This window comes from Hesperophylax consimilis, chromosome 19, assembly GCF_061612785.1.
Source record: "Hesperophylax consimilis isolate HC1 chromosome 19, BYU_Hcon_1.0, whole genome shotgun sequence".
In the NCBI taxonomy this organism is placed as follows: domain Eukaryota; kingdom Metazoa; phylum Arthropoda; class Insecta; order Trichoptera; family Limnephilidae; genus Hesperophylax; species Hesperophylax consimilis.
The window spans coordinates 13,348,252-13,420,340 of NC_142854.1; the positions used below are offsets into that span (position 1 = coordinate 13,348,252).

The window sequence follows — 72,089 nt, forward strand, 5'->3', positions numbered from 1 at the left end:
GGAAAGGGTGACCGGCATAGACATATGAATATTAGTAGACCTGCCCTAAGTGATTAAAAGCGTATTATCCCCACTCCCCATACCGGTTCCATTGGAGCCGGCTGGGCTCGCGTATGGCCTCAAGTGAAATTTGAAAACGTGACGTCATCATTCTTGTGCGAACTATGGTCGAGGCATCATCGGTTCATTTTACGAAATAACACGGCAAAATGTTGACTTGTATTATGAAAACTTGTAAAAATAGATGTGAAAAAGAGAATAAACCCAATTGTCGTATTACATTCCATATATAAGCATTATTTTACTTTATTTTAAGCATATTCACATCGTATAATATGAATCAGTTGTTACTATCACATCGAGAAACGTCTGGACGCGAAACACAAAGCTGGTTGGTTGCTGGGAAGTAAATTATGAACATTTATAAAAGTGTCTTAACTAAATACTTAAACGAAATATTGGACTCTGAAAATAAAACCGAATTTTTTTGCCGAATTTGGACTTCGCAAATTTGTTCATAACGTGGCGAGTAATTTGCGCTCCCATGTAAAAATGTCTATTCATTCAAAAGCAGATTTTACTTTTAAGAAGTAAATGGTGATATTATAATGCGAGATGCCTATTTACTGTCAGATTGATTTATTGACAAATCACAGTCAGCTTCACTCCCTTCGTTCTTCAACAGTTGATTTTACCCCTCGCCATTATCTTCTCGTCTATTAATTCCTATGTCTGTGGTGACCGGGTATTTCATCAAAATGACAATTCAACACACCTCCAAAGAGTGATATAAAGTCATGAAAAGTGATGAAACAAAAACTAGTTTAAATAGATTACACAGGTAATTATTAAACCTTGTTTTTGTTTCATTACTTTTAATGACTCTATATCACTTTTTAGGTGTGTTTAATTTTCCTTTTATGGTTTCGTTGCTTGTGTGGCACGTAGCGCCGTCTAGTTAAAAGTAAACGTTGTCCAGATCAATACCATCCAATTCCGGCCATAAAAAACCATTAATCATCTCTCGATAGCGCAATCCATTCACCGGAACTGTTGCTCCAGCCTCATTTTCGAAATCGTCGACTCCGCCGGACCATAAACCGCACCAAACAGTCACACGTTGAGAATAAAGAGGCTTTTCAACAATAACTCTTGGGTTTTCCGAGCCCCAGATGCGACAATTTTGCTTGTTGACGAAGCCACCGAGGTGGAAATGGGCCTCATCACTCAAGATGATTTGCATTTGATTCACTCAAGTGAATTTTAATAATTTCAATGCGTTGTTGAAGCGTGTATCGTTCCAGTTTTATTAATGGCGTAGTTTCTACTTGTCAAATGTCAAAAAATGAAAGCTTTTAAAGTAACATCTACCGAAATAGCGCGCTATTCAAAATAACACCTCTTATTGAAAATCTCTGTAGTTTTAATTATTATACATCAGTATTTTAAAGAAGATGCATACATTACATTCAACCGTAATTAAGCACCTACTAGATATCTGGCAGCAAAGCAGAAACGTTTTTTCACGTAAATTCAATAAATGAAACGCAGTTTTCCTCAGAAAGATTGACGCAGGTGTGATTTTTTATCATGATATTTTAGTACTTTTGATACCTGCTGAAGACAGGCGCAACAAAATCTCTCATTTGGATAATTTAGAAGACAGACAAAACAAAATTTGTAATTTGGACTCACGTAAAATCAACATGCGTCACGGACAGTCGACAGTCAGTATCATAGACTAGACGGTACCAGAGTCAGTCAAAGAGTCAGTCGGTACATTCTTTCTTTTCCTTAACATAAACATAAGAAATGCGTTCTGGCTTGCGGCAATTGGGGGGACTCGTGCAGAAACCGCGTTGGAATATTTTTAACACTTTTTAAGATAAGTTTTTCATGTAAATAGTTTGATTGCCTCCAGTCTAAGCCGCTACCAACTATATATTATGACATCCCCTATATTGTGGTTGGTTCCATGATATCTCATTAAAATGACATTACACCTTTAAAAAGATATATAGAGCCATTAAAAGTGATAAAACAAAAACTATGTTAAATAGTTGCTATGTAACCTAGTTTTTGTTTCGTCACATGTTTATCCGGTCACCATTGTGGTTTATTATAAGGTTGAGAGTAGGAGAGGGGAGGGAGATGCAGAAGATGAATGTGGGGAAGAACCCAAGTACCTGGCTATTAAATTTGATTGCAAGTAAAGAAATATTTCATGAAACTGACATTTTCAGATGCCAAACAGACAATACAAATAAAATTTTGTTGTAAAAGGAAATTAAATGTAAATAACCAGTAAAATGTGACGTGTCTCTGTCAAAAGTATGTGCCTTATTCCACGCAATTAAATACATAAAAAAATGTGAATATCGCACCAGAGTCCCAACTGCCCGGGGTATGTTATGAGGCTGAAGGGGTAGGAGATGTAGAAATCAATTTCAAGCAACGTTTCAATACTGAATGATAGTTTTTCACCAGGGCGATACTGAGAGTATCAACCACTCTAAATATAATACATGTATATGATTTAAAATTAATTTTATGGGAGTTACAGATTAATAAAAAAACACGTTTTTTACTGTCATATTTGTCATCTCATAAAAGGGTGGGTTTTCAAAGTGCGTCGCATTTGATGATTATCAAGCTGACAAAGAGTTTTTGACATTTGAACGGTCCCCATTAAATTTAGGGTGACCGGATAAATCATCAAAATGATAATTCATCACATTTTTTAAAAGTTATATAAAGTCATGGAAAGTGATGATACAAAAACTTTATTAACTGGGTTAAGTAGGTTAGGTTAGGTTTAAAATTTTTTTTCCATCGTTTCTAATGAGTTTATATCACTTTTTAAATGTGTGTTGAATTGTCACTGCGTTGAGTTATCATGGAACCCAAATTTAAATTATCGTTTGCCGTTATTCATTACATCACAATTTGATCAAACGCAAAAATAGGTCGATAATAGGCGTTTAAAGAGAACCGATCACGGTAAAAAATCATAATGGAGCTGATTGTCGATTTGATAAACACCAAAAAATTTGCTAGTATTTGAAATACCCAACTAGTGTGCAGTAAATAATACTGCAATGTTTAATTGAAGTCAGAGTGCTCCAAAAGGTTGGAAATCCTATGAACCAGGAATTCAAGTTCTTTCATTGAAGATATTATTATTTCTTTATTAGCCAGACGTTTCAGAAAACTAAAATAATAACAGAACATGAATAGAACCTTCGATTTATTGAAATTCTGTGAAACAAACCGTCCCAAGACTGCTTCAAATGTAAGATTTCTTCCATTTAATATTGCTCCAAATGTAAGATTTCTTCCATTTAATATTGCTCCAAATGTAAGATTTCTTCCATTTAATATTGCTCCAAATGTAAGATTTCTTCCATTTAATATTGCTCCAAATGTAAGATTTCTTCCATTTAATATTGCTCCAAATGTAAGATTTCTTCCATTTAATATTGCTCCAAATGTAAGATTTCTTCCATTTAATATTGCTCCAAATGTAAGATTTCTTCCATTTAATATTGCTCCAAATGTAAGATTTCTTCCATTTAATATTGCTCCAAATGTAAGATTTCTTCCATTTAAGATTGCTTAAAAATGTAAGATTTCTTTCATTTAAAATTGCTTCAGTTGACGGTTTTCGGAATTCTATTGACGGCTTTTATGGTCAAGGGGTACGGCTCTCAACAGTTGGGTTCAAATCCCAGCGTGCGCAAGTAAATTTAATTTGATTTATTTGTGTTTTTATTTATTATTTCACTAATTGCTCATTTAAAATAATATGCAGTATATTTGCGGCACGTTCCAGAGTGTAAGATACTATCGGTATCGCCCCGGTGTAAGATCACTATTCAGAATTGAAAAGTTGCTTGAAATGGCTTTGGCCGTGTTTGGTGACCAGATCTGAATAGTCACGTACTTCCCCACCTTCCTCTTCCCCGTCTCCTTCCCCTCCCAACCACATTCAGTCCCACAACATACCCCGATTGCGTTGCCATAGACTCACTGGCTCCACACGGTTGGGATCAGTTGGGACTCTTGTTTTACATTTGAAAATTTATTTTAATATTCTTCACATCAATATTTTACACGGGGGGGGTTTAGGTGGTTCGAACCCCCCCTCCATCTGCCACAGTATTTTGTGGGGGGGGGGAAAAGAATGGTACTCGTTGATTATATTCATGGAAAATACAACAATATTTCTATTCAACATTGATTCAGTTCAAGATTGCTTCAATTGAAGATTGATTCAGTTCAAGATTGCTTCAATTGAAGATTGAATCAGTTCAAGATTGCTTCAATTGAAGATTGAATCAGTTCAAGATTGCTTCAATTGAAGATTGAATCAGTTCAAGATTGCTTCAATTGAAGATTGAATAAGTTCAAGATTGCTTCAATTGAAGATTTATTCAGTTTAATATTGCTTCAATTCAGTTCAAGATTGCTTCAATTGAAGATTGATTCAGTTCAGGATTGGTTCAATTCAAGATTCTTCTTTTCATGATAATCCGATTTCATAATCTCCATTTTTTTAGGATACGCCTTCCTTAACCAGAACTTATTACGTAGGTAATGGTAGATACGTGTTTTTATATTCATTGCTTGATACAAAAAGCCTAAGGATTTTCTATGTTTTTTTTGCGTATGCTTGCCGTGTGTTTATGCTTTACGAACACCATTATTTCCGTTTTAAATATTAAAAACGTGGACTTCGGCCGTTCAGGCCTGCGACCCCTCATTACGCGATCTATTTGTGGAATTTGTTCCGAAGTAAGACGCAAATTTGCCACCTTGAGTCGCTGCCAAGTCTCGGCCGTGTTTCTGGGTTCCTGGTGCGTTGGGGGTTTCTGCTCTCAGAATAATGGACTGCACGCGCTATACACTACACCATCTCTAACAGGGTTGACCACGACAACCAAAACTGTTAATTGTCAACTGTTAATCTAGAGTTAATTCAATCGTTTCAACGGATTAATTGAGGAGTTAACACAGATTATACAGGCAGTCATAAACATATTTACGGAAAAATAGTACACGATCAACTCTATTCATCCTGTACAAAAATTAAGAAGAATTAAGATAATATTAATACCTCTCAAACGAAAAATATGACACAGAGAAACTACAGGGTTTTCCAATAAAAGGTGTTATTTTGAATAGCCCGCTATTTCGGTAGATGTTACTTTTGAAGCTGTCATTTTTTTACATTTGACAAGTAAAAACTACGTCATTAATAAAAATGGAACGATACACGCTTCAACAACGCATTGAAATGATTAAAATTCACTATTATTAATTATTAGAATTCCATCGAAAAATCATCTTGAGTGATGAGGCCTATTTCCACCTCGGTGGCTTCGTCAACAAGCAAAATTGTCGCATTTGGGGCTCGGAAAACCCAAGAGTTATTGTTGAAAAGCCTCTCTATCCTCAACGTGTGACTGTTTGGTGCGGTTTATGGTCCGGCGGAGTCATTGGACCTTACTTTTTCGAAAATGAGGCTGGAGCAACAGTTACGGCGAATGGATTGCGCTATCGAGAGATGATTAATGATTTTTTATGGCCGGAATTGGATGGTATTGATCTGGACAACGTTTACTTTCAACAATACGGCGCTACGTGCCACACAAGCAACGAAACCATTGGTATTTTACGATTGAATGTCAAAATAACAACTCTTTTTGGAAAACCCTGTATTAGAATATTATTTATATTAATAACAAGCTTAATATGGAATTTTTTGTATTATTGAAATTTACATAAGTTCATATTATATCAAAGAAGCCACTTATTAAATGATAAATAAGATTTTTTTAAAGCATGTGGAATACGAATATAAAATGAGTTAAGCCATTTTTCCTGTTCATTGTAATTGTAATTCTGTCACATTCGGAATTTAAAAGTAACCTCCCATTTGAATATGCTATAATTTGTTCTAACATAGATTTTACTCGGTGTTGCCATGATAATGAAAATGTTTACATCTGTTAATTCCATTTTATTAAATTTCTTGACATATTATTTCTCTCCGTCCCACCCCTGTTATAGTAAGTACTTGCTATAGATTTATACGACATGGAACTCAAAATTCTAAGTCGTTTCCGCGAATTCTTGATTTTCATAGGTTCGACCTCGTTTTGTACAGAGAGCTGATTTATTTTGGTATTTTCCAAACTTTAAGACTGCTTTCTGACGATAATGCTTTTCTACTTAAAATTGACACGTGTTTGTTTAATTCTTTGAATTTTTTCGTGTCTGTTTTCACTTTCTTGAAAAATCAAATAGAATTATATATATAAAGGATTTACTTGACTTATTTAACCGGTGATTCCTGAAACTATTTGGAGTAAAAATGTAAATTAATTTTTTGAATCCATTTTTAAAAAATACATTTTTTTAATTTATTTTTTAAATTTATGTGAAAATCAGACATACTTAGGAAAAGGTTTCTATTATTAAATATTGCAAATTTATTAAGAATCTCTTCAAATTAATTAGTAATCTGGTTAAACAGGGATAGCAGGACCTCAAATGATGAATTGATAGGTTTCCTAGTAAACATTAATTAATACGAATGTATTATATTATTGTCACGTGTTCATAAAAAATATAATATTTTCATCATTGCATGATCACGTGTTCCGATATGTTAAGAATTTACTAAAAGTTTATCAGGAATCGGCATGAAATTCCGTTTTTAACCGGATTACAAATAATTCGAAAAGGTTTTAATAAATTGGCAATATTAATTTTTCTCCGTGTGAATCGAATGCTAAAAGTTCTGCATTAATTATCTAAGTAGCTGTGTTTTTTTGTACATTTCATGCAAAGGGGCAAAATGCTACTAACAAAATAATACGCTCATTGGAACGAAGACCAAATAAAAGCCGCCTGAGAGGCCTAGCTGGTAGTAATACTAATTACACACTATAACCAAGCCACGAAAAATTTGACCACTCTTCTTTTAATAATTTCAATATCTGGTTGCAGACAGTTGAGTTTCTCGGAAAAACGATGAGATGGAGATGGGCATTGCTGTATTTGGCCCAAATCCAAAATGTCAGCACTAAAAATAGCTCCGTTTAGGTCCGAAAGCGGGCGCAATAAACCGCTTACCATCCGCTTACTAAATAATAACATTTTAACATCTTTGTTACCCTCTTAGTGCGTGTGGTACCTACCCACGGTCCTGCCACTGAGAGCTCCTTTGTAAGCCCATCTTCTGTTAACCCTAGAAAACTAAACTGTTTTCTTTGTTTCATTGTAACTACACTTTCGTCGAGTGGACAAAACACGAGAAATAAATCAAAAATATTTAATTAAGATAGGAACTTGTTACATGGCACAAAAGTAAGGTTTATAATGAACAAATTAGGTAAGTACCTACATATTAATACCAAAATATCAGTCTACATAGTGACCACACATGTCAACATTATGTGGACCACAAATAGCCTTTCTACATCTGGTGCAACGGTGTTTGGTCATCCTCCGGGCCTTGGATGGACACAGGTAGCAAATTTTAGGCACGTTTGACGCAGATGGAACTATTGTAGAAGATTCGCCAACATTAACAATAAATATAAGAATATATGAATGTACGTACCTTAAAAATAAAAATTGTTGTTATAACTAAACTTTCGTCCATCGGACGACGAGATGGTCATAGGACCCGTCCTAGTATGCGTGTGGCCGCAATCGCGTTTTACTCAAATTAGGAAGGTGATTTCAAATTTCGCGGAGTAGCGCGTCGTCGCCTCGACGAGCGATTAGTTATCTAGGGTTAAATGCATAGACAATACAATCATGGGTAACGCCTTTGTTTCTAGTATACACAAACGCATAACTTTCATTGCATAGCCGCTTTGATAGTTCTTGTACATGCCAGTTCTTGCAATGGTCGTAGTTTGGCGAAAGTCGGGATTTGACATTTACGCAAATAATAAGGTCATAAGTCAATTTGTATTAATTTTTTAAATTATAAATGCTCACCTTCGAACTAAAATGCCGGTATTTGCTTAACTAATGTCGATTCCATTGATTAATAATTATCATAAGTCAGCATTTTTCCAAGCCCGCCAAAACGATCGAAATCTGACGGGATACGCGTGACGTCATACTTACCTCGGTTTCATTCGGTTAATAGTTGGGTTAAAAAAACACAATTCAAATATTTAGTAAGATTTCGAAATAATTTATGAACCGTGTGCAACTTGGCACAAAATTGCCGCCCGGTAGCGGACAATATTTTGTGACAAGATTGACTTAGACTCCAGCAAAACCAATTATTACTGAGGTAGGTAACATCATTTACAGCAATTATTAATAGTTTCTTGCATATCACAACGGTGACAGCTGTGAGGAATTTCAAAAAATAAATTGACAATATTTTTAAACAATATAAAGAAAAAAGGAACACGTTTGACCAATAAAATTAAATAAAAAACGTGTACTATTGGTGATATATATGCTTACAACCTATCTTAAAAAAATTGATTAGTTTCTTTGATTGAGAGTCCCACTTTTACCGGTCATTCACTGGGTCGATTCCCCCAATATTGGTGAGTCATATCTTTTATGCTTATTTTCGCACTGTAACAATAATGAACTCCTGCACTAGCAATGAAAGGTTGAAACCCCCAGTGATGGCCACGGATTAGTGGAGCTCTCATTCAAGGGAATTAAACAATTCTTTTTTTTGTTTAGTATAAATTTTATAATGGCTATTAACTTTAATCGCATATATGCAGAACATGGTGATCAAATCAACCCTTTTACTACTTCAGATGCCAAAATTTGCAAATATCTTATAGCAGAGGTAAAAAACACTATAATTATGCACCAAAATATTAGGTTAATTAATAAAAACTTTAACGAACTCCAGATACAGCTTAACCACCTTAATATAGACTTTGATATAATTATTCTCACGGAATGTTGGTTGTCAAACATTTATACTCCAAAATTAATAAATCACTACTCTTCCTTCAATTCGACAAAACATGATAGCCAGAACGATGGAGTCGTGGTATACACAAAAAATGATCTTAACCCCATTGTAACGGAAATAGACATTATTGGCGCGAACTGTTTGCAAATAACATACAATAATGACACTTGCATTCTAGCAATATACCGCTCTCCTTCAAATCGCAATATTATACCATTTCTAAATAGTCTTAATAGCATATTATCCAATCTTTCCCATACTAAAAATTTGATAATTTTGGGAGATTTAAATATCAACATACTCCCAAACAATTCACATCACCAATGTCATGACTACCTGAACATGTTAGAATTCCATGGATTAATTAGTACCATCAATACACCAACAAGAATAGTCAATGAATCAACTTCATGTATTGATCACATAATGGTCAAAACTAATAAACAAAACAAAAGCATCATTTACAAATCAACAATTACAGATCACTACACAACAATCTTCACTTTGCAATCCGACACCACAAAAAATAGACGAGATCAGTCTCTTATATACAATAATATTAACTTTGAAAATTTAAAAGCCTCAATTAAAAATAAATCTTGGCAAGAGCTTTCCCAAATAAAAAACTCAGATGATGCATGGATATATTTTGTTGACTTTCTGAAAAATGAATTAAGTAATAATACCACAATTTTGTCAAAAAAAATTCCAAACAAAATTAAACCCCTGAAATCATGGATAAGTCATTCAATCATCAACTGCATTCGTAGAAGAAACGCACTACACAAAAAAGTGAAAGAAAATCCATATGACATAATAGCAATAAACATCTACAAAAGATACAGAAATACGTGCGGTGACGTCATCAGAAAGGCAAAAGAAATCTATTACGGAGTCAAAATCAAAGAAAGCAACAACGATCCCAAAAAAATATGCCAAATTTTAAGAGAAGCCACAAATACACAAAACACTAAGACAAACAAGACATAAGTAAACTCTGCATTGATGGAGAAATTATTGATACCTCAAAAAACCCAAAGCTAGTTGCGGATCACATCAATATTTTTTTTATTAATATTGGGTCACATCTCGCTTCTCGTCTACCAAATTGTGGGAATGCTCAAACTTCTGAAATAGGACTCCAATTTTCTCAAAGAAGATTTAACTTTCAAACAGTGTCTGGGGAAGAGATTCTAAAAATAATTAATTCCCTAAAAAACACGTCTAGTGCCGGAGTTGATGGGTTATCAACCAAGATTTTAAAAACGCTGTCTACGGAAATTGCATTGCCCCTAGAACACTTAATAAACTCTAGTATCACTCAGGGCCACTTCCCCTCAAACCTGAAACAAGGTATTGTTATTCCTATACATAAAACAGGTAACAAGACAGACATAAACAACTACAGACCAATAACTCTACTAACTAGTCTATCTAAAGTATTTGAAAAGGTTATCAATGCACAGTTGGTAAAATTTCTCGTGAGCCATAAACTGATTTCAGAAAATCAATACGGGTTTCAAGAAAACAAGAGTACCTCAGACGTTATTGCTGCTGTCACTGATTTCATTGTTAAAAACCTTGATAAAAGCAAAAAATGTATTTCAATCTTCTTAGACCTATCTAAAGCCTTTGATACCATATCGCACAGTAAATTAACAAATAAACTTGAAAAAATCGGTATTGCGGACAACGAACTTAAATTCTTTAAAAGCTACCTTAATGGGCGTAAGCAACAAGTTAAAATAAATAACATATTAAGCAACACCTGCTCAACAAATTATGGTATACCACAAGGAAGCATATTAGGACCGATTTTGTTCCTGGTGTATATTAACGACTTATGTAACATTAATATTCAGGGGAAAATAGTTAGTTTTGCCGATGACACTGTTCTTCTGTTTGAAGCTGACACTTGGCCAGGTCTACAAAAAAGCTGAAACGGACATAAGCATTGTAAAAAAAATGGCTGGATACAAATACGCTCACACTGAATGCCGAGAAAACCAAATACATCACATCAAGCATTAATATTACAGGTCAACCTCGTGACGATGCCTCTATTAGATTACACACATGTTTGAATTCTGAAGAATGTTGTCAGTGTCCCTACATTGAGCGCACTGCTCAGATAAAGTACCTCGGCCTCACCATTGATCCATACCTCAAATGGAATCTTCACACTCAAAGTATTGCAAACAAAATAAGAAAAACCATGCACTTCTTCAGAACGATACGAAACTTCCTAAACTTACAACACTTGAAAATGGTTTATTTTGCACTCTGTCAATCTATTATTGAGTATGGTATCATAGCGTGGGGAGGTGGAACTTCATCTGCACTAGACCCAATCATAAGGGCACAGAAAACTATTATAAAAATAATTCTTAGGCTTCCTCTAATTACTGACTCGAACTTGATCTTTAATATTATGAATGTGTTTGATGTTCGGCAGACATACGCAAAAACAATACTCACTCACCTATACACAAATATACATACCTACATACTACGAAAAAAGATCTAATACTCGCTGTACTCGAAGCAATAACAAAGACTTTCTTCAAATTCCTGTAACGCACACTACTTTTGGACAACGAAACTTTAGATATCTTGCGACAAGACTTTACAACATTCTTCCTGATAAAATAAAAGCATGCCATTCACAAAAAAATTTCAAAGATAGCGTAAAAATTTGGATCAAAAGTAATGATAAGGCCTTTACCGGTGCACTCATCCAAATTCGCAGTTATTGATGCAACCTAATTATTGTATGTATTTTCATATAATTGTAGGTATATTATTAGGACTATAAACGAACTTGGTAAATGATGTATTGATATTGATGCTACCTAACTATTGAGTGTTCGTATTGTTATATAAAAAATTGTAGGTACGTTAAAGTACTATAAATAAACTTGGTAGATAGCTGCCTCAACACAGGCTAAGCCTAGTGAGGCGGGCTATGATAAACCTTAACATATAACTACATTAACATTTCTATTATTTACATTTATTTTACCTACTGTTTATATATTAATTTCCATTGATAAAATTATATACTCTTCTAATTTATAAACCAATGTACACAAAACAGTCTTACATGTACTTCTATAGTTATAGTTTGAATATTTGTCACAGTAAAGATATTTATTATTATTATTATATACGAATTATGAGCAAGCTACGCTAAGCCCAACAAAACAACAAAGCAAGCAACTGAAATACCGGGCAAATATAATATTGAATTTCATTCAAGAATCCTTCCAGCGTTGATTCCAACATGATACAATACTAATCATGTTGGAATCAAATGATTGCAGTTGATGGTATAAATAACCTACTTCTATCTAATAATACTGATAATGACACGCGTCTACCGAGCAGTGTCCTGTAAACCTCTTTATAACGAATTGGTGTACATTTTGAATACCAAAAATATGCTTTAGATAAATTGAAGGTTTTCCTATCGCTTCGCTTGAGTAGAATACAAATAAAAAAATAAATTACCCAATAAAAAATATAAATGCAAGCTACTAAAAAAATATATTTTTTCAATAGAAATGTATGAACGCATAAAGAAAACAACTTTTAAAAAATACAGTATTATAGCTAAGATTATCTGTGACAGTTTCACTTGGTTAACTTTTTTGCTTTCTTATAAAATCATTTACAAAATAAATAAATGCAGTTTTTTGCTTGAAATGAAACGTTTCTAGACTCCGTTTGTCAAGCGATTTTAATGCCTATTACCTACGATATAAGGTAAACCAAGAATATACTCATTTTTGGCTTGTAGCTTCCTCTTAAGGTTAAACGCAACGCTCGTTGTATTCTACGTGTTCACAGATGGCGTTAATTAATTAATTTTGTTTAAATACGCTTTTGCAAGGTATTGCTTTACAATATTAAGACAAATCATTTGTTTGCGCCCGTATATACGCAATATGAATATGAATCAATAGTTTTGTTCGTTTAAAGACTTAATTCTTTCGAGAAAGGCACACAAATACAATATTTTACCGATGATTCAATCCAATATTGTATTTGTATGCCTTTCTCGATAGAATTGAGTTTTTATATGGACAAAACTATTTATTCATATTCATATTGCGTATATGAGGGCGCAAACAAATAATTTGTCTTAATACTGTAAAGCAATACCTTGCAAAAGCGTATTTAAACAAAATTAATTAATTAACGCCATCTGTGAACACGTAGAATACAACGAGCGTTGCGTTTAACCTTAATGCCAGCATATCTGTAAGGATACGTTTAAAAAATCATTTCTATATTTATAACCAACTGTACGGGACGGCACTGTAGTCGCCGGCCGCACAGACGATATAGCGGGAGTGGCCGGCTGGCCGCTTCGACGCCTTGGAAGGGAAGGTCGGGAAAAGGTAGGGAGAGTGTTGAAAAAATGGAAAAAATGGGGAAAAATATGGGGAAAATGCAAAAATGGGGAAAAATGTGGTAAAAAATGGGGAAAAATTACGAAAGGGAAAAATGGGGAAAATGTGGGGAAAATGGGGAAAAATATAGGGAAAAGGGAGAAATGGGGAAAATGTGGGAGAAAGGTATAAGGCAGGGGGGAGGAAGGTAGGGGGGAACCTGCGCCCTGACTAGGGACGCTTCGACTATTGTGAAAGTTTCTTCTTGATGAACACCAGGGAGCCGGAAGAAAGAAGAAGTCCAGGTTGAAGTGAAGGTCCAGGGCAGAAGAGGCTTGAAGGCAGTCAGGGCAGTCCAGGAGAGGTGTTGATGGTCCGATCGTTGCTGGCTCTCTGCCAAATTGCACAAGTTGTCCGCCTTTTAAAGGACCAACGGGCCTAGCTCTCCCTTTGTTAGCGACAAATTCCGAGAATTATTTTTGGGTTCCCGGAATTTGTCACAGGAGAGAGCGCCGTTGTTGCGTAACTTGGAAGGGGACGATTTTGACTAGGTCCTGACTGTTCTTCAAACCACTTTGCCCGTGTCATTTTTATTCAATTATATTTTGTGAGTTTGCACATATTACAGAGAGAAAATATTTTTTACAAGGCAGCTTTGCACAATATTTAATTTGTGCAAATTTACATATTAAAGAGAGAAAACATATATTTAAAAGGGGAAGATTTGCACAATATTCAATTTTGTGCAAACGGCAAGTTTTGTAAAGGAAACTGCGTTTGCACAATTTCAAATTTTTCATGCAAATTTAATTAAAGGGAGTTGGTATTTAAAAGGGGAAGATTTGCACAATATTCAATTTTGTGCAAACGGCAAGTTTTGTAAAGGAAACTGCGTTTGCACAATTTCAAAATTTCATGCAAATCTTCCATGTTTTGTACAGATGATAGGTATTTAATTTATAAGAGGGTGTTGGGGGGTCAAGCCTTTGTTTTTTTGTCTATAATGATGACTGCTTGACCCCGTGGTTTTATTTATTAATCAGCAGATAAGATTTATAGTTTTACACAAGTGCAGATAAGATTACAGATTTTTATAGAGAGAATTTTGTTGCCTAAATTCGAATATGCGCAGAGGTGAGTTTGTAAAGGAACTGCCTCTGCGTAAATTCAGATTTATTAAAATTAATTTAAGTCGGTGGAGGTACGTCCGGTACACCAACTATTGCGAGGAAACTACATTTATGAGAGCGTATTTACTATTTTTATAAAAACTTATATTCACATTACCTGGTAAGACAGTGTCATTTAAAAAAATACAATATTGCAAAAAAACAATTATGCTATTACGGAAATAGAATCAGATGGCGCACGGCGAAAATTTTGCGTCGACGCAACAAGAGATAATTCAGTGTGGAAAATACTATTTGTATAAGACTTTAATCCACCATTTAGTTAGCCACCGTAACGTTGCATGAAATGGCTTTGGTCTTGTTTCGTGACCAGATCTGAATAGCCAGATACTTCTTCATCTCCTTCCTCTCCCTTCTACACCTTCAACTTCACAACATAACCCAATTATTGGGAATGCCATAATCCCACTGGTCTTCCACTAGAGCGATACTGAGAGTACCTACCAGTCCTACTACTCTGGAACAAATGCTGCAAGTTTTCTCTACAGGATGTATCAGGACAGAGATTCTTGGGCTTATTTGAAGTAAAATTGTAGATGTCATTTTACTGTCCCGTGATATTTTCTTCAATTAAAAACCATATACAACCTAGTGCATCGCGTGATACGCGCTCCGTCTCATCTGTACTGTGCTGCTAGGACGAATTGGAATGCGTATGTGGAGAAACACGGGTCTTAATATCATATTAAATATCAGTATTTAATAGAACATGTTTGTAAAACAAAAATCATGTTCAGATGATTCAAATTTTCCCGTTGCGATATTACTGATAGAAAATGCACGTACATAATATTTCGTTGGGATAATAAAAAGGGTTTTCCAATAAGAGGTGTTATTTTGAATAGCCCGCTATTTCGGTAGATGTTACTTTTGAAGCTGTCATTTTTTGACATTTGACAAGTAGAAACTACGCCGTTGATAAAAATGGAACGATACACGCTTTAACGACGCATTGAAATTATTAAAATTCACTGAGTGAATCAAATGCAAATCATCTTGAGTGATGAGGCCCATTTCCACCTCCGTGGCTTCGTCAACAAGCAAAATTGTCGCATCTGGGGCTCGGAAAACACAAGAGTTATTGTTGAAAAGCCTCTCTATCCTCAACGTGTGACTGTTTGGTACGGTTTATGGTCCGGCGGAGTCATTGAACCTTACTTTTTCGAAAATGAGGCTGGAGCAACAGTTACGGTGAATGGATTGCGCTATCGAGAGATGATTAATGATTTTTTATGGCCGGAATTGGATGGTATTGATCTGGACAACGTTTACTTTCAACAAGACGGGCTACGTGCCACACAAGCAACGAAACCATTGATCTTTTAGAATTGAATATCAAAATAACACCTCTTATTGGAAAACCCTGTACATAGCTTACCATTAGCGCCATCTCATGAAATATTTCGGTAATTTGTAATAATATATAACTTGTTTCAGCCGCTACTGTATAGATGGCAGTAGTAATTGTTTTTATATTTTCACAACATGCAATACAACTTTCCTAGAAAAATTAATTCTCGTGTCGCATATGCCAAATCCTAAACAAATTTAATATAAGATGACAACGGATAATAATCCGATTACGAATTTGATAAGGTTGCTATCAATATTATTATTATTCTTTGTCACTTTGGAGGTTATTATGGTATCGAGAAACTTTTTTGTTCATAGATATATAATAATATTGGGTATGGTTCCAGTTTACTGTGGTTTCACTAATAGTTACTCTATTATAAACTGGTTTAAAAATCGCAATCGATTTTCTATATTCTGTAAGCTCTACTTTAACCCCTCTAGCATTTGAAGGTTATATATGACCGGGCGTCAATATTTAAAAATACGTCAGTTTTTGACGTTAGACAGAGAAATAATAATTCTTTCCAGTTTGCCTCTAATGAAAAAATAAGAAAATATACAGATTTAGGAAATGAGATAAAAAGAATTTGGCATTCTCAGACTATAAAAATATTACCATTCGTTATTTCGGCTACTGATATTATACCTAGCTCTCTCATTAAAAATTTAGGCGTATTAGATCTATCAAAAAATTTATATATAAAGATGCAAAAGTCGGTCACTTTGAATACATGTAGGATAACTAGAGATTTTTTAAATATTTATGTTGAGGGATCAGTAGGATTTATAGGCCCAGTTAGGAGTTCTACCGAGCCGAACCCTCTGATATAAAAATATCTGGAGTCGGTGAATTATTTTCCCGTTTGATCTCTGGTGAGTTGACGTGTTGTTCTTGTATTGTTTTGTATTTATTTTGCTTATATAATGCACTTGCATAATGTTGATTGAATAGACGATCATTTGTGGAAAAGTGTGTGGAAGGGTTTAGTTTTTCCTATGGGGAAGATTTAACCCGGACATAAAATTGGAAAAGATAATATTGGATGCCATTAATAAAATCCTTAAATTAGCTTAATCAATAATTCATATTTTGCAATTCTATCGTAACAATCAGTTTAACTTCAAAAATATTTTCTTATTTATTATATGAGAAAAAAGTGAAGTTACAGTTTTCTTACAAATTCTCCAAACAAAACGAATGTGTTTTCGAAATATCGAGTTCTCTCAATTTTTCTATGATTGGAATTTTTTTAAATTAAGTAAAAATGTGGTTAGCGTTTTTGACAACATTTTTCAAGTTTGATGTTAAAATTTTATTATTTAGAAATAGTAATGTTTATTTTAAATGCATTCACCGGAAAGATAATTTTACCTAGTTTCTAAAACAGTGTTTGTTTCTACGGAAAAGTAAAGAATAAGATGTATTTAGGTCATTTGAAATATTGCAAACTGAACAAATGTGTTGATTCTGTACTGAAGGGTACGTATTGAAAGGGTATGTGTTGAAAGTACATCAAATGTATATTCTCATAGCGCCGATAGTCTGAATTCTTGACAAATCAGTTCCAATTTTGAAAATGACACTTAAATTCAAAGCAGATCTGACTTCATTTCACCAGATTTCACACAGGACTAACGTTGAACGATAGCGACCCAAATTTAGGGAACGTAATTTTTATGAAATAAAATTTATTAATTATTTTTTTATAAAACCTAAAAATCAGGACATATGAGGTTGTTGGGAAGTAAGAGCTTCATAGATGCACGCACAGATGGCAGTGCATAGAGCTTGCGTGGAAGTCCGCAAGATGGAGCCAGTGGCCAGTAGTCACCAGGGCCAGTGGGTAGGCTCTCAGAGAAACAGAAACTCACTGTTTCAGATTCGAATTAGCCAGTTACTAGTTAGGTCGACTATCGAGTCACCAATATAATACGAGGAGTATTAATAAATCCCTGATTAATCTAAAAGAACCAATTATTTATAAAACTACTTCCACGACGAGTTGTAGATCTGTTTGTACGAACACAACAGAGGTGAATTCAATTAATATTCAGAGGTACAATGAGCACGGCCGAATATATAAAAGAAAATCTTTATGGCTCAAAGCGTTACTTTTTAATTACGCTGTCGCTCAAGTAGTTATGATCCTGATTCACTCCTTCCTACCTCAAAAGGTAACACGGGGGGAATGATTTCCATCAAGGACTCCTGTGTCAAGTTAATACATACCTCTTCTTTCCTTCCGACCATTCCCATCGCAGCCCAGTCTCTCTTCACGCAAGCATCTGGCATTGTTCCTCCTAACTGTATTTGGCCGGCCAACTAGACGTCTTCCCTCCATTCCTCATTCTAAATAAACGACCAAGCCACGGTAACAACGACTTTTCTATGAAGAACATCAGGGGTTAATATGTTATAACATTGTATAAGGGGATTAAGGATAGAACAAATGAATAATAAAATCTTTTATTAACTCCATTAAGTTGCATAAGATTCTAGGCCCAAAGATATAAACATAATCTAGAGGAAGAACTTCCTTCGACTGGTCTCCATTAGATGTCTCCGACCCTGAATGAGCCACTCATAGTCTCCGTGCTTGGAGTCGAAGGTGCCTTGCTGCACGGAGATCAGTTTCAGGGTGAAGCGGGGACCGAGCTCACGCAGCTTGGCACGCTTCCCGTCCTTGGTGAACTCGTATCTAACAGGAATTGATATGTGGGTTAAATTATTGAACTGGTATCTAACAGGAATTGACATTGGTTAAATTATTGAACTCGTATCTAACAGGAATTGACATGTGAGTTAAGTTATTGGAATAATATATAACAGGACAATTCCCGTGGACGTCGATGTCAATACATGTGGGCCAAATTATTGAACTCGTATCTAACAGGAAATGACATTTGAGTTAAATTATTGGACTAATATTCAACAGGACAATTCCTGTGGACGTCCATGTCAATACATGTGGGTTAAATTATTGAACGCGTATCTAAAAGGAATTGATATGTGGGTTAAATTGTTCAAAAGTAAACAAGATGCCGTGCTTAGTATTTAGCTGTAGATAATGTCTTTATCAGAAGGAATTAGTTTGGATATTCATAATAATCAGTAGTTAAGTATATCACAAACAGTCATAATACAGTTGTTTAGGTATTCAAAACTTGTTTGATATAATCACTAATATTAGCCACATATAGTCATGCCATATAAACTATTTTATTATAATCAGTACATTAGTCACTTCTGGTCATACCTGTGGTGCCTGAAGAAGATGTAATCTCTCTGGTTGTGGAAGGTGACAGCTCTCCGGCCCTTGAATTCGGGTTCGTAGTGAAACAGCGCCCCCAGCATGCGCCCCACCGTGTGCCCCAGTCGTGTTGTGAAGTTGTTCAAGATTACCTGTGAAGAAACAGGCAAATTATAATAAATACCTAAATTGTAAAATGATGAAACCCTTGCTAACAGTCTCACTAGAAACTGGATCTTGCTGGATAACGATGAATCATTAACTTGAATACCTTATAGATCATACAAAAATATTTGTGTCAATGGAAACAGTGTAGAATTTATAGATAAATCATTCGTAGTATTTGTTGCGTTAGCAGACATCAAACTGTGTACTTTTGAGTGCTGACCGTAAAGATATAATTATCAACTCATTCCACCAACATCTCAGAACTAACATTCATTAGCTACATCCCTGTCATTCACTGATATTTATATTTACAAAAACAGTGAACTAAACCAACAAGTTACATTAAAATTTTTCAGGGAATTGGTAGTTAAACTTAAAGGTTATGTGGAAATTATTCAGATTTCCTCCGAGGCAGTTAACTAACCTAAAGTCATCCCAGGTACATCAACATTAGTATTTGATTCTACGTCTAGGAATCAAAAGCATGTATTGCGAAATTATCCAACACATAGAATGCAATGTCAGCCAAGATATAAAGTTTGGATAAGACACCATTCGGAAGGTTTGAGTTGCAAAGCATAAATGGCTTTGATAGTACGTAGTTTTAATAGTTTTCGATAGATGTCACACTTCTTAACACATTGTCGTCGGGACACGGCATTTGACTGTCCCTGTCGACTGTCGGTCAACTGCGGGACACGGCAAATGACGTTTTTGTCGACTGTCGGTCTTTGGCGGGAAACGGCATTATACGGGTTTGTTATCAGCGTGAAATAAAACGCCTTAAAGGGTAATTTGCTACCTGGGTGCTAGGCGACAGTCTGTCGACATTATTTGAGATGCCTTGTCCGGATTGTCTAGTGTTCCGCTTTTAAAGGCGTCGCCACAAATCTAGAGCTTTTATGCGATCTCAATCTCCAGTTTAGTTTGAGTCATTTCACGTATTGGACTATTTTTCATACCGCTTGCACTGTTTGGTATTTTATTATTTGAATATATTAGCATCGTATAGGACTTTATCCCTACAAAAATTAATTTTATTTTTTGTTTACTCAATTGTCATTGTTGTTATATACAAGCATATACTTGGAGGAATTTATGTGATACATGCACTTATAGTGTGTAATGGAATATCAACATATGAAGTGTACTGATTCCTTGAAAGAATAAATACTATGATTCATAAGTGGAATGGGCTCTTCAATTAGGCGAGGCAACCGCAAAAGACTCTTTTTTGACAAGAAGCAATTAAACTTATGAGTTATTGAGTGTTCGCACTTCGGCCTTAGGCGACACTGTGCAATATTTACGCGATCAGATTTCACACAACCAGCGATTGTAAAATTGCGGGCATGGAAAATATATATTATTATTTATTATATAAATATATGATATGAATAAACATGTTATCTTTTACATGGAATTCTCAAATATTGAATGCTATTTACTAAATTAATATCAGTTTTTTATATTCAGCTTTGAAATGTGGTGAAATTATGATATAATCAAAGCAATTATAATTTATTTTTGATGATCAAATGTCATATCTGATTTCTTTGAAAATTTCAATCGAAAATATTATTTTGTTTAGAAATTGTGTCAATTTTAAGAAAGCGATATATTTTTGCGCTAATCGCGAAAAACACCCGCTATAGGCTAGAGTCTATTGTTTGAAGCGCCCGACTACAATGTGTTAAGATAAAAACAGGGTCTACCGACATTACAGGCCAACAGATTATAATAACACTACTTGAGCATAATGACTTCCTTGCTGTCCTCTTCTCTCTACAGGTTATGATAATACAATTCATTTAGACACGTTATTGTCTCACAAAATTAACACAAAACGTGGCAAATAATGAGCATTTACGTTTCCAGTAAATTCTTAATTCAAACATTGTTCATGTATGACAAAGAGAGACACAAGTGTGTGTATGAACCAAATAGATATAGGACGGGGCTGCATTTTCATATTTAAAAGTATCGATGGAGAGTTCATCCCACATCACGTTAATGAGATAACCCTGCAGTTACTGGCTTACACTGAGAGGAATACAGAACGTTATATGAGGCGACCTACTGCCAGTAGGCTGTCCTTCTCATCTCTTTCCATACTCATGTGTTAATACATCCGCTATCTCACTTTTTCTAATGGCGCTTAATAAAATCTTCGAGAAAGAATTGAAATAATACAAATCAAATGTTATTCCTTGGCTTTTTTGCTTTTGCCATGGACATCATAATTAATAGACTTGTCCTCACATGAAATCTGGGTATTATTTCGACGAGCTGGAGGGTTCCGAAAATGCTTTGAATAAACTATGACATTAGTTTTATAACGATCACCGAAGAACGCACATTAAAATAAGCAGACCATGCGCAGAAAAATAAAGTTCACTAAAGTAAGGCAAAGGTTTGCAGCGCTGTCCACTGTACGACTTTTCTGCGCAGGATGTCAATGTTCGTTCCTAAACGAATCGCCTGGCGCAGCGAAGCTAAAATTAATTGAGATAGGTAAATTATAACACATTTGTAAAACAAAATAGTATAACAAAATATTAAATTTATTGACAAATCACCGAAAACGGGATGCGCAAGTTGGTTTGTTTCCCTTTCCCTGATTGGCTTGAGTATTAATTTGAATGTCTATGGTTTGCCATGTAATGAAAAATGTCTATGGTTTGTCATCACTCATTTAAGCAATTTGGTTAGAGATAGGACACAACCGCGACATGCGACAATTTAATACTACATAAATCGAAATAATCAAAAGTACAACAATTGGCGTTTCTTTCGGTTGCCACTTGGGAGATCTCTAGAACGTGTCTATAATTTGTAATGTCATTGGATAAAAGTGAATAAAGACACATGCTTGAGTGATGGCCGTGTTTTCAATCTCCTACAATCCAAGAAGTTTATATCTACCTCAGGTCTGTGGTGAGATATTTCCCGGTAATTCTTCTTCATCTCCTTGGTGATCTTGCAATTGGTCAGTTTAAAGTGTGCCGTGGGTCCATTGGGGAGGTGGATGAGCAGGAAGCCGTTGGGCTGCTTCTGATCTTCGTTGACTATCACAATGTCGGTGTACTCCTTGGCGATGGCGGACTTGACTATCTTCTTGACAGCCGACCTGCACAAAAGAATATTATGTTAACGTTTTATTTATTTCTAGCTGTCGTATACTCGGCGTTTCTCAGGGTTAGGGGCCGTTCAAGTATTAAGTAAGCAGATTTATTACAATTATTTACCCCCCTCTTCCCCCTTGTCACCAAAAGTAAGCAAAGCTCTTACCCCCCCCTCCCATGCTTACGTAAAAATTGGTACCTATATGCATTTTTCTGTTAATGTATTCTGTTTTTTAAGCGAGTACCTAAACGTAATAATTATTTGTGGGAATCCCCGAATATGTATTCGATTTTCAAACATAGACAATGTGTGGGTTGCCAATGTGTAAAAAAAAAATAACTACTGCTGAGCAGTGCTGACGTAATCACTATCTCGACCCCCCCACCCCCCCATGTCATCAAAAATAAGCAAAGCAAAGACCCCCCTGCCCCTCTATAGTGCTTACATAATACTTGAACGGCCCCTTATGAATGATTTGAAGTAAACTTTTGAAGTTGTGAATTCTGTTAAACTGGGTGAAATTGAATGGGGGAAATAACACTTTTTTTAGAAAAAAAAAGTTTAAAGTTAGGTTGAGTGCGCAAGTAAATTTTATTTAATAAAAATGTGTTAATTTAAAACAATATATGTATTGTGTGGTTGCGGTTTGTTCCGATGTGGTAGATACTCTCAGTATCGCCCCGGTGAAAGATCACCAAGCTCAATCTTACTTGCACAAACTCTAATTTGCAAAAGAAGACTGAATAACGGTATACAGCGCAAACGGCTTGCATGAACATTCATTTGTGCAAACTAAAATTTGCACAAGTAAGCAAATATGGCTAAACTGTACAATGCCCAAACAGCTTAAACAATTCAAATGAGTGCGAATTTTGCAGAGACTGTTTGTGCATGCATGTCACTGTTGTATAATGTAATTTAATTTAGAACAAACTGATTGCGCATGCAGGTCGCTACATGTAGACGGACCTTATACAGAAGACGGAAAGGTTACGATAGAACTACGCATAGAGTGGCACTATCATTAGATAGAGTTTAGCGGCATTACCTTCTTCTGAACCTGTACTCCGAATTAGGGATGATCCTCGTAAGCTCCTTGCCGAATATCCTGGTCTTCCTCAGTGGGTTGTCAGAGAATGTGATGAGCACCTTGGGGGCGTAAGAGTTCTCGTAATACGCAGCCATCTCGTCAACCTCCATGTCTTTTTTGGCCTGGAAAACACAGTCTTGTTAAATATATACATCTTCTTCCTTTCATCCTATTTGGGCCATGGACCAATCGCATCATGAGGAGTCCCTAACCTGCGCTACTCCAGCGGCCTCCATCGAAAGCAGGCCTTCTCCTGGCACAGGCTCAGGAGTTGTTTCTATCAACTGAGGCTGGGGCGGCCCACTGAACATCTTCCCTTTGGAAAAGCACTCAGATTTTCTAACATTCTCAATACATGACAAAGCCACCTCAATTGAGCTATTTCCACTTGGCAATAAAATCGAAATAAACGACTATTTAAAGATTTGTGTGGGCTTGATGAAGTCATCAGTAACAGACGCATGTTTTTTTTTGTTTTTACTGCACAAAACTGCATTTCACTTTATTTAATGTTACAAAGAGTTAAATTATTCCCGACCCGGACAAAACACTTTTACTAATGGTCTGTAGACAATAATGACTGCTTGTTACTATTTTATAGGAGAGAAGAAGAAGGAATCCAGTCGGCGAGGCTTTTTATAATCTAACCAAGTAAAACACATTGACAAGCTAATTGTAAACAAACACTGTCAAAGAAAGCCAATTGATAAGGCAAAACATCTGTTTTATCTGTTAGCCTTAGTTTTACCTCTGACCGCTAGGTGCTAGGCAGGAGCCTGTAAAGTAACTGGTGGTGAACTTTGATAATGGTTCGTACATTTTTAACAGAATGTATCCTAAAAATAATGGCTGACCTTACATTAAAACCCAATGTATTCTCACCCTGGTGACAGACCACCATTCAGAATGGAAACGTTGCTTATGTACATTGGAAAATATTTTTTAAAAAGTACCTCTTCATGTTCATCAGCTTCAATATTATCAATAGTCGTCTCATCCTTTTCCCTCAAGCTTTCAATGGTGTGCGGCTTCTCTGGCTCTATCCCCTCTTTCCTCCGCTGCACCCTGGCTGCCTTCTTCTCTTTCCTCTTTTCCTTCATCAGCTTCATGCCCTTGGCGCTGCGGACTTGCTTGTTCTTGATGTGGCTGAAGTTGGTGTCGGTGGGCATGCGAGGTTCCACCAGTGATTCTTCCTCCGGATCCATTTCAAAGTCACTGTCTTCCATTTTTACCAGCATGTCCTCTTTACTATCTTTTAAATCATCATCTAAGTTTTTGGTGTCTTCGGCGACAAAATCTTCATTGTTTCTGTAAGAATAGGAGGTAGATGTCAATTATCGAAAAATTTAAAACAAAAATTGAAATGATAACACACACAGAAAACCAAAAATAAAATTAATCTCTGTACTACAATGAAATGCGAAGTCAAATTAAAGTCAAGGTAATGTAGTTTTTTACCAGTAACATTGTACATTGAATGGAATCTTGTTTAGCAACTCTGGGCATTGAATATTATTCTTAACTACTTTAAACAGGAATAGTGCATCCTAATGATGCCTCCGTACACTCAGTGAATCAATTCTAAAGTATGAAGCTGCCTCTGCATTATTATTAAATCTTACAAATGACTTGTAACAAAGATATTTTAGGAATTTGTTTTGAATTGCTTCGATTTTGTTTATGTGGATTTTGTAAAATGGAGACCAAACAACTGTTGCAAACTCCAAATGACTTCGTACATAGGCCAAAGTAGAGTTGCTGAATGATATCGATGCTATTAAAAAGTTTTGTGTTTCTTATGATGAAGCCTAACATTTTAGCAGCTTTATTTGTGATTTGATGTATATGAAGGTTATATTGTAGTTTACTATCAAGGGTTATTCCGAGATCACGAATATCTGAGACTGTTGCAATGTTGTTGTTGTTTAAAGAATAATTAAATCATATTTTATTTTTATTTCTCGAAAAGACAATGTGATGACATTTTGAAACATTTAGATATAGTTGATTTTGTTATGTTTATCTATGTTTGTATCCCCATTTTTTTCAGATCATTTTCATGTTTGATTTCAATTATTTTTTCCCCAGTTTCTTTGCGGACAAGCAATTTGCTAGATTTGAACCACACGAATTGGCAGAGGGTTTCTTTGGCCTTTTGCTTCGTTTTCCATAAGAGTTCCTTGAAATAAGAAGAAAGGACTTCACTTAGAAAAATGGGAGAATTTGTATTTAAGGTTTTGGCCGCATTTTTTAGAGATAGCTTCGATTCTCTTGTTTTTTAGGTTGTGGAAGGTAATGTGTAGTTTATCCGGGTTGTTCCGTCTGCGATCTACCACTTAGCAGACATTACTAGGAAACATATCATAGGTAACCAACATGAAATATCTTATTCCTGTATATTGTTTCATCTCCGTAAATCATGTACTTTTGTTTCTATAATATAAAATAAAATAAAATGCAAATAAAATATCAGTGAATCGACCTCGTTATAACAGTCAACAATTATATGAAGATAAGCCTGAACTAAAATACTATAGCCGCGAATTCGCTATTGCCGTGATCGTTTTAACCAAGTTCAACTTTATTACATCCGTAAACTGCATACACAGAAACCACTTTGTATTTTAATATTTTTTTTACCAATATTGATCACAATGCAAATAAATTCTATATGCCGCCATTGAGAGGAACGTCAACATCAAAATACTACATTAGCGCCTCTAGCGGCCAGTGTTATTGATGTTGCCAACATTTTACTGGAGTTGGACGTATTATTAATATTGTAGGGTAGTTGTTAAAATGTAGTATTCGCCGCAACTTTGAAGTACGTAAATGCTGCCCGGTGTAATTTCGTTCGTTCACACTTTTTCTTTGAATGTCTTTCTTTGTCGTATGTCAAAAACGTTTGAATTAAGAATTTACTGGGAACATAAGATTGTTACTTGCCACACTTTGGGTTAATTTTGTGAGAAAATAATTTCTATTAGTATCGTAACGTATCTGTGAGAAGTTTGGGTAATTATTTACCTACGACTACCGTTTGAGAAAATATTCCGTACATGTTAGGTTAGGTTGGATTAGGTAGACTTAAATCACAAACCAGTCTATACAAACCTAGCGTAGCCCACAAACTACTTGAAAACTGGGATATAACTCTAAAGGGGACGCGAGCAGGCGTTATTAAAGGGGCAATTTTTTGTAGTAGTAAAAACGGTAGTCGTAGGTAAATATTTACCGAAGTTTGCAATAACATTCAATGGGATATGATAACATTCTGGTTACAAAAACCAACAAATTTCAAAACAAAAGTATGGTTAATTAGTCACAAGTTATTAAACATAACAAATCTAAGACGTACCGATCTTTTTGGATATTTTCTTCCACTGCATCTGAGACTTCGTCGTCTGAGCTATCGACCACCATCCTGAAACAAATTGTTAGTTAGTTACAATGCCCGATCCACAAAAGTAGGGTTAGTTATTTCGACAAGTCGTTTAGCTAATTTGGACGGCAAAATTGTAGCTTTGATTTATTATAAAGACACCACTAATGGGTTTATACGCACTTAGCTCGAAGAGGCGGCATGTTATATCAATTTAATTAAATGTTTTTAAATTAATATATCTAAACGTCAAAAACACGAGTTTCAAAAAACTTGTCGACAAACAATATTTTCGTCTATGGAAAACTTAACTTTTGACATTTTTGATTACGTGGGGCTAGAATCGCTAGAAAGACCTCAGACAAGTCAGATTCTGTAACAAAGAAATACAAAATATATTAACCCACAGGCCTCTGCCATTGTCTGGTTTTATGAGGGATTTTATGCGTATTTAAATCAAAATAAAATCCAAATATATTGAACATTTCGGAACGTCTCCAAAAAATGTATTGAAAAGATAATGAAATACGAGTTTAAATTGTATTATTTGTAGTATATAAATATATATAAACTGGTCGGTGGTCGAGTTGACATCGCGTTTGGTTCCCACCCAGGCGTAGTGTGTTCAATTCCTCGGCTGGCTAAGTCCTCCATCACAACACAAGCAACATTTTCAGCTTACTGTGGTGGTAGTAGGAGATTTTAAAATATTTTCAGGTTATTCGTAACCTGGGAATGTTTGTCTTTCTTTAAAAAAAAAATAAAAAATATTATTTTAACGTTTTTTTCCCTTTTGGGAACAATTCATATGGTCTCACGAGAATCGTTGTAACTTCCTTATTATTATGGTGTGAAATATTATCTAAACGGTGTTAGATAAAGAAAATGCCACGCTTTATATTCAAATCTAGAAGTTAACCACAGAAGAATTAAAAATGTAAACCTTTATGTAACGACCGAAAACTTATGAGACTATGTCATTTTTTTATTCATTATTTTTTACATGAAACGACAAAAAAATATGACTATTACTTTTGTAATACAATTATAACAAAATTATAAATTATATTTTTCTGCTTCAAGAAAATTTTAAATTTTTAAAATAGTTTTTTGGGCCAAAGAATGAATGGCTGAACGCAATTATATTGTGTATGGTAGCAAATTTTTTTTTAATAGCCTTGAGTTTTTCTTCCTTGTCTATCATCACTGCTCCGTAGGCCTATATCTGTGGTTAAGTAGTAAAAACTTTTCCATACAAAAAGTCCGAAGATATCGATCTAGTGGATGGTTTATTTATGGTGAGTGGTTTATCTAAGGTAGAACCGCTCGGTTTTGGAACCGGTCGGTTTGACGTAAAAATATTAAGGCGTTAAATATTAAAAATGTGAAATAATTAATAATATAATCTAAACAAACCTTTAATCAGAATTACTTGAGAGTCGCACAGGTATCCTGATTTTACGTCTGTGACCGGTACTCACTATTTCAGTTTTTCGATATCTATATTAAAGGTTAGCAAAACTACAAAACATTTCCGCATTTTTCACATTTGTTTACCGCTGGACTACGTTGTGACTGCTCAACCATTCTAATAAAACTTCCTCCTTTCTAATAACTTTAAAAAAAACAATAAACCAAAAGAACAACAATTACACGACATAATAATATTTTTCGTCCCGCCGCACAGTGGGCTGAAAATCGCCTTTCATAGACACAGAGACTTGAATTTTCAAGGGTATTTTTTTGGCTTGAAATGGATTGTGCTGATCAATGATGCGTTATGCTATAAAAAAATATGCAAATGTGCTATGCTATAAAATTTCGTATGAAACAATTGCGCGTACAAATGAAGGAGTTATCATTTTTTAAGAAAAATTTGTATGGCACTGACATTAAAAATGATCCCTGGAATCATAAGGTTGGCCATTATATCCATACACACAGATATACCACTATTTATTTGTATTTTTTGACATACTTCGTATTGTGGCGCAACTTGCGTTTTATTTTTTAAATCCTCAAAGTTGTAAAATAATCTTTTTTTATGTTGATGATTCATTATAATGCTTAAATGCTTAACATATGAGTATGCTTTGTATAGTTTACAATATTTTATTTACACTGCAAACAAAAACAGTTTAAACAGGCGTTTCACACCTAATGAGATGGCCAGTAACCTGAAATCCTGTTTGATGCGATGCAAGTTTCAAGGAGCAATACGATGCGATGTGATGCGATACGATGCGATGTGATGCGAGGCGATGCGATGCGATGCGATGCGATTTTTCAAGGCGCTGTAAATAGGCCCCTAGTAAAACATGATACCGCAATCTACACTACTTCTTAGCTAGGCAGCTAACCTGAACTCGAGATTAAAGGCGCAATCGACACACGCCTACCAAAACATGATCCCGCAATCTAGACTACTTCTTAGACGCTAACCTGAACTCGAGATTAAAGGCGCAATCGACACACGCTAACCAAAACATGATCCCACAATCTACACTACTTCTTAGCTAAGCAGCAAACCTGAACTCGAGATTTAAGGCGCAATCGACACACGCCTAACAAAACATGATCCCACAATCTACACTACTTCTTAGAAGCTAACCTGAACTCGAGGTTAAAGGCGCAATCGACACATGCCTACCAAAACATGATCCCGCAATCCACACTACTTCTTAGCTAAGCTACTAAGCTGAACTCGAGATTAAAGGCGCAATCGACAGACGCCTACAGAATCATGATCCCGCAATCTACACTACTTCTAAGCTACGCTTCTTACCTGAACTCGAGATTAAAGGCGCAATCGACACACGCCTACCAAAACATGATCCTGCAATCAACACTTCTTCTTAGCTAAGCTACTAACCTGAACTCGAGATTAAAGGCGCAATCGACACACGCCTACAGAAACATGATTTCGCAATCTACACTACTTATTAGCAGAGCTACTAACCTGAACTCGAGATTAAAGGCGCAATCGACACACGTCTACCAAAACATAATCCTGCAATCTACACTACTTCTTAGAAGCTAACCTGAACTCGAGATTAAAGGCGCAATCGACACACGCTTACCAAAACATGATCCCGAAATCTACACTACTTCTTAGCTAAGCAGCTAACCTGAACTCGATATTAAAGGCGCAATCGACACACGCTTACCAAAACATGATCCCGCAATCTACACTACTTCTTTGCCAAGCAGCTAACCTGATCTCGAGATTAAAGGCGCAATCGACACACGCCTTCAGAAACATGATCCCGCGATCTACACTACTTCTTAGCTAAGCTACTCACCTGAACTGAAGATTAAAGGCGCAATCGACACACGCCTACCAAAACATGATCCTGCAATCAACACAACTTCTTAGCTAAGCTACTAACCTGAACTCGAGAAAAAAGGCGCAATCGACACACGTCTACCAAAACATGATCCTGCAATCTACACAACTTCTTAGAAGCTAACCTGAACTCGAGATTAAAGGCGCAATCGACACACGCTTACCAAAACATGATCCCGAAATCTACACTACTTCTTAGCTAAGCAGCTAACCTGAACTCGAGATTAAAGGCGCAATCGACACACGTCTACCAAAACATAATCCCGCAATCTACACTACTTCTTTGCCAAGCAGCTAACCTGATCTCGAGATTAAAGGCGCAATCGACACACGCCTTCAGAAACATGATCCCGCGATCTACACTACTTCTTAGCTAAGCTACTCACATGAACTGAAGATTAAAGGCGCAATCGACACACGCCTACCAAAACATGATCCCAGAATCTACACTACTTCTTAGCTAAGCTACAAACCTTAAATCAAGATTAAAGGCGCAATCGACACACGCCTACAGAAAAATGATCCCGCAATCTACACTTCTTCTTAGCTAAGCTACTCACCTGAACTGAAGATTAAAGGCGCAATCGACACACGCCTACCAAAACATGATCCCGGAATCTACACTAGTTCTTAGCTAAGCTACAAACCTTAACTCAAGATTAAAGGCGCAATCGACACACGTCTACCAAAACATGATCCTGCAATCTACACTACTTCTTAGAAGCAAACCTGAACTCGAGATTAAAGGCGCAATCGACACACGCTTACCAAAACATGATCCCGCGATCTACACTACTTCTTAGCTAAGCTACAAACCTGAACTCGAGATTAAAGGCGCAATCGACACACGCCTACCAAAACATGATCCCGAAATCTACACTACTTCTTAGAAGCTAACCTGAACTCGAGATTAAAGGCGCAATCGACACACGCCTACAGAAACATGATCCCGCAATCTACACTACTTCTAAGCTACGCTTCTTACCTGAACTCGAGATAAAAGGCGCAATCGACACACGCCTACCAAAAAATGATCCCGCAATCTACACTACTGCTTAGCTAAGCTACTAACCTGAACTCGAGATGAAAGGCGCAATCGACACACGCCTCCTAAAACATGATCCCGCAATCTACACTACTTCTTAGAAGCTAACCTGAACTCGAGATTAAAGGCGCAATCGACACACGCCTACCAAAACATGATCCCGCAATCTACACTACTTCTTAGACGCTAACCTGAACTCGAGATTAAAGGCGCAATCGACACACGCCTACCAAAACATGATCCCGCAATCTACACTACTTCTTAGCTAAGCTACTAACCTGAACTCGAGATGAAAGGCGCAATCGACACACGCCTCCTAAAACATGATCCCGCAATCTACACTACTTCTTAGAAGCTAACCTGAACTCGAGATTAAAGGCGCAATCGACACACGCCTACCAAAACATGATCCCGCAATCTACACTACTTCTTAGAAGCTAACCTGAACTCGAGATTAAAGGCGCAATCGACACACGCCTACCAAAACATGATCCCGCAATCTACACTACTTCTTAGCTAAGCTACTAACCTGAACTCGAGATGAAAGGCGCAATCGACACACGCCTCCTAAAACATGATCCCGCAATCTACACTACTTCTTAGAAGCTAACCTGAACTCGAGATTAAAGGCGCAATCGACACACGCCTACCAAAACATGATCCCGCAATCTACACTACTTCTTAGACGCTAACCTGAACTCGAGATTAAAGGCGCAATCGACACACGCCTACCAAAACATGATCCCGCAATCTACACTACTTCTTAGCTAAGCTACTAACCTGAACTCGAGATGAAAGGCGCAATCGACACACGCCTACCAAAACATGATCCCGCAATCTAGACTACTTCTTAGACGCTAACCTGAACTCGAGATTAAAGGCGCAATCGACACACGCCTACCAAAACATGATCCCGCAATCTACACTACTTCTTAGTTAAGCTACTAACCTGAACTCGAGATTAAAGATTCAAATTCAAAAAAATATTTATTGCACAAAAATACAGAGTACAAAGGTTATAGCTTATAGGTTACAAATACAAATTATAATACATAACCCAACAATTACATGTTAACAAATGTATGTAAATAAACATTAAAAAACATAGGTATTTAATTAATGTAAGGTATTCATTTAAGGTGAAGTGACATTTGTTTAAGAAAAATGTTTTTAGTGATGATTTAAATTTTAGTATGTCGGTTATTTGTTTGATGCTACGTGGAAGGTTGTTATATACTTTAATGGCCATATAGTGTGGTCCTTTTTGAAATATATTTTTGTTTGCTTTTGGGATTAATAAGTTTTCTGTGAACATTGTAGCGTGTTTATGTGTTGAGTTTTTTTGTGGTAACTTTTCTGGAGATGATGATTGAATTTTACAGTACATGCTTCTCCGAGTAAAACTACATATTGATTTAGCATCTAATATTGTAATAATAATTTAATTTATTTCATCTTATTAATAAAATATCTCAATATAGATTTTTAGCGTAGATAGGCATCGCACTAATTGGAAATTTCCATTCCTTAACATTACCTGGTAACGATTCTACGGTAGTGCTTTGACCGTCCTACTATGAAGATATTCCTGTTTTAGTACAGTTACATTTAGATTTATTATGCCAAAAATAAATTTAAAAAAATACTGTGATAAAAAATAAGACAGAAAACAAACATTTTGAAATTGTTACATTCAGTGTAATACTGAAAGAAGCCTAAGAAAGCAACTATGAAATCGCAATAAGGGCCATCGCATTTAACAAGAACCCTATCCGAGAATTATTGTTGTTTGATTTTATTTTAATAAGTTTTTCATTTAAAAAAGGTTAACATAAAAATTTATATTAAATGTAAAAATAATTAAAACATCTCAAAATACTCAAAACGATGAAAATTTACTTACACCTCTTAATCACCTTATTAATCTCAGTCTGACCAAAGGCATATTTCCCACATATTATAAATAAATCTCTAATATCGCCTATCTTTAAAAATGGCGACCCACAAAATGCCTCAAATTATAGACCGATATCTCTAATACCGAATATAGCAAAAAATGTTGAAAATATTGTGAAAAAACAATTTGTAGATTTTCTGGAGGAAAATAAAATATTACACCGCAATCATTACGGCTTCATAAAAACAAAAAGCACACAAGATGTAATAGCAAATGTTACATCACTTACATACTCAGCACTTGATGAAGGCAATAAATGCGCAGGAATTTTTATAGACCTAAGAAAGGTATTTTGATAGTAACTCTCACGTAAAGCTTATTAAAAAACTTAATTTAATAACATCAATGATAAAGCCGCCCAGTGGATAGAAAGTTATTTGACAAATCGCCCACAATACGTTAAAATTAATGACACGACTAGCGACCAAGAAACGTCAAATTTTGGTATCCCACAAGGCACAGTTCTCGGACAGGTAATTTTCATTTTATATGTAAATGACATATTTGTTCAACCATTACATGGAAAAATTGTCTCTTATGCGGATGATACAGTCCTTATAGTTAAAGAAAGAATTTTGGAAAATATTAATTTAAAAGACACAGAAGATATAAATAATCTAAAACTATGGTTTGACTATAACCTTCTGTCGTTAAATAGTGAAAAACATATGTCATCCCCTTTGAAATAAATACCAGCAGCACAACTCCAAATCTTCAAATAACCTACATGATCATTCTCTCACATAAAACGACGCTAACATTTGTGGACAAACATGCTCATTTCTGAAAACAACTGATAAAATTACATATCTAGGAATAATCATTGATAAAAACCTAAAATGGAAACATCACATCTGCCATACAATAAAGAAAATTAGGAAATCAATTTATATATTCTCACGAATCAGAAATTTCTTATCAACGTAAAATCTATTCTCAATATAAATATTATGCATTAATAATAATAATAATAATTGGATGACTTGTATACCGCCGTTTTTGTGCAAAATCATCTCAAGGGCGCTGTACAAACTTATAATACATTCATAGTGATCTATGTTATTACTTAACTATTTATGGAGATAATATACAGTACAATACTTACCTGGTAAGTCACTTGAGATTAACACTTAATTAACATTATCTAATTGTTTATTAGCGAAATTTAGATACAGGATTTAGGACATAATTGGAAAATTGAATATAACTGGACTTTCTCTTAGGAATGGTATATTTAATTTAAGGGTACGACAACTTAAAAAGGTAAGTTTTTAGTTTAGACCTGAATTCTGTTGGACTTGTTGTGGATCTTAGTTCCGGAGGGAGTTTATTCCAAGCCTTCGGCCCAGATACTCCGAAAGCGCGATCACCAAACTTAGTATTTCGCTTGCGCATAGGTTCTATCAGTCTGCCTATCGCTGATGATGTTGCTGATCTAAGACTTGACTGCCTCAGACCAGTGTTTTCCGGGACGCATAGTTCAGAGATGTAGGGTGGGGCCATTTCATTGATGGATTTAAATACCATCCAGCACAATTTTTACTGGATTCTTTCAGGGCACTTGAACCAGTGAAGGTGTTCTGAAATGTTCGAAGATTTTGAAACCCCGGTTATGAACCTTGCTGCTGCATTAAACACTGATTGAAGTTTGTCAATTTGATATTTTAGAAGGCTAGCATAAATGCCGTTGCAGTCTGTTCTGCAGTATGCCATTATCAGTTGGGGAGCAGCTTACAAAACTAGCCTGACCCCCATAGAAATTGTTCAAAAAGTCATAATAAAAATAATACTAAATAAACCTCCAGACTTCCCCACTGAACGCGTATTCAAAGAATTCAAAGTTCCTACATTTAAATACTTATTTACGAAAATTTTAATTATTCAAATTATAAAAAAAAGATAAATACTCATTCATAGCTGAAAATCGAACCAGACTTAAATATATATTTGCATGCCCTAAACTACACACTTCTTTTCACCAACACCATTATACCCACCAAGGAAAACATTTCTTTAATAAATTCCCAGAAGAAATTAGAAGCATTAATGATAAAAAAAACAAATATTGAACTAAGTATATAAAAAAAAATATTTTAGGGAAATCGTTAACAAAAAAACTGATTCCCCTAGTTTCACTTGAAAATCTCACAAATTATCCTACTATACTCTATTTATCCTCCATAATGTATATTTTTTCTTCCTTCCAAATACAATAATTTGTATGGATTTTTATTTTGTAATTTTTTTTACTTTATATCCTAGTTATATTATTTTTTCGCAAATGTACACTCCTCTTCCATCCACAAGCAAATGCTTTTAATGGAAGTGTAGTATAAATTAAAACAGTATGACTTGTAAACATTGTATATTTATTGTAAAAAAACACAAATAATAAACAAATGGAATATCAGAGTGGAAGATACTACCAGTATCGCCCTGGTGTAAGACCACCATTCAGAATTGAAACGTTGCTCCAAATGGCTTTAGCCGTGTTTAGTGACTAGATCTGAATAGCCAGGTACTTCCCCACCTTCCTCTTTCCCTTCCCCACTTACCTTCAGCCTCACAACATCCCCCAATTGGGGATGCCATAGTCTCACTGGCTCCAGACGGGAGCAGTTGGGACTCTTGTGAGGTATTCACTATAAAAAAAAAAAAATACAAAAAAAAAAAATACAAAAAAAATCACTACAACTAATAATTATACAAATGTATGTCGGTATGTCCCGATCGGTGGCCGAGTTGATATCGCGTTTGAGTCCCACCCAGGCGTAGTGTGTTGAAAATACAAGTATATAATATTTACATTATCACATAAGGTTGTACAAAAAGAATGAATACATAATTGTACTAATTGTCGCAAGGGGTCTGAATTGGGGTTTGAATATTATAAAAATTCCAATACTAGAACCAACAATTATTTTCGCTACCCTTTAAATAAATTTACTATGACTAGGTATATTTCTACGATAAAAAATATTTTTACTTTAATTACTACTTTTTTAGTTATAGTTACAATTAACACAAGAGTAGGTAGAAATACTATTTAAGTTGATTAATCATTCAAATGTTTTATGTTATTTCTGTACCAGTTTTAAAAAAAACTTTATCTTTGTTACCTTAAACTTATGTAAAATACGTTATTTATAAAACGTCTACCCTGTATAGTTTTGTAATTAGCTTTAAGAACCATCTGTATATGTATAGCAAGCAATTATATTTAATTCAATTGATTGTGTCAAGTCTGTTGAGTTCCTGAATTTAACCTTATTAAAATTTCCCTGTAAGCCTCTCTGTTCAGGATCATAGGTATAACCGAAAAGTGCTGGACTTTTGCCTTGACAGCAATAGATTAATTTTCTTGAGTTGCATAGCTGAAGCTTTGGTGATAGTATTTAAAATACAAAAAATGTTTTGGTGATTAATTTTTGGTTATTATGACGTGTGGTGCTATCTCTGTCTTTAGCCTGGATTCGATTTGGCTCGCGCCTTTTCATTTAATAATTTTAAATATGCTTCATCGAAACACTCGTCACATTTCCCTGAGTTACTGCATTGATGCCAAGGATCAAATACATTTCTTCCAGAATTGTTTTCCTTCTCAACGTTACTACTAGATCTAGATATTTCCGATGTCACGCAAGATGCTTCTTCATCTGTAGACAATTTTAATATGGAAAGCCACAGCTTCCTAGTATTTCTATCCCCCAAAACGAAAATGTAACTCAGAATTAAGCCTTGAAGTGAAACATTTATGCAAAAGAGATAGGCCATGAATAAGTCATTTGAAAAGAGCCCTATAATCCATATTAGTCCGAATTGATAGAAAAGGAAAGTGAATCTTCTGACGTCCTGAACGATTTTTTTTTCTATTGAAATACTCGCATGTAAGTCGCGCGAGGTCTGATAAATAGAATAAAAAATGCTAAACAAAAGTTCAGTATTTAAAATAATAAATATGAAGATAGGTAAAACAAATGCTAGCCAAAATCTGTATCCGCTCAGATAGCAAAAGTAATTACTTAAATTGTTTGAATAGCTGTCAGAATCAAAAACCAGAAGAGGAATCATCGGTATCAAGGGAAACAGCCACCCAAAAGCTAGAGCAAGCAACAGTATGGAGTTTTCAGAATATTTCGTGAATTTGAATACGTTAACAATCTTTTGATGGTAAAAAAAGGATATCACAAACATCCAAGAAAAGGTTGAAAGAACAGAGTAATGTAAAATAATTCCGGAGACAAAGCATGTGTTTGTGCATGAGTTTTTGTCATTTAAGTCATGTGTGGAAACAAACAAGAAATTGAACAGCATAATTTCCATTGAGGCGACTAGATTCATCCTAAGCTTTTGAACCAAGCCATTTCTCCAGGTCTTCAATAGAATTCCTGTGAAGAAAACAATAAACAGACTGACGATGGATAAAATGCAGCCAAAAATGGAAATATATGTCAACACTCGATGGTGAAAATTACTCACCACATGTTCAAGTTTATCTTGGTTGTGGGCACCATGCATGGTTATAAGCTGAGCGAAACGCGTGAGATGATAACATCTGCAGGTTTCCCAGCCTTCGAGGTCGGTTTCTCCCAGAAACTCGCAGCCTTCAGTAGACCACTGGCCTGTGGGTCCCAAACCAAAATCCCAGAAAACGCACGCCTTGTTTTCACGTTCGTTTCCTATCTTACTCACGTTAGTCTTAAAATGTAAATCTACGTATTCATTTTTACCAAGCTTAGAAATATTTCCCATTTGTATGCTGATGATTTTCCCGTTGAATTTTTTCAGATCGTCCCCAAATTGTTGTTTCGTGTTTGAAAATGCTTTGTCGTTCCGATAAACTATAAACGAGATCTGCGCACCGCCAGACGGTTGGTTGCTTAGAATTGATGACACATTAACCAAAATAATACCCTCTTCAGAATAATCCGTGGGTGAATCTGAAAAAAAAAAAAAAAATGTATATAATCTTTTGTCCCTCCGTCAGTAAGAATGGAAATTTTAATTTCGCAATACAAGGCTACCCCACGAAAAATTGTGAAGATTTTAGACTTCCAAAAACAAATTTGTCGGGAACCCAAAATAATCTCTATTTTAAAGGATTTAAGATTTTGAATGAACTACCGACAGATGTTAAAGAAGCTAAAAGCATTGCTGCTCTTCGTGGGTTATGCCTAAATACTATAAAGAATAAGTTTGACATTTATTGTAAAGTGTCCTTAATGTCTTAGAAATAGGTTGTCAAAAGATTAATTTTAGATATGAAGGGTATTTTTTTATAACTAAAGAAAAACATACAAAAAAATATATGTATATATCCAATTCCACGGAATACTATCATTCTACCTAAAACGTAGAAAAAATACTAATATTGATTCTAAGTTCTCCCAACGTGGTTTCTCAAGAAATGGTACAAAACGTTCCCTCTTCCTGGTTCAATAGGTCCATAAGTTATTACCCCAATAGTAAAAAATTCTCTGCTTGAAATTTTGGGTTATTATTATCGATCTATATCAAATTTGCCTTTTGTAGCAAAATACTATTAAAATTGCTTCTTCACAAATAACCTCACACTTTGACTTTACCACGACTTTTTCAAAGATACTAGAGGTAACGTTTGGTTTACATTCTACCATCAAAATGTATATCATAAAGTGTAAATATACCGAAAAAACAAATTAGGGATAAGAGAAAGAAGAATACTGTTTAATTTATGACTTCAAAAGTTAAGCGGTAGCGATTGTTATTTCATAAGGTTTTTTTTAATGATTATATAAATATAATTGGATCGTATATTTTATTACGTGAAAGGATATTACATTAGGGTGGTTACAAGGTATAAGGGGAAAAAATATTTTCGTCTTAATGCCGGCCTGACCCCCCTAATATTTGCCATTTGTCTAGAAAATAAGATTTGGAAAGTTTTAGCTCAATTGGATAATGTTAACCTGTGCCTCATCGAGATTAAATATGAAATAACGATTTTTTGTAAAAAAAAAACTTAATTCAATCACTTTTGATCAAATTTTGTTTCCTTTGAACATTATACATTATTAAACAATATAATAAACAACATCATTTTCAATAAAATAATATAATATATAATAAAACATATAATAATATAATAAAACATATAAAAATATATAATAATACCACTGCGGTAAATACTGGTCGCTTCAACGGAACTTGCGTTTTGTTGGAGCAATTATTAGAGAAAAATCTTCTTTATTTAGCATGTCGCCACCATATTTTAGAAATTATTCTCAAATCAGTTTTTGATTTAAAAATGGGCACAACTACTGGACCCCACTCAAATATTTAAAAAAACTTTCAGACTGGGTGGTCGAAGCTAGACAAGACAAAATACAAAACTGCTATTGAAGATAAAAATATTAGACATAAAATAGGGAATTCAGATGAAATATCAATTTTTTTTTACAGAACAATTAAAAAACCAACAGCCATGGGATGATTACAAAGAATTAATTCAACTTTCGTTAGTTGTGTTAGGACATACGATAAGATACTTTTTTCAAAGTTCCTTGTGCCATTCATCACGCTAGATGGATGGCAAAGACCATTTATTGTATCAAAATATATCTTTTCAGGGATCAATTTACATTAATAAATTTAGAAAAAAAAGCTATCACTGACATTTGTTTATTTTTAGTAAACATTTATGTAAAAGCGTGGTTTAACGCCCCCAAACCCACTTTGGCCCCCAACCAAGACCTACAATTTTTAAAATCTCTTGTAAAATATAGAGAAATCGATAAAGAACTTGCAGACAAGGCACTGTCTAAAATGATAAATCATCTGCGGTACCTCAATCCTGAGTAAGTCGTATTTTCTTTCTTCGATGAAAATTTAGAAAAAAGTGCAAAACAAGCATGGCTGTAAAAATTCTACAATTAATTCCAATTGAAGAACAAACATGTGATAGAGGTGTGAAAGCAAAATTCAGTCTCCATCAAGTGGATAATTTATTGGACAAAGATATCGATTTTTTTGTTACTCATCAAACTCTTTTGATTCAATTCAAACTCTTTTCTCTTCAGTATCAATTTCAAATCTTTCAAAAGATTTGAAATTGATACTGAATTTTTAAATACGGATCCTGACATATGGTGTGAAAATACACATTATTTAAAAGCAAAAAAATATAGTGAACTGTTTCAAGGTTGTCAATGACACAACTGAAAGAGGGGTAAAATTAATCCAAGACTTCAATTCCTGTTTGACATAAGACAAAGAACAACAACACTTTCTGTTACAAGTTGTATCGGAATGTCGAAAAAATTTTCCTGACTCTTCAAAAGCCACGTTATCTAAGCCATTACCACCTTAATCTGATAATTAATTGTAAATGTAAATAATAATAATAATAACTTCTTTCTTTTGTATATTTTAAATATTGTATTTATTTATTATATTTATTTATTTATTGTATTTAAATATTGTATTGTATTTATTTTGTATATTGCTTAGCAACGCTAGTTAAGGCATATGCTTTGCATTTGCTCTCTGATTATTTTTTGTAATATCATATAGAAAAGAATTAGCTTTGATCCCAAAACATATAAATATTTAAAGAAGAATATATCAGATAACGCAATAAATAAACTGCCAGTAAGCCATAGGATATTTAGGTAAATAAATAGGATTTAAAAAAAATTATTTGAGGACCCCAGTAACCAAGGTAAACAACAATATTTGACATTCATTTGAAAAAAATAATAATATATTTTTATGTTGATAACGTTTTTCTGGAATATAATATATCATAGATTCGTAATGTTGAAAGGTAGTTGAATTGGAAATTATAGATTTGTTATGTCGAAAGGTAGTTTGATTAGAATATTTAATTTGATCACATTGAAAATTATTTATTGATTTGGTTACTGGAATGTAGTAGTAAAGATACAATCATCTCTAAGTTGTTTTGCAAAATGACAACAATGTCATTTGCAACCAACGTAGATGAACAGGGGATTATTATGTCATCTGTACAGATGAACATGGATAGTCTTAGACCCCAAAAAACAAAAGCAGGTATTCCTAGACAGCGAATGAAATGGACGAACGATGTCAATATGTTCATTGTTCGTTCATATTTTTATGTAACCAAAGTAGAAACAGATATGTTGTTATATAGGAAAAAATTACATTTACTTTTCTCACAAAATTATCCGATTGCCCAAGTAAGCGAACAAAGATTAGCAGACCAAAAGCGAGCTATTTTCAAAAATAATTTAATTTCTGTAGTCACATTAGAACAGATTAAAAGAGAAGTAGCAGATAGATTGCAAAGGGGAAATAATTTAGAACAAATTAACACAAGTAATAATGTCATATCAGATGCATTGAATGTAGATAGTTTGGATAATATTCTAGTCGAAATGTCCAATGATATTACAGTAGATTCAAATAACTTAGCCGTTATTTATAATCTTAGGGAAATCAACATTGCAAATTTAAACTTTGTTGATGAAAATGTAGTAGAATTAGCTAACTTACTTCATAATAATATAAACAGATATATAGATGTAGAGCCAACAGTTAGACCAAAATTACCGAAATTGCATACATCAAAGAAATTATCTAAATTAATTTTTGAATTAAATAACATAATTTTACCAAAAATCATATTTGACGAAATTAGTTTTTTAGATCTTCATACAATAGTATACGCTAGTGCGATTACTGTTTGTAATAAGTTAGGAATTAAATTATCATCCTCTGACGATAGATCATATAGTTATAGTAAACCAGAATGGCAGATTAGATTAGAAAATGATGTAGTATTTTTAAGAAGTAACATAGCTAGAGTAATAGAATATAAAAATGGAAATAGAAGTAGGAAAATTTTGAGACATGTAGATGAAATTGGTAGAAAATTTGGCTATAACATTGATAGTCATAATAATGAAAATATAATCAATGATTTATTGGATTTATTAAAACAAAAATTAGGCGTAAAAGCTAGTAGATTAAAAAGATATAATTATACGTATAATAAAAAAAATAATAATAGATTATTCCAGAAAAATGAAAAAATATTTTATTCCAAACTTGACGATAAACAAAATATTATTTCGAATAATAATATTCCGTTGCCATCTGAATCAGATATGCGCGATTTTTGGACTAAAATTTGGAGTAAAGATATAAAACATAACGAGTCAACTCCATGGATAGAAAATGAAGAACTCAATTTTTCAGGTATTGAACAAATGAGTTTTTCTAATATATCGGTTGAATTGTTAACCAAAATTATTAAAAATACTCATAATTGGAAAGCCACGGGTTGCGATTGGATACATAATTTTTGGTACAAACGTCTGACTACTTTACATCCTCTTTTGGCAAAAAATCTTTCAAAATTTGTCAGTCAACCTCAAAATTTTCCAAATTTTCTAACTAAGGGCATTACTTATATGTTACCCAAAAGCGAACATATTAATAATCCTTCTCAGTACAGACCCATTACATGTTTACCGACAATATACAAAATTTTAACCTCTTGTTTAACAGATTTAATATATACTCATTTAGATGAAAAAAATATTTTATCTGAACAACAAAAAGGTTGTCGCAGAAAACATATGGGATGTAAAGAACAATTAGTTATCGATTCTGTAATTCTAAAACAGATTCAAACTCGAAAACGTAATTTACATACTTGCTATATAGACTACCAAAAGGCTTTCGATAGTGTCCCGCACTCGTGGCTGATCAAAGTATTAAATATATATAAAATTAACCCCATTATTATTAGCTTTCTGGAAAATATTATGTCCTTTTGGAATACCAATTTACTTATCAATTTAAAAGGTAAGAAAATAGTAATACCGGGCATTTCAATTAAAAGAGGAATTTTTCAAGGAGACTCATTGAGTCCTCTTTGGTTTTGTTTAGCATTGAATCCTCTATCTAAAATGTTAATTAAAAGCAAGTTTGGAATAAAAGTTAAGGGTAATACAAGGGAGAGTAGTACAATTTCGCATTTATTATATATGGATGACATAAAATTATTTTCAAATTCTGAACAAAATTTAGAGAAAATGATCGAGGTAGTTAAAAACTTTTCAGATGATATCAAAATGACTTTTGGTTTAGATAAATGTAGAACGATCCATATAGAGAAAGGCAAAATTGTAGATGGGGACGAGAGTATATTTAGAAATTTCCAAATTACTAGTATGAAAAGGGATGAGGTTTATAAGTATTTAGGATACCCACAATCAAATAGATTAGACCATAGTAGTATTAAAAATGATATTAGGATTAAATTTCAAACTAGGATCAGGAAAATTTTAAAATGCAATCTATCTGCTAAAAATTTAGTAAAAGCAATAAATACTTGGGCAATACCTCTATTAACGTACTCATTTGGCATAATTAAATGGTCTAATACAGATTTAGATAACTTAGAAAGATTAATTAGAACTAAGCTAACAAAGTTTAATTGCCATCATCCAAATTCAGCTATAGAACGAGTTAATTTACCTAGAAATTTAGGAGGTAGAGGTATAGTCAAAATAACTTCTTTGAAACATAATCAGGTAGAAATGCTAAGAACTTTTTTCCATAGGAAAGCTCATAGCTCAGAAATGCACAAAATAATTTGCAAGGCAGATAGAAATATTACACCTTTAAATTTATACGATGAGAATGCCAACATTTTTATAAATCCCAACCAGGAATTATTAGATTCCTGGTCAAATAAAATTTTACACGCAAAACACTTCAATTATCTCAACCAAACGTATGTTGACAAAATTTCGTCAAACAAATGGTTGAGTATTGGAGAGTTGAGCGCAGAAATAGAAGGATTTATGCTTGCCATTCAGGATAGAGTCATTAATACTAAAAATTATAGAAAGCATATAATCAAAGATACAAATCAAATTGATGATTTGTGTAGAAAATGTTTGGCTTTTCCGGAAACTATAGAACATATTATATCGGGATGTTCTATATTAGCACCGTCCGAGTATACATTTAGGCACAATCAAGTTTTAAAAATAATTCACCAAAATTTGGTAATTAAACATAACTTGATTGAATGCCGTAATGTAGTACCATATTATGAATACGAACCAAATTCATTTTTAGAAAACGAATTTTATAAAATATATTATGATAAAACTATACTAACAGACCGAGCGATTAGTCATAATAGACCCGATATAGTTTTACATGACAAAATTAAAAAAATAACTTATATCATTGATGTCGCTATTCCAAATTCCTGTAATATTCAAAAATCTGTTAGTGAAAAAATAAGAAAATACACAGATTTAGGAAATGAAATAAAAAGAATTTGGCATTCTCAGACTATAAAAATATTACCATTCGTTATTTCGGCTACTGGCATTATACCTAGCTCTCTAATTAAAAATTTAGGCGTATTAGATCTATCAAAAAAATTATATATAAAGATGCAAAAGTCGGTCATTTTGAATACATGTAGGATAACAAAAGATTTTTTAAATATTTATATTGAGGGATCAGTAGGATTTATAGGCCCTGTTAGAAGTTCTACCGAGCCGAACCCTCTGATATGAAAATATCTGGAGACGGTGAATTATTTTCCCATTTGATCTCTGGTGATTTGACGTGTTGTTCTTGTATTGTTTTGTATTTACTTTGCTTATATAATGCACTTACATAATGTTGATTGACTAGATGATCATTTGTGGAAAAGTGAGTGGAAGGGTTAAGTTTTTTCCTTTGGGGAAGACTTAACCCGGACAACTAAATCGGAAGTTAAAAAAAATATAAAACTTTGAACATTATTTCTTCTTGTTTTTTATACCTTTTTGCATTTCTTTTCTCGTAAATCCATCATTTTCAATTTGGATTGTGCTGTATTTACTTTGAAAACAGTTTTAACTACACCCTTTTTTATGTACCAATTGAGAAAATAAATAAAGCAAAATCTGGACAGCACATGTAATTAAATCTTGCAATATTGATAGATATTTTATAAAAAAAAATTTTTTTTATAGAAGGTTAAACTTCAACCTTGATGAGGCACAGGTTAACCTTATCCAATTAATTAACTTCACCAATCTCATTTTTTAGCCAATTGGCAACTTTAAGGGGGGTCAGCACAAAAAAATTCCAACATTGATTTTTTGTAACCACCCTAATATTACATACTTTAATTGCCAAGTAGTAAGGTCCAGGTCCAATTTCATGGATAAAGATAAATACAAAACATTATCGAAATACCGACATTTATCATAATATATTTGCTAGATGAGTTATTATTTATTAAGGATATTAACGTGTGAACAGAAAAAATGCATACATTACAACAAAAACAATAATCGTACATACCTGAATTCAAGAATTCAAATGAGGAGATCAAGTTTTCATCCGGATCAGAAGAAATTTTTATTCCAACAATAGATTTTTGTTCAGAATTATCTGCGGTGAAAATAGCAATATTCACGTCTGGTTTCTGGATTGTTATTATTTGACTGTGATTCATTGGCAGAATCACTTTACAAACTAAAGCTTCCAAATTTTTTGGGATTTCCAAAGGAATTGTATCATTTTGTCCTAATTTTAGAAGACCGTCCACCATGGTTGCGGCATTTTCGAGACTAGTTATACTAACAGGAAAGTCCATCATAGCATTCATAGTCTGCATCACATATAGGATCTGCTCAGCTGGATCCTGTGGAAAAAAACTACTCATCAAATCTATGTTAAGAGAAAATAATGCATAACATTGACGTGCCATCTCAATTATCCTCATTAATAAATTGTCCGTCATAAATTTATAATTGTGTTATTTATTTAATTTATTACAGAACACGAAAATAAGAAGTGAATATTTTTATTAATATATTATGTAGTCAAAATTACAGTTATTTTATTAATTCAGAGTTCATACTTTAGGAGATTTAACTGGAAATACCTGGTAATTTTTTCATATCTTTATAATTATTGAGGAATATTAAACATGCCAATATAATTATCATAAAACTTTCTACATGCAAAAATATACACTTCACCACAATCTACAAATCTGCCCTGATAAATAAATATGCCCTGATAATGCCAAAAATAATTCACGATAATACTTTTGGCCGTCAGAATCTCAAATCATAAAATTATGTAACAAAAATGATATTATTGTAGAAAGCAATATTTTTTATATGTATATAAATTACAAACAATACAAACAAAATGAACCTTTGTCTGTCCAACTGGGAAGGATTCCCGTTTCAGGACAGCCAAATTGTGTATTTAGTACATAATATTCTTACAATGGAATGGCGATGCTGTCGTAACCAATTTTGAGAACATTGTTGATTGCATTCGAAGTGACAGGATGGTTTCTTTATCCTTGAAAGAATCGCAAAGATGTAATTTATTACCAGGGTCAATTTGGATAACATAGTAATTGCATTCAGAACAGATGAATGGTTTCTTACGGAACATCACAAGTCTGAGATTCTTTCCAGGGCATTTTGGAGAACATTTACAATTGTATAGTTAGAATTTCCACATTTTGTGATTTGACACATTTCATAAAATAAAATACTTTTGGTTTTAAATTCAAAATTATTATCTGACATTGGAATTGTGACCAAACGAAAAAATGAACTTATGTGCAAATGGATGATTCGATGTATTGTGGATTACAATATCAGTATAGGAGGGTTTACGAAATAAACTAAAATCAATTTTGTTATTAACGATCGATAAGGTAAGGTCTAAGAAACCGGTCGGCTCTAAAAATTATTAAAAACTCGAGGTTTTAAAACAAAAAGTATTTTATTTTATTAACAAATATGAATTAATATTGTGGGCTTTTGCGTGTCATCTTTCGCTCGTTGTAGAACACCGGCTAATTCTTAAGCTGTGGGGAGATTATTGATTTTAAATGCAACTCTTACGTATACTTTTATAAAATTTACATACACTCTCATAAAATAATATGTTTTTATAAAATTCTATTTACAATTAAATTTAACGGTCAAAACAGTCAGCAAAAAATCAACCAACGAACCTGAGATGTTAGAAATTATCTTTACGGAACAACTCTAATTAAACTTTTTCTAAACACAGAAATATTGTCCATTATTTTATAGTCGCATACTTTATTTATTTCAGAATGCGTCCATTTGAAGATATATCTAATGCATTGGTAACTGGAAAAGCCGAGTAAGTTCGTATTGTATTGGCCATTGAATGATGTTAATGCTTTTTGAAGTAACTCCACACAGGAGGCACTGAAGAAAATCATTTCCCTCAGAGCCTATATAGCAAACCATTCCACAGCCGAGCTGGTTCTCAGTTCTTGCACAGATGCAATTGTCAACATCATTGATAAAACTTCTAGCGCTTGATGTAATGGTCCCAACCATATTCTCTATTATGTGCTCCTAACAAATAACAACATCTTTTCATCGTAAGACAGCAGCAAGAAGCGTTATTACCAGGTTGTCACTTTTCTATTAGTCAGTTCCATTCGTCATGTTTACTGAACATGACAACTGTTATAATTTATTACACATGTATATTATATGAATATGTCTGACAATTTAATCAATAGGATCTGGAGAAGTTAAAATAAGATCATACTACATAGCCCAAAAGAGTTCAAAATGAAATTGAAAGTTCACTGAAAACTATTAAGAATGGAAATCATTTTTTTTCTTATGGTTTATTTGCATTTTTATTATCGATTGTTTTGATAAAAGACGTACTGTGTTGAATTTAAATCTTGTCAGTGAAATTGTGAAGCCTTAATAACGGTATATTTTTGGTGGGAGATGTACTCGTAAAATATCAAATAACTGGGTCGAAACTTCTGTCTAATTCTGGTGAAAGTATCGACTTACAAGAAGAATTTTCTCCTGTAACCAAGAGCATATAATTGCTCCTTTAGACTTATGTAAGTTAAGCATAAGAGACTCTGTGTTTATTATCCAAGCTACTTATCAATGCACTAGATCTTAATTTTGACGAATTTCCTAAGTCTTCTATCCAACGAACTCTCACGGAAAATCGAAAAGAACGAGCTGAAAACTGTTGTCTGCTTTGGATATTCGGAAATGCAAAGAAGAACATCTTCCTATAATGATATCATTTAGGATATTTATATTTGAGTAGAGAACAACTTATTGCTGTGCCGAATTGGACAATTCCAGAGGCAATAAAACAGACACAGGCTGCTTCTAATACGATCTCTGTGCATATTCTGTGTTGTGACAACACAGCTTCGAACAAAGGTCATTTCAATGTAGCCTGTGTTCCACTAGATCAAAATCTAAATAGGAAATTGCTTAATTTATTTTGCTAGTCGCCATCATTTTTACTATTTGTTGTTGAAATGCGTGGAGCCTGCTATGACTCAATACAGAGTCAAAACCCACCTCTATCCCATCAAAACCGTACTTTCACAAATACCCCTATTTCTCCAAAAATTAATTCCTCACTCATTCAATGAGAATTGGACATTTTTCCGTTCCTTTTAACTTTTTAAAAAATTCACGTGCTTGACTCCTCAGATTTAACAATTGTGTAAGTTCAAAATTGCAGGGAGCAGATTATGTATTATTTACATATTATTATTATAATTTTTTAAATTGTAAATTCGGAGTCCGACCGTTGCGAACTTCTGAGTCTAGTCTAAGAGTACCAACTCGGCACTCTAGGCATAAGTACCTATTTCAATCTCACCGTACACAAACAATTTATGAAGCAAATTAACCAATTCCTCACCTACACAGATTATGTATTTATTATTCAAACAAATGTGCAAATGATACAGACATCCTTAACATATAACTAATTCGATTCATTACAAAATATTGTTATTGTTAATTTTAGGTTACATCTTTTTTTATTTATCCTCCTATTTATTTATTTATCCTCGTCTATGGTTAACTGTAGTGCTAAGATCTGAAATTTCCGCGTCCCTTATAAACTAGCCGAAAAATTAATAGGAGTTGTTTAAAGCCACAATAAATAGATTTAAATTAAAGTTTAAACCTTCTACGTTTTGTGGGATCAAAAGTTTTAGTTAAGATTTCAAAGTGTGAGTGATTTTTGCGCAAAAACTAATTAAAGTAAAAAAATATTAAATGTCAAGTTGGGTGACTTTGTCTATGCAATAAAACAAATATTAAATAGTGATTGCCACCATCAATTTTTCATCAAGCATAATTAAAGAGGGGCATTTGTGAACTTACTAAAATAGTGATGTCTAGCACACGTAGCAAAACCCCAATAATTTCGGAAGATAAATTGAACATGGATAAGATTATTGAATACATTGATAAAAAATTTGAAACCCTGAAAAAAGATATATTTACAAAAATTGATTTACAAACTACAGAAACTACAAAAAGTATTGATTTTATCAGTGCTCAATACGATGAGATGTTAAAAAAAATTGAGGTCTCAAATAATTTAAATCGAGCGATTCAAACAGATTTTGAAAATATAAAAAAAGACCAAATGGAAAAAAATATGATTATTAAAAAACTTGAAATCCGACTTTCTGATTTGGAAACGTTATCAAAATCTAATAGTTTGGAAATAGCAGGAATTCCACAACAAAACCGCGAACAACCTGTGGAAATTGTTAAAAAAGTTGCTGCCGCAGCAGGAATCCACCTCTTACACACTGATATAACTGACGTCACGAGAGTCTCAGACAGACGAAATGAAGCCCCTCCTAAACTTCTTGTGACCTTTTCCGATAAAAGAAAAAGAGATTCCCTCCTTGATAAGAAAAAGGAAATAAATTATAATGAAATCAAGGATCTGGCGACATCTCGAATCTTCATCGGGGAAGAATTAAGCCCGTATCATAAAGAAATCCTATGGAAAACAAAACAATTATCAAAAGAAAAAAATTACCAATATGTATGGTACAAACAGGGTAAAGTTATGATACGCAAAAAACAAGATGATAAAATTATCTACATTAAGCACCTTGATGATATGGTGAAAATAATTTAGTGAATAATATGAACAACATTACTTAATCCACTTAATAATTTAAATTGAGAAAATGAATAACGCACTAACAACAAACATACCAAACATATCATCCATAAACAATAATTTTAACATAATGCACCAGAATATTAGAAGTATCAATAAAAACTTTGATGAACTACAAATATTGATGAAAAGCTTAAATTTAAAATGGGATATTATTATTCTTACTGAATGTTGGCTAACTGATAAATACTACCCCCTACAAATTGGGAATTATGTCCCTTACTCTACAATAATGAACAACACAAAAAATGATGGTGTCATCGTATATATTAAAGAAGATATAGAAGCTGATGTCAGAGAGATCTGTATCAATAATGCAAACTGTCTAAGTATATCAATCGGTAATGACACAACAATACTCGCAATTTATAGATCTCCTTCTACACAAAATCTAGAACCATTCCTCAACTCCTTATCTAATCAACTAAGTCTACTAAAAAGAACTAAAGATGTATTTATCATCGGTGATATAAATATTGATATTCTTGAAAATGGCCATCCAAAAAAATTTGATTATATGCAAACACTAGCATACCATGGATATAAAAGCCTAATTGATGAACCAACACGTGTATATAATGAAAGCAAAACTTGCATTGATCATATCTTTTGTAAAACTAATAGAAAAACTCAAGCCATTATTTGTACTACCACACTGACAGACCATTATACAATAATTCTATCTATTACAAAAAAAAATACATATGTAAACCAAAAAAAGAAATCACTCCTAACGAAATCTGAAACAAATTGGGAAAACGTCAAATGCGAGTTAACAGTGAATGACTGGACAAGCCTTCTGGAAAAAGATGATACTGATACTGCTTGGAGTTATTTTATAGAAGTTTTACAGAACATTATCCTATCAAACACCAAAACCATAGAAAAAAAGTTATCTCATAAAAATTTACACATTAAACCTTGGATTAGTCAGAATATTATAAACTCAATCAGAAAAAGAGATGAACTGCACAAAAAAGTCAAAAACAACCCTTATGATATCCTAACACTTCGATTCTACAAAAGATATCGTAATACATGTAAAAATGTAATACGTTATGCTAAAGAAACATTCTATAAAAACAAGATTGATGAATGTAATAATGATTCACGTAAACTCTGGCAGATCATAAATGAAATAACTAATGCTAAAGCCTCACATAATGACAATAGCATTAAGGAATTAAACATTGATGAGATTCCCACATCTTTTACAGAACACCCGGACAAACTTCTTGACTTTATAAACAACTATTTTTGCAATATAGGCTCAAACTTAGCAAATAAAATTAAACAAAATTCAATTAGTACTATCGAAAATACAGTGAGGATTGACGATGTAAATCAAGAAAACAGCCTCAATATTGTCAAGATAACAAGTGATGAAATAAGAAATATTATAGCCTCCCTAAATATAAATACTTCATCGGGAAATGAACTGATATCAAGCAAATCAATTAAATATCTACAAAATGAGTTAATCCACCCACTGACGTATCTTATAAATCTGTCAATATCAAATGGTATTTTTCCTGCTTGTCTTAAAATTGCTACGATCATTCCAATATATAAAAACGGTCCCAAAAATGATGTATCAAACTATCGACCAATTAGTATTTTAACTACACTATCAAAAATATTAGAAAAAGTTATAAAAAAACAAATGCTTACATTTTTGGATTCTAATAAAATATTATCATCTACGCAGTATGGTTTTAGGGAAAACCTGGGTACTGGTGACGCTATAGCTAATGTAACAAATACAATTATTAGAAAATTGGATGAAGGCAAAAAATGCCTAGCAGTTTTCATTGATCTTCAAAAAGCTTTCGATACCATTGACCACGAAATACTGTATTTAAAACTAAAAAAAATGGAATAACCGAAACAACCCTAAACCTACTTAGAAGTTACTTAACGGGAAGAGAACAATTTGTACAAATTGGTAAAAGAAGGAGCAAAACTCTACCAATTAAGTACGGTGTCCCCCAGGGAAGCGTATTAGGACCTATACTATTTCTAATTTACATAAATGACCTTATGAATCTTCCCATCAAAGGAAACATAATGAGCTTTGCAGATGACACTGTAATTTTATTCCATGAACAAGATTGGACAAGCACATATAAGGAGGCTGAACATGGCCTAACTGTTCTTCAAAACTGGCTTAAAGCAAACTCCCTTACATTAAATGTGAATAAAACCAAATATTTAATTTTCTCCAAAAACAAAAGAGGACAACCAATGAATGAGCATATACTCAAACTACATGAATGTCAAAAAAAATTTCCTCAATGTTCCTGCTCGATTATAACTCAAACCAAAAGCATAAAATATCTTGGTATTGAAATTGACGATAAACTACACTGGGATTCACACATTGATCGAACTTCAAAAAAGTTAACTAAACTCATCTACTTCTTCAAAAAATTACGGAACATTTTGTCAGCTAGGGATTTAAAGAGAGTTTACTATGCTTTATGCCACTCCAAATTGGAATATGGAATAATAGGATGGGGCTCAGCAGTATCAAAACATATAAAACAGCTGAAGGTAACTCAGAATTGCATCATAAAGACCATACTAAAGGTTCCCATAAGGACATCAACAACAGAAATTTTTAAACAATTTGACGTTCCAAGCATACAGAAAATCTATGCCAAAAACATTTTGGTACAACACCTCAAAAATAATTCTCAGGAAAACACCTCACATACTCATAATACCAGAGCCAAAAAAACAGAGATACTAACTATACCAAAGTGTAACTCTACCTTTGGACAAAGAAGCTCTGAATTTTTAGCAGTAAAGGTATATAACAAACTCCCACTTAGTATCAAACAAATCAAAACAAAAAACAACTGCATTAAGAACATTAAATCTTGGCTTAAGGAATTACCGGAAAAAGAACTTACTAGCATATTTAAAACATCGTCGTAGAAGTTTCTGGAAACCCTTACCCAAAACATGAAGTCGAACCATAGAAGTCGCTGAAAAATTATTCAAAACCTAGTCCCCCTCAGCACAGGATCTCCTAGTGAGGAGGACTATAAAAATCTATATCAATTAATCATATAAATATATATAATTCTTATAAAAATGTTTAAAAAAATGTAATATAGTAACTAAATAAAAAAAAAAAAAAAAAAAAAAAAAAATTTAATTTGTAAACCATTGTAATGTAACTTGATACACACACTCCTTGCCTCATTCATATCGTACATATTCTTCTATTATTCTGACACTAGACATGGCCCGATTTAAGCATCTGATTCACTTGATCGTGCCATGTCTTCCAATGTAAGTAATTATTATTTTTTGCAACCATTGTTTATTAGTAATACTTGCATAAAAAAAATTGTAACAATTTCACGTAGCCAACGTGAAAGCCCAATAGGCGTATAGAAAATAAAAATAAAATAAATAATACGCCCTTCACCTTAACTCAATATTTGTTTTTGTGCAACGAAATTTTACAAAATACTTACTAAGTTCGTGATGTTTTGTTTGCAGTAGTTTATGTTGGAGATTTTCCAAACGGCCCCGAATCTATAGTCGCCCACACATTTGTACTCTCGGCAGAGGTCTGTTCTCATTATGACATCGTGACCTGTGCATTTCATCTAAATTATTACATTTTCGACTGACACATTATACAGAACCAACAAAACAATTATCAAAAAAAAACTATTAAGAGGTGTTATTTTGAATAGCCCGCTATTTCGGTAGATGTTACTTTTGAAGCTGTCATTTTTTGACATTTGACAAGTAGAAACTACGCCATTAATAAAAATGGAACGATACACGCTTCAACAACGCATTGAAATTATTAAAATTCACTTGAGTGAATCAAATGCAAATCATCTTGAGTGATGAGGCCCATTTCCACCTCGGTGGCTTCGTCAACAAGCAAAATTGTCGCATCTGTGGCTCGGAAAACCCTAGAGTTATTGTTGAAAAGCCTCTCTATCCTCAAAGTGTGACTGTTTGGTGCGGTTTATGGTCCGGCAGAGTCATAGGACCTTACTTTTTCTAAAATGAGGCTAGAGTAACAGTTACGGTGAATGGATCGCTATCGAGAGATGATTAATGATTTTTTATGGCCGGAATTGTATGGTATTGATCTGGACAACATTTACTTTCAACAAGACGGCGCTACGTGCTACACAAGCAACGAAACCATTTATATTTTACGATTGAATATCAAAATAACACCTTTTATTGGAAAACCCTGTATTTTATACACTGATATTATTAACGAATAACAGAAAAATATGAAATCGAAAAGACACATAAATTAAAAAGGTGACAATTGGGAATTGAACCCCGCTTAGTCTTACCGGGACAATACTTTATCTGGTAACCCATGTTTTGATCATTAAAATATATAACAAGCTTCCACGTAGCATCAAACAAATAACCGACATACTCAAATTTAAATCATCGATAAAAACATTTATTTTAAACAAATGTCACAACACCTTAAATGAATACCTTACATAAATTAAATACCTTGTTTTTTTTTTTTTTACATACATTTGTTAAGGCAATGCACTACGTCGTGTAATATTTTAAATTGAGCCGCTATCAATAACAACCCTTACGTAGATGGCGATAAGGTTTAAATTTCCGCTTAACACCATCCGCCTGTTTCGATTTATGCAAGAAAAAAACATGGCCAAAAAGTGCCTTTTATTTTATTTTGTGGATGTTCAGGCATAAATATATTTTTTTTCGATAATTTTATAAATAACTTAATTTGCCACACCATACAATAAAATGATAACCGAAAATGAGTTCGTAAGGAGTAGATTTTGAACTTTAAAGCAGTTTTCATAGGCCTTATACATTATTTTTTTCTGGGCTTCTAAAAAGACTTATCTTAAAAATACTCGATCATTTCAAAGGCCAAGATGTATTCTACTCGCAATATTTAATTTAAGTATCTGAAACATTTCTAGGCGACCAAATTTTGAAACCAAAAACACATGATTTTGCATTACTACGTATGGCATCGCCTTAATATGTAATTGTTGGGTTATGTAATATAATTTGTATTTGTTGGGTTAGCTGGAAGAAATAGGAATACTCTGTATCTTTGTGCAATAAATATTTTTTTGAAATTTTAATTTTGATCGTAACCAAAGGTTCGTTATTGATTCAATTTTTGGAAAATGCTGAATATATAAGCCGTCAAAACGTTTATATTTGCGGCCGACCGAAAAGAATGTGACATCACGGTACATTTACGTCAGCACTGCCAATCAAATTATGAATTGTAGTGCATTTGACGTTATGAGATAAAATTACATAAATTTAACAAATGTTCACTTTGAAAGCTCGTAACTTCGTCAATAGATATCGAAAAATTAATTTTACTGATATCGTAGATTAAGAATATTTAATCAATAATATTTCGCTGTCATAGATTAGATTATAAAAACCTTGAAATTAATCCCCAAAGTCTATTATCATATAAAATATGCATAATTTATTTTTGTGCGCAAGTATCAATAGATAAGTAACGAAGCAAACATTATTGATTATATTATCGCTACCTTCATAATCGATCATCATTTGCATAGTTGGCAAATAATTCTTCTAAGTATTAATGACATATATTTTTTTATTTTTTTTTTACCTTTTGTATATATTTAACCTTTTGTTTATATTTAACCTTGCACTTTATACCGTAAATTATACTTTATACTTAACTTAATATTTAACTTTTATACCGTAAATTATACTTCATACTTAACTTTATATTTAACATTTACACTTTATTCCGTATATTATACTTGAAACATTATGCTGTATACTTTTTACTTTTAACTTTATATTTATATTAATAGCACATAAATAAATAATTAATTATTTTATTTTATTATTACTCCTCACACATTTGATCTTCCACCAAAATTAATTTCTTTAAAATTTCTAATGATACAGAGTTTTCCAATGACAGATGTTATTTTGAATAGCCCGCTATTTCGATAGATGTTACTTTTGAAGCTGTCATTTTTTGACATTTGATAAGTAGAAACTACGCCATTAATAAAAATGGACCGATACACGCTTCAACAACGCATTGAAATTATTAAAATTCACTTGAGTGAATCAAATGCAAATCATCTTGAGTGATGAGGCCCATTTCCACAAAATTGTCGCATATGGGGCTCGGAAAACCCAAGAATTATTGTTGAAAAGCCTCTTTATCCTCAACGTGTGACTGTTTGGTGCGGTTTATGGTCCGGAGAATTCATTGGACCTTACTTTTTCGAAAATGAGGCTGGAGCGACGTTACGGTGAATGGATCGCTATCGAGAGATGATTAATGATTTTTTTATGGACGGAATCGGATAGTATTGATCTGGACAACGTTTACTTTCAACAAGACGGCGCTACGTGTCACACAAGCAACAAAACCATTGATTTTTTACGAATGAATATCAAAATAACACCTTTTATTGGAAAACCCTGTATTTCAATATTATGAAATATAATTAAAATTATGATTACATGACAAAGATTTTGTGACATTTATAATGACAGAATTACTGTCATACCTGTAATACAAAGTAGCCCTACCTCCTTCTTTAGCTAACGCTTCGGACAGCATTACAATATCCATCATCTGCCCTGACACTTTAATGCTGTCCAAAACGTTGGGTAGAGAAGGAGATAGCGTAATATGGCATAATACCCCAAAAATAGATCACTTCAGTAACTGAGAAACTTTCACTTTACTTTAACGTAATTGTTATAAAAGTAAAGAAAATTAAAAAAGAAAAATATATTATCGAATCGTACGATTGATCTTAAAAGATTAAATATTGCAAACATAATTTATTGGACTACTAATCGCACGGGTGAGCTTATAAAATTAATATTTTCAAACATAAATTGTGTTAATCAATTAAAAATACAAATATTTAAAAATATATATATTACCTATTTTAGTTTCCGGGACAAAGTGAACATTCTCGCAGAATAGCAGTTTCCTTGTGAATATGACATCCTCCTTTAGAAAGTAATTTAACAAAATGCGATCCCCCTCAGCGACATGCAACAATATTTTGTCACCGTAGTCCAATTTCTCTGATATCGTAACATTATCTAAAATTTCACTGTTGGTTATCATAATTCTTGTATTGAGATCTTTTGGGCATTTGCCGTTAGGACAAAGTTTTCGTTTCAAATCATCTGAATGTTGAGATTGAATATCCAGCAAATACCGTAAGAGTTCAACATCTTTTATCATTATCACGGATGTGTTTTTATATAAATGTTTATTTCTCACAAATACAACCTTTTCTGAGTCGATTGAATAATAATCTATTTTGTTTATGCAAAGACACCAATAGTTTCCGTTTTCTATTGCAGTGACACCGAACTCTTCGGTATTATTCAAAGCCTTGATTTCCATTCTTATTCTATCTGTCTTGTTTAGGGATTCGTGGAAACACCAAACTTCGTCCAATATTGGTATTGGTTGGGTGATATTAAAAATGATTAAATCGTTTCTAAAAACAAAAGAAAACAAATTAAATTTGGTTAAAATACTATTGATAAAAAAAAATAAACAATTCACAATAAAGTTCCTAATAGACGTAATTTAAATAGTCATATTTAGGGTTTTCCAATAAGAGGTGTTATTTTGAATAGCCCGCTATTTCGGTAGATGTTACTTTAAAAAGTAGAAACTACGCCATTAATAAAAATGGAACAATACACGCTTCAACAACGCATTGAAATTATTAAAATTCACTTGAGTGAATCAAATGCAAATCATCTTAGTGATGAGGCCCTGAGGGATAACTTACTCTGTGCGTGCATATTTGATCTCCACTTCGGTTCGTTCTGGAGAATACTCGTGCAGTCCACTATCGCCTCCTTGTACAGCTGGCAGGACGCACAGCCTCGGGAACTTCTGGTCACACCACACGGGCTTCAGCTCCTTGTTCTGCAAGTCCACCGTGGCGCAGTCTCCCGGTGCACTGCCCATGGCGCTCGTGTTCCATCCCTCGAATATCGCTGATGTAAAGTTCTCTACCATTCCCATGTTTTCATCTCCGATGCGCCAGTTCACGAATGGTCCATTTTCATAAACTCTTTCGTAATCAGTCCAAAAAATATTGTACTTTAGTTCGTTGTACTCCAATTCATAAATCGATATGTTTTTATAAAAATCGATTGGTACTGTATTTCCATTGCATCCATCATACTTCTCCGAGCTAGTTTCTGGAGGTTTAACCATGGATGGCCCAGAAGATGGTAACCCATTTAAAGGAAAGCTGATCCCAAAGACACCCAGCGTGCTTATAACAATCGCTAATGAACATTTCAATAACATTTTGAATCGTTGGTTCAGGGGGGAAACCAGATAATATATTCACTAAGGTATATTATACCTATATTTAATAAAGTTCTACTTTAACAGTATTCTTATTATTCTACATCGAATTATTCAAACCTTTAGTTACACGTGGCATTATTATATTGTATTAAGCCTAGATATTAAAAGTGTTACGCTCTTCTGGCAGAAAATTACACTGTTTTCTTCCATGCTGAAAAATAAATAAAAATGGTTTATTTTAGCATTCAAAATAAGTATGAAAGGGGATTATGTGAAAATTCTAACATAAATAAAATATAATGAATTTAACAATATATAATAAAATTTTGGGAATGAATAGTGTGTATAGAAAAATAACAACCCGTGGAAAAAAGTTTCATGATTGAAAACTATAGAAATTCTCTTGCAGATAAATAAACCTTTCCCCATTTTGATGAGATATCCGTTTGAGGAAGCCTTTGTTGAAGTGGACATAAAAAAAAATAAAAGGGATCGTCGTCCTGCCATGCTAACATTTGAAATGCTAATATCTCTTCGACCGAATGGCAAACAAATACCGGAGTCAAAGAAGTTGAAAGACTTGAAATCTTTACTACCTCTCAATCCAAAAGACGCACAGGATCTACATATAAAATTCCTTAAAATAAACTCTATTAACGATGATGCTGATGGATTTTCAAGCAGTTCAGATTTTAATATAAAGGGTGAAGAGTAATATTGATTTTGGCAACTTGAACTTACTTGAAAGCTTTTTGTTGTTGTTTACTGTACATAATTTAGGTGAACAAAGAACTTTTTTTATTTGCCTCTTTGTCTGATATCGGGAAAATGAAGGCGCCAGCACCTCATAAGGACGCTCCTCGAGGTTCAAACATGGCTACGAAATGAACAAGCATCTAATTGATGGAGATGAAGTGAGTTAACACCAATACATACCAATAACATGTCCCGCGGCTAGAAATGAAGTTCTTATGCTGATTTCTGCAAAACTGCAAAACCTCGAGCGTAAAACCATGTAGCTGACGGAGGCCAGTATTAGAGTGTTCTGTTAATGTGTGGCACTGTAATCCTGCAGCAACACGTCTAAAATACGGAGGGACTATTTGATGCCCAGTGCATAGTAATTTTCTGTAACCCCTAAAAACATGAAAAGTTTTATAATTTTTGTATTGTATTTGTAATTCTTTACATACTATGTTGCAAATACACATAAAATAGCCCAAAAATTTAACACAAATTTTCTACTTAGTGTCGAAAATATAAATAAGAGTATTCCATTAGTCACAGATACCTCTAATCAATCATCGGAAAGTAGAGAGAATAATAATGTTTTCTAAGAAATATAAATAGAAAACATTGATAAAAAAGACCGTGCATGATCTTTAAGGGAATCAACGAATTATACACACATGAAGAATTTATATCGGATCTATCTCTTCCAAATGAAGATATAAAAATAATGTACGAAAAGGAACCAAATAAAATATAAAGGAACCATACAAATTTAAAAATTCCTACCAAAAACATCATTCTCGAAACCAGTGGAGATTTGAGAAATCTACTAATTTCGAAAAAAAAGAGTTAACCTTGGTTTTTACCAAATCAAAGTAGAAGATTGTAACCCTATAATGCAGTGTTACCACTGCCAAAAATATGGTCACATAGCAATGCGTTGCTTTCAATTTTCTAACAAACGAAAATGCCTTCATTGTGCGAGTGAGCATAACATTAAAGACTGCAACAATAAGAATGAAACACAAAAATGCATTAATTGCACAGAACTTAATTCAAAATTTAAGATCACGAATCCAACAGACCATAAGTCAAATAGCGAAAAATGCATACACAGAATGAAAATACTTGCCTTTGCTCAATACAAAATAAGCGAAGAAATATGTCAAATAATATAGAAGTTAAGTGGTGCATTACAAACAGTATCCCTTTTTTAATATTATATATAAACATTCGAAGCATCGCAAAAAACCTCGATGAATTTTTGATAAATATTAATGATCTGCATTCATCACCCACCTGCAAAGTGTTAACGGAAACGCACTGTAATAACGATCAATACATTAAAGCGCTACCCAACAATTTGGATTAAAAAAATACTCAGTACTCAGGAAGCGATAGGAAAAATAACCAACTATTTATATACAGCCCTAAATTCTGATAAAAAAATGTATCGTCCCATTTATAGACCTTAAAAAGCTTTAGACAGCATATCACATAAAAAAATAATAAATAATTAAAAATCAGTAGGAATTAGTAGAAAAGTCCTAGCATGGATAACTAGTTATTTACATAAAAGATCTCAAGAAATAAAAATACTCAATAAAGTCAGCGATTCAAAATATAGCGACTTTTCACTACCCCAAGGCACGGTTTTGGGACCATTGTTATTTATTGTATATGTCAATGATATATTCCATGTTTTCAAATATGGAGACATTGTCTCTCACCCTGACGATACAGTCCTACTACTAAAAGCAAACACCTGGTCTGAATTAAATAACATGGCAAATACTGAAGATATCAATGAACTAACAAAATAAATAATAAACTAAAAAAATAAACTATTATGGTTTGATAAAACCTGTTGACTTTAAATTTAAAAAAACGTATTATTAAGCAGTTTTCATTAAAAAAACAAGAAACACCTAAAGAAATAAACATAATTATTTAATTATTTCTTCTAATGCTGTCTTACGTAAAATCACAAGGAGGTTTTATTTTGGCTATTTTACTTATGTACAATCTGTAAAAATGTAAACTGTTGATTTTCCCAAAAATGAATAAATGAATAAATAAATAAATAACTATCCGCTCCAATCCACATGAAAAATACAAAAAACCACAAATGCAATATATTATGTACAAACATAGAAAGCAAGACCGATATTAAGTACCTAGGCATAATAATAGAACAGCGTTTAAAATGGTCCCCACATATAAATATTTAATGGAAAAAGATATTAAAGACCTGACAAAAAGTATAAATATAAGACACAAAAATCCACACATGCATAGTCAACAAAGGCATTGTAAACTGCGGACAGATAACATCTACAATACTATTAATTATATCACACTCCACGCCTGTATTTTTATGTTTTGTTCTAATTCATTTATTTTTATTTTCATTATTTCTTATGTGTTTTTTTTTTATTTTGTTATCTATCTAATTATTTATCTTTTTTATTTATCTTTTCTATATATCTTTTTATTTATATCTTTGAGTCTATGTAAATTCGCATTATCTAAAATTAGATTGAACTCCCGCCACCTCGGAACAGGCTCAGCCTAGTGAGGTGGATTATACCAAAAAAATGTATGTTAATTTATTGGTTATTAAATAATAAAAAAATAATAAATAAAATAAAGTTGCATCCTTTAAAAATATCAGAAATCTTAGACAAATGTTAATACTTCCAACAAAAACAAACTTAAATTGTTTGTTTTTTCATATTCGTCCGAAAAAATAAACAATTCAAGGTCAGAAAATTAAGTGCACTATACTTCTACCATGCAACATTACAAATTTATAAAAATAATATTCAAAATAAAGTTGGACCCTTTAAAATAACAGATCTTAGACAAACCTCGACACTTCCTACTACGAAATGTAAAAAAAGTAAGACAGTTCAACAACAAATATCTGTAATTTTTTTGGTAATGAGTTAAAAAATTTAACTCATTACCAGAAAAAATTCGAAACTTGAATACAAATATAAAAGAATTTAAAAGCCACCTTAAAAAGATTCTGAACACTTAAACTGAATTATATCAAATTTAAACAAATATAATAAAACCCCCCATACACACAAGCCCTGCTTATTTATGGGGGTACATCAAATACATATATTATGTAATTAATAACTGTATTATATTTATTTGTAATTAGTGTATCTTTTGGCTATTAATAAAAAAAATAAAATGATAATAATGTATTCGAGTTCGTGAAACAATAACCGCATTAAGAGGAAGCTACAAGCCAAACATGTGTATATTCTTGGTATAGCTTATACTGTAGGTAATAGGCATTAAAATCGCTTGACAAAGGGTGTCTAGAAACGTTCGATTTCAAGCACAAAACTGTTTTTTGTAAATAATTTTATAAGAAAGCAACTTAATGCGTTCATTTATATCTATTAAAAAAATATTACTTTTAGTATTTTACGTTTGTATTTTTTAGTTGATATTTTATTTTTTATTTATATTCTACTCATGCGAAACGATAAAAAAACCTTAACTTTATCTAAAGTATATTTTTGGTTTTCATAATGTACACCGATTAGATAAAGATAAAGATTAATCAAAATAGTGATTTGGCATTTAGCTTCGCTTTAAAGAATGGCTAGATGATTTATTTTCACTAAAAAAAGACTATCGCGCGTTGTAAACAAAGGCATAAGTTCAACATAATATTTAACGTACAGTTTTGGGATCTGAACCTCTGATTGGGCAGGCCGCCTTGGGGGCTGTCGGAGGTCGGTGCTGCGTGCCTTGGGTGCTCCGGGGGCAGGACTCGAGCTCACGTGGCTGCTCTGTACGGTGCGCGGTGTACAGACTGCGACTGCTAGCGCTGCTCATTTCCTCTCATCTACCACCAACGGCTGCCTGATAACGGCCTGATAAAACATAATAAAAGGGTGCAGTTCTAAATGTCTTTAAACTGGTGACCCGGTATGTCATCAAAATGATAATTCAACACACCTACAAAAAGTGATTTAAAGTCATGAAAAGTGATGAAACAAAAACTATGTTACATAGGTAACTATTACCTAGTTCTTGTTTCATTTCATTTTGTTTCACCCATTTTATTTGAAAAGTGGTGTAAGGCAAGGAGGAAGCATGTCTCCAGCACTGTTTAATATATATACTGATGAACTAATTCAAAGACTTAATAACAGTAAGATAGGTTGCCATGTTCAAGGAGTATGTGTAAACAATATTAACTACGCAGATAATATGGTTCTTCTAGCACCGTCACTTAGCGCACTGATGAAACTACTCCAAATATGTGAAGATTTTGCAAAAAATCATAACCTTGTATACAGGGTGTCCGGAAACTCGTAGTACAAGCGGGAAACTGGTGAATCTACATCACATTTGGAGTCGATTTTGTAGTATATATTTTTTTGATTTGAGCTTTCGTTATCGAGTAAATCGAGTTAGAAGTTGATTTTTTTTTTTTTTTTTTTAATCAAATTCTTATAAATTATTACTGAAGCCAACTGTACCCAACTAATTAAAACTATTTGAAAGTAAAACAAATGAAGAAACTCGGATTTGAAGCATTATTTTGAAATCACCCTTCATTTAATCCGGTGTAATCATAAAATATTTCTGCTCTGCAGGGTTAAAACATCTGTTGTTCAACCCTAAACACCAGAAAAAATTTTAACCCTAAAATAGCCGAAAATATTTTTTTTTGTTTTTTTTTTTTTTTTTGTGAAAATGCTCAAATCAAAGAACTTTATGTTTATTTGGGTTCCCCATGTGGTGTAGATTCTCCAGTTTCCCGCTTGTACTACGAGTTTCCGGACACCGTGTATAATACGTCCAAATCAATAGTTATGGTTTTCAAATGCAAAAACGAAAACATGCTAACACCTTCAGTATGGCTAGATGGAAGGAAAATGGATGTTAGTCGTAGCGTCAAATACCTGGGACATATTATCACAGACGACCTGAAAGACATCGAGGATATGGAAAGGCAAAGAAGAGCGATATCCGTTAGAGCAGGTATGCTGTCAAGGCGTTTTCACTTTTGCAGTACAAACTTGAAAAAGATACTTTTCAACGCATTTTGCACTTCGCTGTACACGTCAGAACTGTGGGTGGATTACACTGCATCCCAATGGCATAAACTAAGAGTCGCTTACAATAATGCCTATCGCCAACTATTCGGCCTACCGAGATACTGCAGCGCCACGGTAATGTTCCTGGAAGGACGAGTACACTCTTTCAGAGCGCTTTCAGGAAGCTTATGGCGCAGACTACGCCAATCAAGTAACAAAATCATCACTTCCATGGTTGCCTGGATGGAGTCCCCTCTGATGGCCCCCTGGAAACGGGAGATGTGCAAATATCCTCCATAAACGGCTGCTCACACTCATTTTTGTGTTTATATTTTATGTTTTTTCACTTCATTTTCACTCTTCACAAATTCCGCTTTTTTGTGCCTATCGGAATCACCTATATATTATTATTATTTTTCTAACTCTAATTATGTATTGAAATACTAGAGACATGTTTGCATATCAGCAGGCATATGGAAGATATTATATAATTAAGCAAGCTTCCATTATAAAAATGTGGAAAGAAAAAAATAACAAAGAATTTCACAAACTAATGAGAAATGACAATCATTTTATAACACCTATTTTTAAAACAACAGAAATGCAAAACCATTATATTTACCAAGCTATAAAAAAACTACAATAATCTCCCTTCTGAACTGCGCTGTATTGTCAACCAATCAGAACAAATAATTTAAATAAATAAAAATTTAAAAAAACTTAAATCAAACATTGCATTGAAAAATCTATATTCTGTGCAAAAATATTATTATAACATATAACCGATGTAAGAATCGTGGCTCCCTTATCAGACACAAGAACTCCTCTTTTCTGATAAGGTATGCACAATCAATATTGATCTAAAATGTAATATTGTAAAATATTTATGTATCTATATTCCTTATATTACAATAAAAAAATTGAAAAAAAATGATCTACAAATGAGAAAGGCTGCAGCGATATTTAAGTTAGACCATGAATAATTGAGAGCATGGTAGTGTTGGTACCGCGAACAATCGGGCTGGATGCAAGAAGAAGATTTTACCATATTTCTAAATCATTTTTAAAGACACACCAATTCGTCTTTAGAACACACAGTTCTTTTATTACTTTATTCATCGCACGTTTCTAAAAATTGTATTGATTACTGTTACGCCAATGGTATCATCATGCTATCCTATCCCCCGAATTGCAGCCTATCAGATCTCAAACATAGTGGTGACTGCTATACCCTGGGCTATAACCTATATTTATATTTTCACATTATATACCTACTTTTTAACTTAGAACCATTTTTATGTAAATTCATTTCTATGTTTATATTTGACAATCATTATTTTTTATATACTTTTTACCCTTATGTACTTTATCTATTAATTATTTTTATGAATTTTTGATTTTATATTTTTACGATTATGATATTATTTTATGCATTTCATTGATGTCATATTATAAATTTATACTCGAGGATCTATACGAAATTTTTGACTCTACATTAAATTTATTTTTACACTATATACTTTTCAACATAAAACAATTAATAATAATCATTTTTTGTTTATATACTATTTATGATATGATATATTATTCAACCATCCTCAAAGGAGATATCTGCAATATACTTCTGATTCTTGTGTACTTTCATGCTTGATCTGACTGTACATTTTATGTCTTTATCCGTCTACTTTGACAAACTCGGTAACTTTTCCGCTGTACAATCTGAAACAGCTGTTCCGTCTACTCAGAGTGGCTCGATGACCAAATTTTAGTACAATACCAATAACATTTGCTCCGTGCTAGTCGAGAGGTTTTTGGTGAGTTTAACGAATAATGTACTGTCTTTACCTACACCTAACTGTACTTGGTCTCGGGGAACAGTAGAAGAGAAGTGGAATCTAAGGCTGAAGAGGGTTTGAATATGATTTTAGAATGGGGAAAGAATAACAAACTGAACTTCGCTCCCCATAAGACCGTGGGTTTGCTCATGAAGTGTTTCCTCGACAGAGGAAGGAACCCTACTATAAGAATGGGCAACTCAAATATCAAATTTACAGAAAATACTATCTTTGCGTCACATTAGACCTGTAGTTATCGTGGTGTATAAATGAAAAGATCTCTCACTCAGGTATAACGTTTATTGATAAGTTGTCAGCTGATTTTACAATCACAATATTTCACGTTTGTTATGTACAAATACTATGAATGCGCGCGCTACTAAGCCGTAGTAATCGCAGGTAGGTGCAGCCGACGATAGTAATTACTGAACACTGATAATATGCTCGCTGCGTCGGGCCTATTTATACTAGACGGCCGACGGTAGCAGTAGGTAGATGGATGGCAACTAAATTCTAGGCACTCGCACAGACTGTGTGTTTCGGGAACCTTCGATAGTGCGGCGATTATGCATAGGCCGTAGACTCGAACCTTCTGGCGAGTTCTCGTAGTATCCCAGACGGGCTGCAGTATTATTGTCGTCGATAGGCAGGTAGGTACTTGAAGTACGTAGGTTGCTCTGTTTACGAGGCGAATTAGAATGCAGGTACATAATTCGGGAGTAGGTACTAAGTAGGTCGAGCGGTTTATTATTAATTATTTAAAGTAAATTTTTCTCGACGCTACAGACCCATCGTCCTCTTTTCTGGCACATGTGAAAAATGTGTCCAGTAGGGCCCAGGCTCTTTTTATGAAACTGAGAAGACTCTCAACTGCGGAGTGGGGATTGCGATCTCCGGCACTGCGTATTCTGTACAGAGGGGTTTATGTTTCTCAAATAACATATGCCACCTCTGTTTGGGAGCACCGCCTGGATAACGTACTGATCCACGCCGCACTTAAAAAGGGCCAACGAATCCCTCTACTGGCACTATCAGGAGCCTATGCACTGTAGCCTCGGACGCTTTGCCAATATTGGCTGGCATTCTGGTACTCACTCCTGGTGGAGCTGTGTCTCTCCAAGGACTTCTAAGAGAGATGCGAGAAAGAACATTGAGTGAATAGTAATAATAATAATAATTGGATAATTTGTAGATCGCCGTTTTTGTGAAAAATCACCTCAAGGGCGCTGTACAATTTATTTCCTAGGATCTACATTTATTATTTAGAAAAGATACCAAAACATACTTACCTGGCAAGTCACTTCCGACAAACACACTTATATTAAAAAGATTTTGCTTATAAAAGATAAAACTGCAAGCAGAGGACACTATATCAAAAAACACTGGCCATCGCATAAGTCTGCTATAGTTTTTATTTTGATTTAACTGTATTTTAACTGTCTTAAAAAGCCTACAAATTGGCTTCAGCAAGTTGTTATCATTTTTATTTATTTATTTTTAATTATTATTTTTATTTATTTTATTTTATTTTTAGTATTTTTTTACATTTTGTTAATTTAAATTGCCGTCGACTGTGAAAGTGGAGGTTTCTGGATTATGGATACGACTATCTGAAAAGATGCGTTTTAAGTTTAGACCTAAATTCTGTCGAGTCTGTGATCATTCTCAAATCATGTGGCAGTCCATTCCAGGCTTAAGGTCCTGACACGGCGAAAGCTCGCTCACCGAACTTAGTATCTGGTGTGCGCTTTGGTTCCTTCAACCTTCCGATAGCTGATGACGTTGCTGACCTAAGGGTTGACTGTCGGGAATTGGAATCTTCTGTAATATACAATTCTGATAAGTAAGCCGGAGCCATTCCGTTAAGTGACTTTCTGACTGGATTCTTTCAGGACATTTGAGCCAGTGCAGATTTTTGAGATGCTCTGAAATGTGAGAATATTTAGATACTCCGGTGATAAGCCTTGCCGCGGCGTTAAAAACGGATTGTAATTTGTTGATTTGACATTTGGGGAGACTTGCATATATTCCGTTGCAATAATCTAGACGTGAAACAACATAGGAATTGACTAGCAATTTAGTCGCCTCTGTTGGCAGGTTTCTCCGCACTGCTTTAATTTGCCTTAATTGAAAGAACCCCGTGCTTACAGTTCTGTTCACCTGAGTTTTAAGGGAAAAATTAGCGTCCAGATTGACACCCAGTAATTTGATGCACGTTTTTGGAGTGATATCACTTCCTGAAATGGTTATTGGGGAGTTTTCAATGTTATGCTGACGTCTGCTTGTAGTAGTCCACAGAAACTCAGTCTTTGTGGGATTCAGTTTAAATCTATTTGAGATCTTCCAGCGAGTAATTGCTTCTATACAATCAGTTATACGAATTTTTAGAGTAAGCAAGTTTATTTCAGTAAAAATAAACTTGCTGGTCATCAGCGTAGCAGTGAGATAGAAGGCCAAATGATTCGATTATTTTAGCGACATCATTTGTGAAGAGGATGAAGAGTAGTGGGCCCAGAACGGACCCTAGGGGTACTCCAGATGAAAGGGTTGCATAATTTGATTCGTTTTTTCCCACTTTTACGGCTTGTAAACGGTTGGCCAGGTACAATGTCAGCCAGGTCTTAACATCACAGTTTAAACCAAATGATTCATCTAATCGTTTAATAAGAAAGTCATGGTCAATCGTGTCAAATGCAGCACTCATGTTCAAGACTGAAAGAAGTGCCAGTTTACCCGACTCAATGGCAGTAGTTATGTCCGACAAAACACGTAGTAACCCGGTTTCTGTGGAGTGGAACCTTCTATATGCAGATTGGTATTTAGTTAATAATTCATTTGAATTTAAGTGACATTTGACCTGTGAGGCAGCGATTTTTTCTAATATTTTTGATATAAAAGGCAGATTTGAAACGGGTCGGTAGTTTGAAAGATCTTCAGCGTCCAGTTGCGGTTTTTTTAATAATGGAGTTACGATAGCTGATTTAAGGGATTTTGGAAAGTCACCCGTGCTAAGTGACTTATTGAAAAGATGAACTAAAAAGGGAGCGATTTCATTGTAACACTTTTTCAGTAGCCACGTTGGAATAGGGTCGAGCGAACACTGCTTGTTCGGTGAAGTAAGAATTAATTTCCTTACTTCTTCGAGGGATGTAGGTTTGAAGGCAGAAAGGTTTTCTCTATTGCATTTAGTAAAATACGGTGGTGGAGTGTAGGTTTTTAGGGCTCGTATTGACTCAATTTTGTCAAGAAAAAACTTGGAGAAGATTTCCGGAGCTATGTCGATTGTATTTGGTGCATGGACATCAGCAATGACTGTCAACCGAGTTCCAAAGACTACGTGGATTTTGACGCTCTGAAGTGATCCTATTTGTCCAATATTCAGACCTTTTTGAACGGATTAAGATCATGTACTCTTTTTGAGCCTGTATCCAATCGTTCCGTGATGTAACCCCCGAGTGTCTGTAGGACCTCTCCAATTTACGCGTCAATCTCTTCTGGTTCCGACATTCTTCGTCAAACCAGGCATCAGATTTTCGTAGACGCTGAGTTTTTGTAGCAATGGGATTTTATAGGAATGGCAAATAAGATGGAATAGGTCGAACACGGGAAGATGGACCTACTCTTTCTTCCCGTCAGTCAAAGCCAGAATGGAAGGGGCGCATATAATACTGGATCACTACATCACCCAACTCCTGTCCGGACACGGTGAATTCAGGGGGAGACTTTACAGCCTCACCCTGTCCCCTCATCCAAACTGCGCGTGTGGGGATAACGATCAGTCAGCCGAGCACATTCTGTGGCATTGCGAGATAATGACGGATGCCAGAGAGGAAATGTTAAATGGTTTAAATGTTATAACGAGATCGATTTCTAATGTGGATCTCGTATCGAATAGAGAGAATTTCGAATGTCTGAGAAAATTTGTAAGGACTTGGGTTGAACGATGGCCTGAATTGAGAGTCGGAGAATAGCATAAAACCACATTTAAAAGTTATGTACCATGTATACTGCTCCTCTTCTCCTCGGACAACGATATGACCTTATTTCCATGAACTTTGTATATATTGTAAATATTTCTACCTGTTTTTATAAAACGATCTTTACTTGTTGGCTAAGCCATTCCTATGCTCTGACTGCGACTAAGCGGTCGTAACAGGGAAATGGCTTGCTATTTATTTTTTTTTGTTTTTATTTCCTTCTTGCCTATCTGTTTACCATTTCGTAGTTTTTAATGTAGATTCTTACAGGTTACAAGCAAATCACGGTCGACGCAGTTTTAGATTATTGAAACTGAACTTCTTATGTAATGTTTTGTCCCAGCCCTTCGAGGGCGTGGATCACAGACCGTCGTCTGCAGAAAAACTGGCTTCTCCTTTATCCTCTGTACATGGTGTATGGATCACGAGTCGCGCCTCCCCCTTACGAGGTGCTCTTGGTTGTCGTGAGGTCTGATGGAGCTAGACCACCTTCCTTGCGATCCTCTCCATTCTGACGCTCGATTTCTTCTTTAGGGTCTTCGGCTGCTCACAGCCTATATATCAGCTTATCTCTTTCTTTTTGCAAAATCAGACGGTCACCGCGAGCGTGAGCGGTTGTCGAACCTCACCTGTGGACCAACCGACGCGACGTCTGATTGCACCTGTGAGGGACTGCTGACTCAGAGAATCTGATTCCACTTGTACATATTTGTTTTTGCATTTATCTGATGTGTAAAAAACTAACAATGTCCCATATACACTATTGACACTTATACTAATCTGAGCATTTTGCATAGTGCTAACTAACCCCTCATGCAGGGACATTTGAGGTCTAGAATCGTTGTATACCTAGAGTCTTTTATCAATATAAAAATTAGAGTCCTGTTGTGTACCCTGAAGGAGTAACCATCTATTACTTATACCAGGGTGGGAAAGTGGTGGGAGCCTCAAATGTCTTTACCTACAGCTTCTGACCTTGATATCAACTTAGGTATATGATTGTCACAGAATTGTGTATATGAATTATTTTATTTCACATCAATCAATCATTCCAATGTGAATTCAAAGTGAAGTGAACATTCTCAAAAGCGCTACCAAGGAAAAAACTGCCAGAGGTTAAAAAAAGAACAAGTCCACTATATACACAGATGTAACGGACGTTGTTGGCCACATTTTTTCATTTTGTCAAAATATGTTTACATTCATAAAATGTGCAGTAAATGAAATAAAATGTGTGTAAATATATTAGTCGGTAATAATAAGCTGGCGAATAACCCGACATAGCTCGGTGGATACAGAGCACCTGACCGGACATCAGAAGGCACGGGTTCAATTCCCGTTGGCGGCATTTATTTTTACTCCGTAGATATTTTCAATTTGTATTAGTATTTCGGATGACTAATTTTTGCTTATAATTATTTTTATTTTTAATTATATAAATATCCTTGGTTTTTATTTATAATATTTACCCGATAACCAAGATTGTAATTGTCTGAATACAAAGAAAAAATTAATTAAAAGGCTCACGTGCGATCTTATCGAACCGGATCGAATCGGTTAACGGTTAAATCGGATAGACAATTTGGCATTTCATCATTTTTGTAAACAACCAAAAAACGTCACTGGAGATTAAAATGCCTCTTTGTTGTAGTGTTGTGGTTGACGTGATAAATTGAATCACCATATAAGGCAATCACATATTATATTTATTTTGAATAAAAGGTAAACAATACAAATTAAGAATTTGGCTCTTACTAATAAACGTATTTTTAAATTAAAGTTTTAATTAAAACGCTTT

The 72,089-nt window shown here is 33.9% G+C and overlaps 2 protein-coding genes across 2 annotated transcripts; both read right to left on the bottom strand.

The window, feature by feature from the left end:
* Positions 1-18,367: 18,367 nt before the first annotated feature.
* Positions 18,368-27,228, bottom strand: LOC149414843 (putative ribosome production factor 1). The gene is made up of 7 exons (XM_089643479.1): positions 27,115-27,228; positions 26,908-26,973; positions 24,503-24,857; positions 23,508-23,671; positions 22,259-22,463; positions 19,172-19,317; positions 18,368-18,613 (listed from the first exon to the last, which is right to left on the bottom strand). Exons 1-7 carry the CDS (start codon positions 27,132-27,134, stop codon positions 18,436-18,438), a joined length of 1,134 nt encoding a protein of 377 aa, XP_089499605.1. The 5' UTR covers positions 27,135-27,228; the 3' UTR covers positions 18,368-18,435.
* Positions 27,229-36,741: 9,513 nt separating this feature from the next.
* Positions 36,742-57,368, bottom strand: LOC149414844 (adhesion G protein-coupled receptor D1-like). The gene is made up of 4 exons (XM_089643400.1): positions 57,271-57,368; positions 53,808-53,929; positions 45,628-45,970; positions 36,742-38,219 (listed from the first exon to the last, which is right to left on the bottom strand). Exons 2-4 carry the CDS (start codon positions 53,913-53,915, stop codon positions 36,742-36,744), a joined length of 1,929 nt encoding a protein of 642 aa, XP_089499526.1. The 5' UTR covers positions 53,916-53,929; positions 57,271-57,368.
* Positions 57,369-72,089: the final 14,721 nt, after the last annotated feature.

What these genes read in the sequence shown, in the direction of transcription:
- LOC149414844 (XM_089643400.1), bottom strand. Translation starts at nt 53,915, where the DNA reads ATGAGAACAGACCTCTGCCGAGAGTACAAATGTGTGGGCGACTATAGA. An exon ending in AACAAAACATCACGAACTTA is followed by an intron (nt 45,971 to 53,807) that starts GTAAGTATTTTG and finishes TTTTTTCCACAG; the next exon opens with GATCCAGCTGAGCAGATCCT. An exon ending in ATTTGAATTCTTGAATTCAG is followed by an intron (nt 38,220 to 45,627) that starts GTATGTACGATT and finishes TTTTTTTTTCAG; the next exon opens with ATTCACCCACGGATTATTCT.
- LOC149414843 (XM_089643479.1), bottom strand. Translation starts at nt 27,134, where the DNA reads ATGCCGCCTCTTCGAGCTAA. An exon ending in GAGTACAGGTTCAGAAGAAG is followed by an intron (nt 22,464 to 23,507) that starts GTAATGCCGCTA and finishes TCTTTTGTGCAG; the next exon opens with GTCGGCTGTCAAGAAGATAG. An exon ending in ATCTTCTTCAGGCACCACAG is followed by an intron (nt 18,614 to 19,171) that starts GTATGACCAGAA and finishes AATTCCTGTTAG; the next exon opens with ATACGAGTTCACCAAGGACG.